Below are 72089 nucleotides of genomic sequence, written 5' to 3' on the forward strand. Positions count from 1 at the left end.
AAATGTCACGAATTGAAGCCCAGGAGGCAGAAACACATCTAGTAGACCTCCATGGGCAAGACTCAGGGACCGTTTGGCTCATCAAAAATAGGACTGAGAAATGACCATCTTAAAAGTGGAGAGGGATGGCTTGACCCCTCTTTGCCAGACCATGAGAGAAAAAGAAAGCATCAGAGATGCGAAACACTGTAGTGCACTGCAAATACACGGAAAGCACAAGATGTACATCAAGAAAAAGAAAAAGCACCTCCTCCTCAGACACAGGAGAGTGGAAAAAGTTAGGCAAAACAATATCAGAATCCAAATGAAAAAGAGGATCCCACTTTAGGCCGAAAGCCAAACTAGGATGAAGCACTATCTTGTCCTGAAAAAAAATGAGGATAGAACAACAAACCCTCAATCTAACCCACCTGTCTTCCAGATGAAATGGCCACCAGAAAAACAACCTCGGGCAAAAGAAAAGTGAAGTAAGCAGACTACAAAGGATCAAATGGAGCACCCTGCCAACCCCAGTCAAGCCCCAAAGACACAACAACAGGACATCTGAGAAAAAAACCTTGGAACAAGAAAAAGATAAAACACTAGCCCTCGAAATGCTTGTAAACCCACCCACTGACTACCCAGGGCATACACAGCCATCCTAGTTGAAAACTGTCCAGAAGTTACTCCAACAGAGCCGTAGGGTCACAAGGGGAAGCTGACAACCCCTTATCCTGACACCAGACACTAAAATTCTGCCAATGAAGGCCATGAGCTTTAAGGGTAGACGGCCGCTCGGAAAGCTGGATCAGTGCAGCAAAGAGAACTCCTAATCTAAGAGAGACTGCCTCTCTAGTGGAAAACCTCAAGCTGCAACCTGCAAAGAGTCTCCGGAGGAAGAAGTGGCTGATGCAGCATGGATGGATGGATCAGAAAAACTCAATGGGACCTAACAGACAGATGGAGAAAGCAAGTGAACCAACGCACCTTGTCCAAGCAGAGGAAATCAACAGAATCTCTACCCGGCCCTGAACCACCTTCTGAACTTCCCGAGGGAGAAGATGAATGGGGGGGGGGGGGGGACCATAAAGGGGACCCCTGGGCCGAGTAACACCTAGAGCATCAATAACGCAAGCTCTAGAGGATGGAGCCAGACTCAAAATTGGGGAAGGATGGCATTCTCCTCAATGGAGTACAAATTTAGCCAAGGGTGAAAGAACTGAAAAAGAATGGAAAGAAATATCGCCAGATCCGGACACATCGTCACAGAGGATAGAAACAGGCCCGGACTGGCCGTTGCGGGCACCGGGCAATCCCCCAGTGGGCCGCAAGGGTGGGGGCCGGTTTTGGGCCCCTTGGGCCGCTTTTGTTACAGGGCCGTTTTTGCAGCATGGCTGCAAAATCGGCCCTGTAACAATATCGGCCCAAAAGCGGCCCTGGCAAAGAGCTCCATCACCCCCTCCCCCAGAGGGGGGGCCGGCCGAGCACGTTGGCAGGGCTGGTTTTTGTTCCCAGTCCGGCCCTGGATAGAAACCTCCAACTAAGTACATCAGCAGGCCCAATTTCCCTCCATGGAAGATAGAATGCTGAGAGACACAGGAGATCGGATTCAGCCCAAAGGCAAATACTCTGGGAAAGGAGAAACAGAGAGGGACACATACCAACCTGCTAATTCAGATGTGAGCAGACAATCTGATTGTCTGTCTGCACACACACTGCAGTTTGCAACAACTGGAGATGGAAAAATAAAAAGTCTTTCAGGACTGCCACCAGCTCCTACCAATTCGATGACAGAAGAGTCTCCAAATGACTCCAGGTCCCCTGTGCAGTGGAATACCCCAGAGCGGCACCCCATCCCATCCCACTGGCATCGGTCATGAGACCCAGAAAAGGAAGAGGAACCAAAGAAAAGCCTCTGCTCAGGTAAGCAGGGTCCAACGATCAATAGAGATCCCTGTGGATCTGAGGAGTCACCTGAAAGAGTATTGCGCACACCAGGGAAAACAGGTTATTTTCTCTCAGGAGATGGTGTCATCTCCCCAAGGTAACAGAGCCAACATAGAGGAGATCCCTCCCTGACAGAGGAGCCATGTCTTTGTAGATGCCGAAGAGCGAAGAAGGAGTGAGGACAAAAGGGAGTAGAGACAAACACAATGCACCTCCGACACAAAAACCTCCACCAAGTCCATTGTGAATAAGGCTCTGATGAAGAGGAGATCATGGCATTGCTAGAGCTCAGTCTTCTTCCAGTTGATCAACAGCATGGTCACCTCGAGGACCTCCATTTGGGCTTGAACAAAGAACAGGAGCCTATCTGCCAGTCTTCCAGATAATGGAATAATTGTACACTTTCAGAATGTAAAATACCCATCACTGGTGCTAAAAGCTTGGTGAACAGCCTCTGTGCAGATACCAGCTCGAAGGGCGCAACCTGTAACTAGTAATGGTTGCCCTGGTCAGCAAACCGAAGGAACGTCTGTTGAGGTGGAAGCACCAGGATATGGAGATGGAGGTCAGTAGCTCACCCTTCTATAAAAGGTAATGAATCAGCTGGAGAGACAACATCATAAAAGACACAAGAGGGTTATATTGATTGACCTCTTCATGTTCAGCACAAGGCAGAACTCCCCTGATGCCTTCTGCTCCAGGAAAAGGAGGGAATAATAACCCAGGAAAGTCTCCGCTGGAGAAACTGGAATGATCGCAGCCTTCTGGAGTAGTAACCGAATTCCCTGGAGTAGTATAGCCAACTACTCCAGGGTGCGAGGAGCACGAGTCTTAAAAATGGTAAGGAGGAGTGTGACTGAAACTTATCCTGTATCCATCTGCAACCATTTGGACCATGCATCTTAAATGGCATGAGTCCAAATGTCTTCAAAGTACGGCAGACGACTCCCCCACGGGACAAAACCTGGAACAATCATGCTTTGGGAGTGGCAGGAGAGGATGAGGCAGCTAATGATATTGGGATTTGTCACCATTAGGGGTACTCTAGCATGACCCCTGCCTTGAAAGAGCTGGTGTTATGGAGACCTAACCTGAGTAGGGAAAGCCCGTTTGTAGTCAATTCCCCTACTCTTGGTGACTGGAGGAACAGGTGTAATCCGCTTGCTATTCTCTGCTGATTTCTTAATCAGCTCATCCATATCATTGCCAAAAACTTTGTGATCAGTAAAGGGACTTTTCAAGAGGACATCCACCTGCTGAACAGCATCAGTCTTCCAGGAGCACATCCAGATGTCGCGACTGGCTGCATTGGCACTGCTAGAGGCCAAAGTAGATGCCCACAGATTGTCATCTGTGACGCTTGAGAGAAACCGCACGTGCTTCTCCATCAATGCCAAGAGGGCAGAGAAATCTGCAACCATCTGCACTTTTTCCACATAAGAATAGAAGTCCCTAAGGAGGGACTGAATGGCATAAGTGGAGCAGACATTAGCCCGGACTGTAAAGTTTGAAGCCACATAGGCTCGCTTCACGTCAACATAGGCCATCTTCTTGTCAACTGCGTCAAATGGCAGAGCATTCTCCTACACCACAGCCCCCTGGGTGGACCACCCAGCCATAATGTTATCAATATTGACTGAGGCAGGGAACCCCTCCTCAAACTTATCCAGAGGATACATTTTCAACAAGAAAGAAGGTAAAGACTGCTTCTCAACACCCTTCCATTCATTTGTAAGCACATGGCGAATGGAAGCATGGAAGGGCAAAATTCTGGCTCAGCACGTTGATATTACAAGAAACAGTCATCATCAGCCGATGCCTGAGCTGAATCATCAGAGCTTAAATTGTTTTAAACATGCTGCATGATTTCAAACAAATCTGGGCCCTAAACAAATGCCCCGCATACAAGCATGTTCAAAAAATGAAAATGTAAAGACTGTCAAAAAATAGTAAAGAAAAACATAAATACCTGTAGCCGAGTAGGTAATCTGTTGCAGAAAAAAGAAACAGAAGTTCAGATGTGATGTATTTGCACTCCATTGGAATAGCGCCATCCTGGAAAGGGAAGAAAAACTCAAGTTTGGTGATTATGTTCTGCATTATTGGAGATAAGTTCATACATAGGAACTGTGAGAGGAAGACAGCTGGGGAGGTAATGGTTACTGCCCTGAAATACTTATTGGCAGAGACCACACCACTTTTTGGGTAGTTCACAGGCAACCAGCTCTAAGAGCTTTTCTGAAAAGTGTCTTACATTTTCGGATGGACGTGGTGAATTAGCTCATCAGAGATGTACAAGTGAAGGATGTTCTTCCAACTGAATTTGATAGTTTATTAGTCATGATTTGTTACAAAAAAATGATCTTAAGTGATGCTAATAACCATTGTCTCGTTACGATCCTCGATATCATGGATATAATCTTTGCCAACTTCTTATTGTGCCATTTTGAGGACTTGCACAGAAGAGTCACACATTTGGTCAGGTTTGTTTTCAACTTAGACACAGTATGCTTGACGGATGGCATTACACATGATAATTGACAGGGAAGTCAAAGAAAGATGTCCGCTCCCACCTAACTTGTGGACCAAACTCTGGAATATCCATTTGAACTCAAGTTTACTTTCATTGTAAAGATACTGCATGAAAAAAATAAGTAAAAGTGCAAACGTGTAATGTTAAATATACATTCACAAGAGACGCAATTACCGTATGTTCCTAAAGTTTGAGCATGAGTTAAAACACATTTGCGCCCTGACTCCAACCCACAAATATAACTATATTGACATGAAACTAGCTTTGAAACTGTTCTGGGCCTCTCAAATTCTGTTTACAAAAAATTGTTTAGATGATAATGCGGTGCTGCCTCTCCTGATCGTATATTTAAAGTGTTCAATTGCAAGTTACAGTCAAATTAGCATTAACATCCAGTAATCTATAATGGTTAAAAGTATGACCTGTAAGAAAGGGGAACATCCTTTACAACGCAACTTTTACCACGCAGTGCCTTTACGATGCAACTTTTACAACGCAAACCATTACAACGCATTGCGCTGGGGGGTGCTCTAGGATAGGGAATAGGTTTAATTTACTATCCAACACCTTCCCTACTATCCACGGGGACTGGAGTTGGAATAGTAAATTAAACTATTCACTATCCAGCGCCCCAAAGCACTTTGCGTTGTAAAGGCATGCGTTGTAAAAAACGCATTGTAAAGGCATGCGTGGTAAAAGCATGCGGTGTAACGTCATACATCCTGTAAGAAAGGCTAGAACACTCAATATTAAGAGTTAAAAAAAAGACAGGCTAGAACACGCTTCTCCAGTGAGTAGCTCGTGAACTACTGGTAGCTCTCCAGCTACCTCTGATTAGCTCTCCCGTGTGCAGTCCAGTGCACTTAATTGGAAGCTTTTGCTTAGTTGAATAATTTACATATACTAAAATTGAAAAATGTGTTTGATGCGAAAATGTGTGTAATTTCAGAACTCATTAATCCAAAACATATCTGAAGCTCATTTTTGATTGAAAATCCTGCAGCAGTAGGAGACGTGGTACTACTATTATTATTACCTTGGTGCCAGGGGCATTGCGGCTGCGGCTGTTGTGTGTTAACCTTGTAAAGACATTTCAAATGAACAAAGCTTTTCTTACATTACGGCTGTCAATTCTGCCCCAAGATGGTCATAGCACGTAATCTTGCATAGGGCGGTCATTAATATAATCGTGTATGATGTGTAAGTAACATACTAGTAATATAAGCAGCTCTTGATGATTTTATTTTAACATAAGTAGCTCTTTACTGAAAAGGTTGGAGAACCTTGGGGTAGAAAATCCAGAGTATATTGAATTGAGAATTGGTAAATCATAGTTTTAAAAAATCTGAAATAATTAAATAAGAACATCTCCTGCCTCATCATGACGAATACAAACACGCTGGAAGTCATCCTGGAATGCTTTTTGTTTGAGAATACCTGTGCCAAAATTGCAGATGGTGTGTCATGACCATTGGTGGCCATTTTTTAAGGAGTTTTGAAAAACAAAAAGGATTACAAGATCGCTACCTTTTTGGGTGTATGCATTGTTATGTCACAGCTCACGTGCATGTGTCATGTTGCCTTTTATTTTTTATTTAACGTTAGAGGATGGCTGATATCAATTTTCAGGAACAAAATGATGTAACATACAACTAAGTGGAGAACTAAAAGGAAAAGAATTGAGTGGCCCAGTAGCAGTACACAAAAAGAATTTTTATAGGATAATTAAATAATAAAGGGAGAGGGATGAGGCAATGGAGGAGCACCATGGGAAGGGACGAACTGGGATGTCAGCAAAGAGAAGATGGGGCAGAGGAGTAGGAAAGAGCAATGCACACTCAATGCAGCACAAAACTACAGAAGCGAGGGAACCAGTGGTGATGTGATTCTGCAAGGTCTTTTGAAGTGAAAGCAAGGAGGTTCAAGGGAACAAATAATCAGCAAAAGAAAAGTGAAGTGTGTGTGTAAGTATTGTTAGGCGTATTGGTGTATTCCATTTTTTTCTTTTCAACTAATTACTTATGCTAATAAAACAAAAAAGGAAAAAAATCCCAATTTCTTGCACATGCACTATTTATAAATGTGGTAGTTGAAAGATAGATACCTTTTGTGTTCTGTCCTGTAGGAAGACGGCAGGAAAGTAGCAGAAGGTTTCGGCATAAGCTTTCTTGAACAAGAAACATTTTTCTAAAATCCTGTACAATGATACAAGAAAGGAGGAATAATCGGCTTCGCCTCACTCCACTGAGCAAGCATATTTAGGTTTTGATATGGGCCAGCGTTGGACACAAGAGCCAATTTCCGGAAGGAATATCCATGCACAGAGTTCCAACTTTAGGCCTAAAGGCATAATAAAGTACATGGGGAGGTATTTAATGCCTTGGCTTGTTAGCATATTATTTAGGACCTACCCAACAATGTTGATAGGACAGCTGGTTACAATTAGGTAAAAGTGTGTGATGAAATGTGATTTAAGCATATTTAACCTATATTCTAATGTGCATATTTTTTGCTGAGGTGTTTATAATGTTTACAATCATTCTAATGCAAATAGTGAATAATGAATCACTATTTAGTGAAATTCCGATTGCTGTGAGTTTATATTTTGGTGGTACATGCCAGGGCTCTGAGTACAATACCTGTGAAAGAAATATTCTTTGACAGTTTTGTCTGACTTCTAATATTACCTCCTACTCACCATTAACCTAGTAGGGGCAGGGAGAGAGACATGTGCCATTTCCCTTTTAGTCAAAAAAGTTATATTTACCTTTTGGCCATAGAGGATCTACCAGATGTGACCAATTAAACTGCAGCTAACATGACAGGAGGGTGGGAATGTGTTGGTAAGCATGCAGGGACGGGGATAGTGAGAAGGGAAAAACACACACTTCTATTGGGCACTGATAGGCAATTGAAGAAATAGTTACCTGATGTCAGAAGTAGAAGGATACAACTGATCCAATCAAAATTGTGGCAAAGAAAAAATGTATTTATGCATGTATGTATGTATGTATGTAGTGTACCCCTAGCCAAAAGGATGCAAAGCACTGTACGTACTTAAAGGAAAGCATAAAGAATGAGAGCAATAGGAGAGGAAGCTGAAGTGTGTATGACGAATGCATTGTGATGTGGTTTTCTTCAAAGAGGTGAGTCTTCAACACTTTTCTAAATTGAGATAGCATTGGGATGGTCCTGATGGATATGAGGATATTTTTGCAGAATTTGGGGCATAGATGAATAAGGCCTGCTGGTGTCTTGGTTGCAGGTGTGCTGATGACTATCATAGATGGGGACTTCTCTGCAAGATAAGGAGGGGTGCTGTTTGTAATGGCTTTGTCAATGAAGCAGCTGGTTTTGGAGATGGCGTGGGCTAGTATGGTGAGTCAATGGAGTTCCATTAGGGTGTGTGTGATGTGATCACATTTAGACAGACCCTGAATGAGAGATGCAAGTGTGGAGTTTAGAAGGCCATGGAGTAGGACATTACCACCATCCAGATGCAAGAGTACAAGGGCTTGAACAGCAGTTCTGAAGTTCGTTTCTGGAAAAGTTGATTTACTTTAGAAGAGAGAGCTGGTACCAGGCCCGTTTTCCTTTTTTTTTTAAAGGACTTCTTTGAGGTCGAATTTAGTTTCTAGGCCGAATCCAAATGATTTGGCCTTCTCTGAGATATGGTGTTTGGCACTGTCATGGTTTATGTCATTCAGCCAGGTGTGTACTGCATCTTGTCTGATGTTCTTGGCATATTGGAATCATTTTGCCTTGGGTTCAGTTTCAGAGAGGCGCTGAACATTCAGGTCTGGATGGTGTGTAAACAATGTTTGAGGTATTAGATGTGTGAATCGAAGGAGATTTTCAAGCAGAGTTGTGTATGATTGGCATATTTGTGAATCTTGAAGGTGCTATCCAGGAGTAGAGCGTCCAGAGGCTCCATTTAAAGGGTGAAGACAGAATAGATCCACAAGTTCTACACACATGATGTAGATTTTTTGTGAGCTGGAGGTGGCATTGTGAAGAAACAGGTGTCAGATGGAAGGAGACGGACCAGTGAAGGACACTGCTGCTGAATCCCATTCCCGACTTGAGGGTCTTTGTGAGGGTGGGATAGTCGACTGTTTTGAAGGCAGCTGGAAGGTCCATCAATCTCATGAGGAATAGGTGGGTTTGGCGCAGAGGTGCCAGGGACATGACAAACACAAGAATAGAAAGGAAAGTCAAGGACTCCAGAGCATGTAAGAGAGATAAAAACTAAAATGACCCAGCTGTGATCGAAAGTATGACTCAAAGCCCAATCTATGCATTATTGTATTGGAGACAATCGGGCACATGCATCAAGGTTTGAAAATGCGATTCCTTATTTGTGATTTTTAAGGAATCGCAAAGAAAGAATCGCAATTTTAAATGTATGATTTTTTTCGTAATTTATTTGCGATTCGGTAAAAATCGCAATTTTTACCGAATCGCATGATTTTTGCAAATTCTTAATTGCGAATTCTAAAAATGTAGGAGTCATGGGCACTTCCAGGGGAACTTTCCACTAAGTCTGTGATGATAGAATTGCAAATTGCTTGTATGTTAAGAGATTGGTAACATTTCCTGTTGCGGAAAATGTACTCATTTTCAGAGGGTGGGCAAATGGGAACATGTGTGCCATCTACACAGCCAATGACATGTGGAAAATGAGCCATGTTATAGAAATCTAACTTGGTTTTTAGCAAATCCTGCTGTGTAGTAGGGAATTTGATGTGATGCCTTATCCTTTGCAACATGGCATTCAGAAAAGCATTGAAAAATCTAGAAAGTGAACTCTGGGAGACACCAACAGCAATGGCTATTACACCCTGAAATGACTCAGAGGCAAGGAGGTGCAGTGAACACAATACCTGGACATGGGTTGGTATGGCTTGTGTCCTGCGTGTTTGTCTCTGCAAGATTGGCTCCAATTCTTCTAATAAATCTAAAATTAAGTGAGCATTAAGCCTATACTTATCATATATTTCTGCTTCTGTCTGCCCTAGTAAGGTAATGTGCACTCTAAAAATTCTTTCTTGAATCAACCTTCCCCTCCATCCTGCAGCTGTTCTCAACCTCTGCCTACGTGCCAAAAAGAAAAGTGCTGCCATTGTGGAAAAAGGTTTGATGCTTTCTGAGGCCCCTTATATGCACTCTTAATGGATGTCACCTGTTTTGAGCAATTTCGAAAAAATGACCACCAGGTTTGACTTCTTCTTATTTTAAGAATTACTATTTGCGATTTCATGAGAAATCGCAAATAGCGAATTTTCATGCATTGTAATTTTTCGCAAAAAAAGTGATTCGCTACTTTACCGATTTATTTTAGGAATCGCAAAGCATTTTGCGATTCCTAAAATAGCGAAAAAACACTTCAAAGATGATGCATCCCAAATCAAGAAATTGCATTCGCAAACGGCTGAATTTTGCGATTCGCACCGTTTGCAATTGCAATTTCCTTTGATGCATGTGGGCAAATATGTCTTGGACAACAGACAGCTGAAGTTGTCTATTGTAATGATCTACAATGAGGTCACGGTTATGATTAAAGTGTGTAGTGTTTTGATTGTAAAAGCACAGCTGAAAAAAAGTAAGTTGGGATTCTGTTTAGTACCTTCTTTTGCAAGCTCCACAGGTACCTCTTAAAGCTTAAGAGCCTGAAAGTTAGAGAAATGTTTTTACGATTTATACTTCACTATGCAAATAAACTAACTTTCACTGGCTGGGGTTTTTTATCCTGTAACCAACATTGCTGGTTTTGTGGAATTGGTGTTTAATCAATGCTGCATTTTCTATTCATTTGCCTGAGTTAATCCGCTGAGAATGTGTTATTCAAAATAAGTGTTTTACGTTATGTTTTATTCATGATGTGAAATGTGCATTCTGACTCTTTCTAGAAGTTTTAACTGGGGCTCTTAGAGTTTCTAGCAGCAGTGTTGAATAATGGTTGGCTTCTTTAGAATTATGTATTGTTTCAGGCCCACTCACAGCCAAAATCTTTACATTTGCATTTTAATCATGTCTGATTTATATTTCAACCATGTTTGTTTTTATGCATAATGATATCGATATCTTTAACGCAATTAAATTGAAGCGAAAGTCGCTCCTAATTTATGAAGCGCTAAAGGAACTCCTGTTGGTCAGGCTCTGAACTGGAACAAAGGATAGCATATGTTCTATATTACAAATTGTATTTTACAATTAGGGTTCATTGGCCGAGGTTCTATGTATGGTAATCTGCCTCTAAATAGAGGCAGTAGAATAAGAATGTGATAAGAATGTATGTGCTGCTAGTTAGCTCCATATTCTGGGGCTCTGCATAAGAAAGGAATGTGGTTTATGCAGACCTGAGCTCTGCAAGCCAATATCACTGCCCAGTGCAACATGCTGCTACCCACAACTACAATGTTATACTTACCCTACTTCTCACCCCTTTAGGGCAGACTATCCCTCTGATCCACCAAACTCATCTATTTCCCCTCTATAACAAGGTCTCAGAATCCCTTCCTGCAAGTACATACTCCATTCATATAAACAGTCAGTCTACATGAGATTCCCCCCAGGTATTACCAAGGTCACATCTCTAATGCTTCTCATGTCTCAGTGATCTAGAGAACAATCTCTTGCTTTCCAGCACATAATCCAATCAACCTCTGTGCCAGTGCCTAGTCCTAGCCTGTTGAATATTCAGAGGCATGCGGAATGAACCCTGGCTTCAACTTCTCAGTGTTCGAAAATCCTTCCCAAGCTGTAAGAAACTGATGTATCAGTTGAGGGGGATAAATCAAATAATAATCATACTCTTTGCCATTGTGAACCACTAAAGTCACTGAATTAACCTATGCTCTACCCCCTGGTAGGTATAGAACAGAACAGACTTAACCACATCCGTGCGGGTAAGATTTCCCTCTGGTGCTGAGCCCTAACGAAAGCGGGCGTGGTCATGACGGAACGGTTCCGTCATGAGCACAGCTCAACCGATGCTCATGACGGAACCGTTCCATCATGAGCATCGAAGGGGTTAACTTAGAGGCAATCTGTAAAGTGTTTATACAATACAAAAATAGTAATGAAGTAAAAGTGCAACAGAAGAAAAATCCCAAACCAAGTTAGAAAAATAAAGTACATTTTAATAAATAAAATGTCTCCGACATGAAAATAAAATTCGAGCAAGGTGAACTGTAGATATGATCTTTAACCCCTTCGCTGCTGATGACGAGCTCAGCTCGTCAACACCCACGGTGGTCGTGTGCGGATGACAAGCTGAGCTCGTCATCTAACGCGGCTTTTCGAAAAATGCCGCACAGCGGAAAAATAACCGCCGCAGCGATGCGGTTAAAAGTTTTAAATGACAATAGTATCAAAAACCATTAAGCACAAACTGAGGTCACTTGGTCGTGGTAGACCAGGACTTAAGCACTATGGAGCACATGTCAGTTGCAGAAACAAGGTTCAACTCAGTGGGAGGTTTCACCTTCGGACTTAGGACCAGATTTATCAAGGGTTTGTGTTGCCCTTACGCCACGCATGGGGGCTCAAGGGCGACTCAAAACCTAAGTAAGATTTATCAAGTCACGCACGGTCACCTTGAGAAATCTAGAGTAATACAAGGCAGTGCAAATCTCTGCCCTGTGCTACTCTGCCCCAGGGAGGCACTCCGTGGATGGAGCACTGGGGTTCTTACGCATCCATCTATGGATTTTGGCGCATTCCCAGATTTATCATTAGTGGTAGACCTGGGAATGCGTCAAAGAGCTACGACTTCCCAGGTGATGCTTAATGAGGCAAAATATCTTTATTTCTCCTCGTTTTTTCCTCTTTCTACGTGGTTTTGCATCTTGCAGCCCAGATAGAAAGAGGAAATTGCCTTTCAGGATTGCTTTTGTGAAGAAGTTTTACCTTACGGTTCAAAAACAATCCTACCTTCACTGCAGGCACCCTTCCACCATGGCACTAGGGGGGCCTGCGTTAGTACTAGGCAGCCAAAGATGCACCAGCACTAGGAAAGCACATCAATACACTGTATAATGTTAAATATGGTCCAGTCCTGCCCTTTCCCTTTTAAGCTCTGCAGTAAAGCAACGTGACTTGCTGTATTGTTCTGCAGGAAAAGGATAAATATGGGTCTTAGTCTCTGAAATGGAAGTTGAAAATCTTCAGTGGAGCAAGGCAGCAGGTTGTGGTCAAGAAGGGCTCTAGACATTGAATATGGTCCTGGTGAGGCCATTGACTTTTGGTACGAAAGTTCAGAGTATGAGAAATTTGAATTGCTCACCCAAACAACGTCCTTCTATGGTGGGTTACTTTTAGCACCCTTGCACAGTGACAGATTCTATATTCGCACTTTGTCACTTTCTTGGAGCTAGAATTCCTCCAGCAGGGCAAGGATGTAGGCTGTAGACTAAGCGTGATCTAGAAGTCTGTGTACCTTCTCTTGGGAAGTCCCACCAAATCAAAGTTTCTGCTGTGGAAAAGCTGAATTTTGCAGCCCATGGGCAACACACCTTCATTGGATTGACTTGGCAGATTTGTCCAAGTCCTTCAAAGGTCTTTGGGGCCAAAAAGTTTCTAGGTCCCAGGTTTTTCAGGATGTTAGGAGGAGTACACTTTGACACTTCCCGGGGATCCATGACCTCAGGAACAGCACTTGTGGGTCCAGAGACTCTCCATCTGAGGCCAATTGCAGGGTCCAGTGCAGCTACAGTTTGGATTCGTCAACTGGGCAGTTGCAGAAAAGGCCTCTTGTAGTTTTTTGTATCCCTGTAGGTTAAACACAGTCAAAGTCTTATGACTCTGGGACTCCACTTCTTTGTCCATGGTACAAGAGTGAGCGTAGGTCCAGCCCTTCTGGGCCCTTCCAAGGCCTCAGACAGAATGTTGAGTTCTCTTCTGAGCGTGTCTTGAAGCAAAATGTTGGTAGCTACAGTAGAACATGCTCTTCCTATGGCCTGCTGGTAGGCGCTCACCTGGAGGCCATATGTTCTGGTGCACAATTGGGCGATCATTGGTCCTTGTGACCTGATGAATTTGCCCATAATATTGTTTTGTGGCAGTGAAACAAGTCAGCTGTTGGGCATGGAATAAAGACATGCTAGATGCCATATTTCACTCATTTTAATTATATTTTTTGTGAGGAAGACAGTGCAGTCATGTCTTCCTCTAAGAGGACTGAGGGAGGTGTATGTGTATGTTTGATTGGCTAGGGACACACACAAACAGTGGACAAACTTGCTGGAATGGACAGGGTTTGACTACAGGCCCCAAGTAGAACTGCAGCTTCTACCTCCAGTGTTACTCTTTCTGCACCAGGAGGCACCTACTTTTGATGTTGTGGGCTCCCACCGCGCAGGACGCCCTCAAACTTGCTGGAAGGGGCAGACTACAGGCCCCAGAGAGAACTCAGTCGCTGCCGCCAGAGTCACTCTTTCTGCGCCAGGAGGTGCCTACTTTTGCTGTTGGAGGCTTCCACCGCACAGGATGCGCCCCGGTGCAAAACCGGGTGAAGACCAAGAGCAGGCCTGTCTGCGCCCATCAGCAGCCGGCATGGGCTGGTCAACCCCGCTTTCTCCTGTTATAGCAGTGTCAGCTACAAGGTGAGAGTGTGTATCTGCTTTTTAGGCAGCTTTGGGGAAGCGAACTGGCCCCCCACCCACGCGCCCCTCTGTCACCCTTAATAGTATGCTGGAAAGGGTGGTTAACATCGTATCAAGTGAAATTGAGTTAACTGAGCGCACATAGTTACTAGGAAGGGAGGCAGTATAGACTGTACCCCTGCACTAACCCTTACTCCAGCAAGCTGTGACCATTCACAACAGGCGGTTTGTGCTAATCACAAGCTCACCTTTAGTAGGACTGCTAATCCCGAACTTGGACATGATCAGCCAGGACAGTTGACCACAATTGCACCCTTGTAACAGTGACTGTGGCATCAAAACATAAAAAAAGACGACAGGGAAAACTGTCTGCACTTAAAGGAAAAATCCCCTGCATACTGGATCCTCCGGAAGTGATCTCACCTCCTGGATGCAGTTGTCGTCTAGTGCCTGTCTCCCAGTCCAGTCCCGAATGGTAAAGCCAGTCTCTGTTCCTATACCCAGACTGAAGTTACACTTGATTTATCTGACATAGGGATTCCATTTATCCGTACATTATGCTCTTGGATTGGCGATTTGATAGACAGTAGACTCAACCTTTTAATAAAGTGCCTGGATCACTTTGAGACGTTGATGGACAGAATCTCCCACCGGGAAAAGACAGCCAATTCCAACATTGATACTTCTGTGGGAATGACTAATTGCATACCCCCTGTTCTACCTGTATCCAACATCCATTAGATGGTCCTTTAATCGCACCTTCATGTAAGACATGTGCACAACTAATTGATAGGCACTCTCTTTTGCCAAGGACATAACAATATCAGAGCTTTCTTCACCCATTGATCATCTGCCAACCTCAGCTGGTTGCTGATATTACCACTCTCTCCACCTCTACATCTGAACCTAACCTCACACCTAACAGTCGTCCATTGAATTGTGTCCCACCTAGTGATGTATCACTTTATCCCTGAAGGGGCCCCACCCTAGACCTAATACGGATGTGCTGGGATTGCCACCGGCAGCTTGTCCCTATCTTTTGGTGCTGGCAGGCGTACCCACCCTAAAGAAGAGCAGTGCAAAATCTGGGATCAACTACGTAACGAATGAAGGGTTTGATGGGATGGCGACTCACCCAAAAATATAGATGGAGACTGTGTTGTAATTATTTTCCACAGATCCTCAATGGTTAGGGCACTCAGGAGATCCCCACCTCAAGAAAGTCCAAAATCTGGTCCTTACCACTGGGCTATTTTTACAAACTGTCCCATAGAGGTTTGTCGCACGGCCCACCCCCTTAGCTGTACAGAGTAATTTCGAAGTGCTGACTGATCTTGATGCCTTGGACTGACTAACACCACTCTCTCAGATTGGTGGGGTTGATCCCATATCTACAATCTCATCACACCCATCCAAGACACATGCTCATACAACCATAACTGGTCCTATGGCTTATGAAAACCAGAATTTGAATATACTCAGCTGGAATGTCGCCGGCTTACAATCAAAGAGAGTCTTAGCCAACCAGTTGGTGTTACTTATAACATCCCACTGTTTCAAGAGACCTGGGCCACCAAAGACACATATCTTGAAGGGTTTGAGTGTTTTAATATTTTATCTACAACTCCTAAATACGGTCGCCCATCTGGTGGTCTCTCCATATGAGTAAATATTGCGGCGGGGGTAGCGTCAAGGTCATAAAAACTCATAGTGACAAATTCCAAGTTTCAAAATATAAAAGGGGGACATCTCTGTATTTTAATTTTTATAATAACAATTCTTTCAGTATTCTCAACGCAAATTTTATCAAGCATTTTGACTTCATTACCTCCCTAACGAATTTGAAGGGCTTTGGTAATACAGCCAATATCTGCCTGAGAGGTGAGTTTAATGCTAAATTAACCGACCAAGTCTGCTCTGTTCCCAGGATTTGTCACAGAGCACAAATTTGTAATAGGGGTGTAGAGCTGATCGAGAATTTATGGTCTCACAATTTAAGTAATATCATGGGCATCTCTGCTCTTAATAACAATGATAACCCGCCTGAACCAACATTCAGAGGCTGGGGCTATCCTACCTGATTGATTATATTTTTGTCGCTCATAGTCTAGAGGACTTTTTACTGCACGCAAGTTGTTTCTACATCCCACGGTTACCATACACGATGGAAGCAGTGCTGAGACTGTCCCCTAGGCCTGTGTATAAAACAGAGTGTCATGCAAGGAATATGGTGCCCTTAACAGATGAATTGTGATTAGTGTGGTACTTTGAGAGCTGTTTGACAGGGCAGGAATCAAATCCCAAAGTAATTATTGCATTTACCAAACTTTGCTCAGCAATTAAATCTGAATTATTGAATCCTGTTGCTACCACACCTCACATCCCTAGATGGTAGAACAGTGAGTGCTCACTAGTAAACTACCAGTTACGTAAGGCCCTATCAGTAAAACCTAGGTGCCATCTATCAGTTCAACTGCTAAGGAAGAAGCATAGGTTAATTACCTCTCTGAGGAAGGAAGAAATACTGATTGAACATTGGGATGCACATGCTTGTGTAGCGAGTTCAAAGAATGGCAAACTAATTTGGCCTGTTAAAGATATGAGAGTAATGGAACATACATGAATACCCATTAGTTGTAATATAACCAGTTAGGCATGGGAAGCACACTTTTCCATGATATATACAGCTCCTACATATGATGACCATGTGATGTAATTTGAGATGTTGTAGTAAGGAGTGCTGGACCAAATTGTTGTCTTGCTTTTGAGGGGTATTCTATTCCCAGGAGGCTTATTGAGACTCAGGTCCTGTGCCTCAAATGTTAAATGTTACATATGACCTTACTATTGTGATAAGTGCAGTCATAATTGCCTCATACCCTGTGTATTTGTTGTTGTGACACATGAGGAAGACCTGCCAGAGGTTCCCACTCCTAAAGGAGTATTGATATCCTTGTCCAAAGTGGAGAAAGCCATGGGTAACAAAGCCCCAGGTCCCGGCGGGTTACCCATATAGCTTATCAAACATAAACAGGACATTTGGGCCCCACTTTTGCTTAATGTTTTTAATAGTTTAGCTTGTCCCCCTCTTCCAAGCACATGGTCAACTAGCATTATTGTTCCAATTTTCAAAAAGAGTGACCGCTCCCAGCCCGGTTGCTATGGACACATTTCTTTGATAGATACCACGCTGAAAATCTTAGGAAGGTTCTTATACAACAAGATTAAAATCTGGGCTGAGGAGAACTCTATCTTGCAATTGAACACTGCCTTAATCTTAACTCAATAATTGAGAAATATACAATTGCCCAGCGGTCACCAATTTACTTGGCTTTCATGGACTTAACCTCTGCTTTCAATTATGTTAAGACTACGGTCTGTCCTTTTAGACCGTACAATGGATGAGGCCCTAGTGCACTTTTTAGCGTATTACGTAGATATTTAAAAGCCAGAATTGGAATGAACGACTTGGGGAGGTTTCTAATGATATTGGTGTTTTTAGAGGGGTCAGGCAGGGGGGCGTTCTGGCCTGATTACTTTTTATTCTATGTATTAAGAATATACATGTCTCTTTAACAATGCTCACCAAATATGTACAAAGGGTTAATGGCCACATACTCCACGCCCTGTCATATGCTGATGATGCAGACCTAATAGGCCGTACACCTAATGCTTTGAGTCTTTTAGTGTGGGGCTTTGTGGATTTTATGGCCTCCTTAGTCGTATGTACTAATAATATTTTTATAATGCCTAGTGGCCTGAGGGAGTACTCATTACATGTTATCTTTGTGGGCAACCAGAGTTTACAATGCACAAGCACTTTACCTATCTGTGGCTGTTTTTTGCACCTTGCATCATGCAGGAACAGGTTTTTCAATCCATTCAGCACTTTTCTCACCCAACCCAGGAGGTTGAGGGCTATTTTAGCCATCCTAAAAATGTATACATTTCAGTGCATACCTATAGCAACTTATGGCACCGAGGTACGGGGCATCACCAAATGTAGCTATATTCAGCATGAGGAGAACAGGTTTTGTCGAAAACTCCTGGGAGCCCCGATCGTTTGTCACAGCGAATTACATTTACATTACATTCAAGATTACATTAGGGCCCGCCTGCCCAATTCTGGCAAGTCAAATGGAAGAAGATAGCAGCGTTCTTTACAAGAAAAATTAAAAATAGATTTCCTCAAATGTGAAAAAGAGATTGATATCCCATGGCTAGCCGAGGTGAGATCTATTTTATGTAAGATCAATCATGAATATATTTTTGATAACCCACATGGGCTAGATGCTTTAAACATAACAGATCTTCGGGCGGCCCCATATATGTAATATAGAAAGGATAGACTAGATAGAGAATCTAGGAAATATACTGTAGCCACTTTTATGACCCTCAAGAAAGATCAACATCTGGGCAGTTACCTGATTAAAGCTAAGGGCTGTTGGGAGCGGGGTCTCCTTTTTCACTTAAGGGCAGGCACTGTGAAGTATCTTGTGTTTTCTTCTTAGTTTCCATACTAACCATGATCTTGTCACATGCCCATGTGACGGTCTTTCAGGTCAAACTAGATTACACTTTTTATTCTTTTGCAAGTTTTATATACAGCACACAACATTGTTGTTACTCCCATTTTTCAAAAGGCACTCATCCATCCATTGCAGGGATGCATATAGGATTCTTCTTAACTTGGAAGATGATGAATTAGTATTCCGTGTGGGTGCTTTTCTGACAACTGCTGTCTGCGCTAGTAACACGATGATCATTGCTCTGTACTGTATTAGTTTTATGAAACACCTTTTATGATCATCATGAATTTGTGTGTTTTTATGTAATATTGTGTGATTTTGTCCTTTCATAGATATGTTTTACCTGAATAAAGTAATTGAACTGAACTAAACTGAAACAGTGCTATTTGATTCAGTGTTGTGCCGGTTTTTAAAGGGAAGTTGCCAATGATGAGAAAGTGAGCCTGTTAGAGAGAAACAGCTAACAGGATCTTGATGGTCGCTTACAAAAAGCACTAACTATATATATATCTATATATATATATTTCCTTTACTCAATCTCTATGAATTGCATGGTAGTGAAAGTCCTTAGTCAGTGGGCCTGGAAAAATCATCACACAGAGACAATGAGTCTGTCTCTAAATGTTCAGTTGGAGTGGAACCCTCCCTAGCAAAAATGTAGATTACAGTGGGTGTTTTAAAAATAACTTAGATATCATGCGTGATAAGTATCAAGGGTTTTGCAGTTTGCAATGGCTTTTTGAATGGAGGACGCCCCAGATACATAATCCCTTTTCAGCTCCTGTTGTTTTTTAAAACCATTGGAAGTCGAACCAGGTGCTTGCTTCATTGCATCCAATGCCTCTTCTGCTTGTGTGAAGCAGAATCAATGCAACACCACTGCCTTGGGAACGGAACCGGCACATTGCACTCGAATCCAGCGCATCACCTAAAGAACCGAACCATCCTAAATGCTGCATAGCCGCTGCTGCAGTGGGCGAAGATCAACACATATCTTAGCTGAATGGAGAAATACTGGAAGCTTCAGCTTGGAACCAACACATTGTGGCTTTGGCACTTTGGCTTCAGAACTGCCTTATCGCCATCTTTGCATGAAAATCTTTGCATCACCTCAACTGCAAGAATTGACACTGATGCATCACTTGGTTGAACCCCGCATCTTGCTGTTGTGACCAGGCTCAGCGGGCCTTGCTTGACTTCTGTATCCATCCTGCGCTCCATCACGGTTGGCCTGAACTATTTACTTTTTCCCGGCCCAGCACGGCCTGATAACCCTCACAGGCGCCTATGACGTCTAAGTGCTATTAACAGCTTTAATATCTAAAAATAAATATCTCGACTTCTACTTATTTCATTTTTGTAGTTTTGGTCTTCTTTTATTTATAAAATCATGATCTATATTTCTGTGCTGGGTAGGAGTTTTCACTGTGTTACTGTTTTAAGTGTTGCTCTAATACCTCACACATTGCCTCTCAAGTTAAGCCTGACTGCTCCTTGCCAACCTACCAAAGGGTGAGCACAAGTTACTTTATGGTTTGTATCTGATTTACCCTAACTAGGATTGTGTTTGACACAGAGCAGTCAGGCTTAACTTTGAGTAAAATATTTAGGCGATCCTTCAAACAGTAGACCAGCGAAAACACCACACAAAAAGGAGTCATCACAAGTTCGGTAACTATGGCAAAATGTAATAAATAAAACAAGACCAAAACACTAAAAATGTGATCAGTATAAATGGTATTATCTTTTTTTTAAAAAATAAAGTGAAAAGTAGCACCCAAAAGCATAAAGAGCCAACCACAGCTGTATGGTTGAAGCTATACCGGTTCAAAGTCAAAGGTTTGGGCTGACTGCGATGAAACGCAGGTTGGACACAGTCGTAAATTAATCCAACTGGAGTTTTATCTTCTTAAGTTTTGTGCCAAGAGTCTGGTTAGTATTGGGGAGGGCCAAGAGGAGCTAGGAGACTGTCACTGGAAGCTGTTGGCTGATGCGAAAAGCAGGCCAGGCAAAATGTACGGGCGGGCTGGTGCTTCATGTTAGAGGTCCCCCCATGAGTGGTCGACCATGACGGGCTGGCAGAGGATCCTCTGATTTTCGGTGTGAGAGGTGTAGTCTTGATTTGAATAGGTACGTTCATGGTCATGATAAAGCTTGATTTAAGAGCCCTTGAGCCACACCAAGGGTACAGGACCTGAGAAGCACCACTCTGGGAATCAGGACCTTGCTGCAGCTGTGTCCAAGAACAGTTTGGGAGCCATTTTATGTCCCTAAACCTCAGACTAGGAGGTCAGTAGACTTGCCCTTTGAGTCGCTCTTGGGCCCTGGATGCAAGATAAAGTTGCAAGTCCAGTTCTTCTTATCCAGACAAGAGGGCAGCAGGCAGGAGGTCAGCACAGCAGAGTAATAGCAGTCCAGCAAATTGGCAGTCATTTTAGCAGCACAGCCGTCATTCTTCCTGGCAATGTATCCACAGGTCCAGAAATATACTGAAGTGGTGGGGTCTGATCTTGAGTATTTACACCCAGCGATGGCTTTGAAGTGGGGTAAATGCTTCTAGAAGTTCTCTTTTAAAGTCACCAGGCATCATGTCTCCCTGCCCTGGCTCCAGACTAGCTACATGTACTATACAGCCCTTTCTGTGGAGCCAGAACACATCTTATTTAGGTGCAAGTGGGGCTGTACCCCGCTCTTCCCTCCCATCCGGACAGTAATGGCCCATCCTGGCACACCTAATGCCCCTATTGTGTGTGGCTGTCTATATGAATACACAAAGCTCAACTGTCAGCTACATCCAGTCATGGGACCAGATAGGGCTGCAAGCAGCAAATGGCTGCCACAAAAAAAAATGCCAACTTTTAAAAGCGGCATTTTCAGAATTGCAATTGGAAATCCGACTTCACCATAAATTACAATTTTAAATTGTGGTTCCAGGGACACCAAACTTGAACTGAATATCTTTTCCCATTTGGAAATTACACTTCTAAAATGTAATAAGGCAACTCGATTACTATTCTATGGTAGAGATAGGCCTTGCAGTAGTGAAAACAGATTTTAGAGTTTTTCACTACCAGGACATGTAAAATGTAAAAGTACATGTCCTGCTTTTTAAATACATTGTACCCTGACCTTTGGGCTGTCCAGGGCCTACCCTAGGGGTGACTGATATGAAAAAAGGAAGGTTTTGGCCTGATAAAATGTTTATTTTGCCTGGTCCCCATGGCTGAAATGGCAGGCTTGAGACATAAAGGGCTAGCGCAACTAGTGCTGCACGCCCACTACTCGCATTTAATTTACAGGCCCTGGGTACATGTACTACCAATTTTGTAGGGCCTCAGAAGTAAACAAAATATTCCAATTGAGAATAAGCCAACGCTACCTTGTTTCAAGGATAGTGCACATTCACTTTAGCACTGGTTAGCAGTAGTAAAGTGCTCAGAGTTCTAAGACCTGCAAAACGAATTCAGCACAAGGTGGGAGGTAAAGGCAAAATGTTTGGGGGTGGCACTGCAGAGTGGGCCAGGTCGAACAATGAACCTTTTTTAATCCAAAGTACGAATGTGGTAATCGTGAAAGGTGAGAAAATAGACTACATTCCAATATTTTATGCTAGCTGCAAGCTGCTGTGGCCTCCTGCCAAGGGCCATTACACTTATTCTTTTTTAACAAATAAGCTCTGCCGTTAATGAAAAAGAGCTACATGTGAACTTGTCCTTGCCAAAAAAAGAGAAGCGTACCATTTTTATAAGATTCCGCAAAGTTCACATTCAGATGTGGTTTCTGTTGATTTCTTCCATTGTCACCCCAGAGTGAAACATTGACACCATACCTAGATATACATACCTATCGTACAAATTCTAACATACATAAAAAAATGCCTATTGTACAATTTAAAACCATAGCTAGGCTAGAATCTGTATGGGTTTCTGCAAAGCTTAATTATGACTAAACATTTGAGATTTCTGCTCTCTTCCAAAACTTGGAAAAGCTTAGCATTTGCGAGTTGTTTATTCATTTAGATTTGAATATATTAATCAAGCACAGACACAACGCACTTTCCACACATTTCTCTCTACAGTCACACACACTACAAACTAGACAGAACATACTTATAAGTTTAATGGTCCTATGTTTTATTCCTTTTCTCTCCACCGCATTCAACAAATTATTGCATAGGACCACAGCTCTGGTCATCAGGCACAATTCTGAAACAATCTCACATAGGCCACACCACACACCCACACCCTGCCATCAAAGCCCATGACACTGAGACTTGTGCTTCTCCCGAGCAAATAAATAAGTTTCACAATTCTTCAAGGGCAGCATGCAACCACAATACCACAGAATAAATGGATAACTCAAAAACCATTTGTCAAAAATCATTTCTTTTGTCGAATATTTTGTATTCTCCTATACTGTGAACATTTTAGCTAGATTCTGTAAACGGAAATGAGTTCACTTCTTTACAATTAAAAGCTCATTCGTGTTTAATCTGCCTGCCCAGTGTATTAATGTGTCCACTCTGCGTGCATGGGCAATATTTGCAGAAATAAAAAGACAGACATTTCCAATTCAGCTCAAACATTTCTTTTGAAATCAATTCAATTAAGATATACAACGTAAACCACTTCCATTCATTTTCATGCAGCAGAAAAGACATCCTCAAATAAATTATAAATCGCACAGTTTTGTCTCCATCCATTTGCAAACATCTCTGACAAATGGTGGCAGCTGAGTAGATAAGCCAATTTCAAATACATTAAAGAGCCATGCCTTGTTACTGACTGACTGGAAGGATATGAATAGAAAACTGGTGCATACTAGGGTGTTTTACTGGGAGTGAGCAATTGTCCCAATATATTTCCATTATTAATTTGTTTTTTTTTCCAGATGGGCTCAATAATTTAAGACAGGGAATAAAGAGTTATTTTAGATGTTTGATTAAATAAGGACGTGTTTTTACCAATGAGCAGTTGTGCTCAAAGAAGAGTATGGTGGGTTGTGCACAAATGAGACCGGATTACCGACACAAATGTATGACGGGAGATAGTTGACAAAATGTTCTTTTGCGACAGTATTGTGTACAGTGTTTCTCAATATAAATAATACCAGTTTAAGGCATAGGTAGGTTTGTAGGGAAGGCCGACTACCAGGCGGAATTACATCAAATTCTTACTCGACCACCTCTTCATAGAAGCATGCTTTCCAGCATGTATGACCTAATTTATTAGGCCTTATCAACACTTTTGCACCCTCGGAACATCACCTTTTTGACTTTCTGGTGGCGCAATGTGCCACCGCATATTTATAAGGCCACCTAAAGCCACTTTACGTGGCTTTTCATGGCCCTATAGATATATGCTCCTTTCACGCAGAAACCATGTGAAAGGGGCGTTCCTTGGGTGTTGCCATGGGTGTACCCATGTAACACCCTTGGAACCTGACACATTCCCTGATTTACTAGTCATCGTAAACTTGGTAGTGCGTCAAAACTCAAAGCCAACCCAGGGGTGGCGTTGGGGAGGCGCAACAAAGAGATATTAAAACATTTTTCCTTGTGCTTTCATTTTTCTAAGTGTGCTGCATTCTGCAGCACTCATAGACAAAGGAAAGCGCCTACATTGATTGACTTTGTGCAGGAAGGTTGCCTATCTGCACAAAATCAATCATCCCCGCAATGCAGGCACCCTTACACCATGGTGCATAGGTGCCTGTGTTGGCGAATGGCAGCCCATTGTGCGCCGGTGCAGGGAAAAAGGAGAGTAAAGAGCCAAATCATATAGATACAGTGCATTCCTGCCCATTCCTTTTGCCCTAGGGCAGCTCAGCAGGGATGCCTGTGGTGCTGCCCTATGACAAAAGCCAATAAATACGGCCCACAATATTTAATCAAGATGCCTTTTTTATTTATTTTTCAAAAGCTAGCAGATTTGCAGTCTCTCCCTCCTAACGTGTCAGATACCAATCCATGTTATAACACAGTCTATTAAAACCACTGATGTATATAATCAGGTAAATCAAGGTTTAATTACGCTGTTTAAAGAACGCAACTGGAACAGAAGCAATTCCACATTGGTGGTGATAAATTCATGAGTGACATTTCTCTTGGCAAGACATACTCTAAAAGTATCACCATGCAGGTTTAGCCTCTATACTGGGAATTAAATTGTCTTTGAACTGCAGATCTGTATTTCAGGGCAGTGCTAAAGAATAACTACAAAAGACACAATATGCAAATGAATAAATGGGAAACAAAAAACCTCTTTTTGCAGTTGTTGGTAAGTCACCAAGTGGCTGTGGCAGCAGAATCCGCGCCACCTCTGCCCTAGCTGTAGGCCATCCGACACATTCTAAATACTCTGCTAGATCTGCCAGAAGTGCTTTTAGCAAAATGGCAGACAGGCTTTCATCACAATTAGCAATGCTGGCCCTCATATCGTGAGTTGGTGGCTTCACAGACTAGCCAACATTTATTATATTTTTCATAACCCTAAAAGCAGGGTCTTGTTTTTGCTTAATGTTAAATCTAGGGGTGGGGGAAATATTCTGTTTTGCTATTGAAATTGGGCAAAGTTTGGCGACCCCACATTACTCTTCTAACATGGAAGTCCGGGACAAAGGTTGCCAATTTCAGCGTGGCAGAATTTCTCGCGTGCAGCTCCAGGACAGTAAGTTGTCGAGTACGAGCGAGATTTGGAGTCCCATAGCATGATTTCTTGTCGCTAGGAGGACATCTGATGAGTTTTTTCTGACTCAGGCGGTCGTGAGAGGTCCCCATCTATCACGGTCAGGGGTCTGCAGTAGAAAATCTATTTGAGCGCCAGCTAAATAAACTCGGGTAGCGGCACCCACTGGTGTGCAGTGTGGTCAGTGTAGAATGCGCTCCTGTCACTAAATCACAATCAAAGCAGCCAGACATGTCCATTTCCACCCATTGGCTGAACTCCACTGGAATCTCCCTGAGTTTTAGGGTAACTCTGAGGAAATTTGCAGAGTCAACTTCCGTGAGCTCTGATGTGCTGGGGGTTTTCTCCCAGTGCATGGGGGCATGGAGTATTTTCCCATGCAGAAATAAACACATGCCCATAAATAATGAAAATTCACACAAATTGAATGCAGCAAGCCACCTTGCTGTACTGTGTGAAAGGGAAAAGGTAGGAACGCGCAATATTTACCATTATGTGGTGCATTCCTGTCCTTTCCTAGCTCTTGTGCACTTTTGGCTGCCTAGAGCCAATGCAGGCTTCCTTGCCTGTTGCATGGCTGTCTGCATCTCAGGCAGGATTTTTTTGTGCAGGAAGGGGCACCTGCCTGCGCAAAAAACAATCCACAGGAAAGGAGCACCTTCCTGCACAACACAGTCCTTAGAGGCATTTTCCACTTTCTATGTGTACTGCAACATGGTAGGGAGGCATTCAGTTCTGATGCATTCCCAAGTCTACCAATGTTGGTAAAGCTGGGAATGTATCAGAATCCTTGGGTGGATGCGTGGGACCACCCACCCTCCACCCATGGCATTTCTCCCTGCTGCAAACTAATGCAAGGCAGTGATTTGAGCTGCCCTGCTTTAGTCCAGACTTATCAAGTCACTCAGAGTAACGAAAGGTGGCCTTGCGTGGCTTGATAAATCTCATTTAGGTTTCGTGTCGCCCTTGTGTCCCCTTGTATGGTGCAAGGATGATGGAAAACCTTGATAAATATGCTCCACAGTATTTAGAGCGTTCCACACAGAATAAGTCTTTTGGCAAATACATGTGGTTGTGCTACAATGAAGGTTTTTCAAGACTACCCAGCTGGCAATCCTTACGCCATCAAAAACATGACGTTTCCCCATATATAAATTAGAGGGGGAGAATGAGAAATTGGTGGATTGGATATCTTTTGGCTATTCTTCATTACCATCAATGTCTAAAGGGCCTAAAAAGTTAAAATTGCCCTTGTACATGGGAAGTGACTAAAACTGTTAATGTGTTTCCAACAACGCAAGTGTCCAAGGAACATTATTTTTTGTTCTATAAACTGATGAACAATGCGGGAAGTGTGCAGCTACAAATATTGCTGCCATTTTGACCACACAAGTAAACTCTACAGGACTTTCTAAAAATGGATGAATCCGCACCACTTTAGTCAATTGCCTCTCATGACTGGATTGCAAAAAATAAAAAAAGTTTTCAAATAATTGTAACAATAAATATTAATTACGTGAACTAGAAGATATACAGAGGTCCATCACACACAGATTACAATCACTTTAGTGAGCACTATGTTTTATTTATACCATAGTGTTAGGTCTCGTAGCATCATTTCACAAAATAACCTGGATCCAATGATGCAGCCAGTGCAATTGTTCAAGATAAGAAAAGCTACTACCCTCCCCCATGGGTACTGCTTCATGGAGAAGCAAGTGTTGGACGTGCACCATTCGTGGCCAGAGTCAATATCACCACAACTTGAAAAACACTTGCTGCTATGATATATTATACTCAGTTATCTGATACACCTACTTAGAATAGGAACATTGTTGATACTTTACTTTATCTCTTCAAATTTTCTTGTGTGTTAATCAGTCGGTTGAAAGATTACTACCTTCTTAAAGAGCATTTTGATATTCACAGTGGAGTCCACAAATATGTTTACAAATTATGAAATTCAGCCAACTCTAAACATACCAACTGCTGCCTTTCATTTTTCAGAGACATCCTCGATAGCTCTGATTAAACAAAGTAAACAGTACAAGTGTTTTGCATTTTGCCTCTTTCAGATTCCACTTTCTCTTACTCAGCACCTCACTAATGTCTGTATTCTCCCATTGTGATTTGATACAGCCTTTTCAAATACTATGATGTAATCTGGAAAATCTTCTTCCCATCGGAGCTTCACTAAATGGTTACACGTGCCTTGCTCCAACATTGAAAACCTTGGATCTTTCATGTGCTCCCCAGATATATCAACAGCAACCCTGCTATATCATTTACAATGTTTCGAAATATAAAAACCAGACATGCAGTGCCTCATTTTTTGGATTCTTACTACATTTAGTAAATTAAAAACCAGTCTGGCCACCTTTCAGAATCACAGTAGTCTGTACAGTTTGAAATATTGCAGCTTAATTAGTACCGTTGTTGTTCCTAGATTCAGTCTGATGAGTGAGCCACATGAATGTGGAACGCTCTGTTACGGATATGTTGCAATAAAAGAAAGACTGCAGCAGTGTATTTGGTGCCGTCAATGGCAAGGCGGGTAAAATTTGAATTTAATTTGAATTTAAAATTATTTATATAGCGCACGTTCACCAGCGGTTTCATGGCGCTACAACTGACAGATATCAGGGCGGGAGTGGCAGAAGCTAAGTTAAAAGGAATCAGGACTGCTGGTAGACTAATTAAAAGATTTAGTAAACAAATGAGCTTTGAGCTGTTTCCGGAATTGCGGATAGAGAGTTAAGGCTCTAAGCTCTGGAGGCAGGGAATTCCAAAAGAGTGGAGCAAGGGTCGCAAATTTCGATCCTCCCCATTTCTTCCTCCGGAACCGCGGGACTGTGAGAAGGGATTGAGTGGATGAGCGCAGTTCCCTAGTAGGTACATAGGGGATGATCTCAGATGAGATAAAAGCCGGTGCCGTGCCCAGTCGTGCTTGGAAGGTGATAGAGGCAAGCTTAAACTGGACACGTTCACCTACTGGGAGCCAATGTAGAGACTTGAGGAGGGGAGTGACGTGGTGGGACTTTGGCAATTTAAACACCAGGCGCGCCGCCTGGTTCTGGATCTGCTGCAAACGCCTTAAGCTATATGCAGGTATACTTGCATATAGGGCGTTGCCGTAATACAGGCAGGAGATGACCATTGCCAGGGTGATCAGTTTCAGAGCGTCAAAAGAAAAAAAACGGGACACCTTGCGTATAGTGCGCAGTGAAAGAAAAGAATAAGACACCACAGAACTAACCTGGGAGTGAAGGGTGAGCTGGGAATTGAGTTTAATGCCTAATGTTTTTACTGAGGTGGAGGGGACAGGTGGAGAGCCTAGGGAGTGGGGCCAAACCAGAGAAGACCAGGGACTGGATGAACCACCCGTCAACACCAGCTCAGTCTTGTCTGGGTTGAGTTTCAGATGGTTGTGGTTCATCCAGTCCCGGATATGAATCATAATAGATTGGAAATTAAGTACAGAAGCAGGGGAAGAAGACAGATTAAAGACGAGTTGGAGGTCATCCGCATAATTATATACGGAGACCTCCATTTGCTGCAGTGAAAAAATAAGAGGGGCGATGTAAAGGTTAAACAGAAGAGGTGAAAGGGAGGAGCCTTGGGGGACCCCGCACTGAACTTTCCGAAAGTCTGCAGAAAAATCACCCAGGCGGACCGCCTGGGTGCGGTCCCTCAGGAAGGAGGATAACCATACCAGGGCGGTACCCCCGATCCCCGCCGCCTTGACACGGGAAAGTAAGATGGTGTGATCAACCGTGTCAAAGGCGGCTGAGAGATCGAGGAGGACCAAGGCCTTGGTCTGGTTAGTGTCCATTCCCTCCCTGAGGTTGTCAAGGACCGAAAGTACTACGGACTCCGTAGAGTGTGTGGGGCGGAAACCGGCCTGGCGGGGGGCAAGAACCCCATACATCTCCACAAAAGAGCTCAAAGCGCAGGTGACATGATGCTCGAGCACTTTTGCCAAGAATGGCAGGAGGGAGATGGGGCCATAGTTGGCGGGGACTGAGGGGTCTGTGCCCGGCTTCTTCAGGATGGGGACAATAACTGCTGTTTTAAGTGGGGTAGGTACGACACCCTGAGAGAGAGAGCTATTGAGGAGGTGAAGGGGGGGGGGTCTGGACAAGTGGAAAAAATGTATCGGAGGATGTGGGCAGGGCAAGGGTCTAAGGGGGAGCCGGATTTGACGAGGGGGATTATCGAAGTCAGGGATTCCTTGGTCAAAGGAAGGAGGGCACCAGGTTGTCCCTTGGGGGGGGGGGGGGCACTGAGGATCCACAAAAGTAGGAGAAGGAAGAGGAATGTTGGCTTTGATGGTGGCAATTTTTTGAATGAAGAAGTTGTTTAGGGAGTGACAGAGTTTCTGGGAAGGGGTGGGCTTCGGAGTAGTTCTGTCAGAGAATGCCAGGTTATGCACAATCGAGAAGATTTCCCTCGATTGGTTCTCAGCTGCGAGAACTTTAGAGGAAAAATAGGCTGTTTTAGCCGCCAAGATAGCCTTTTTATATTGAGACAAGATGTTAATGAACTCCAATCAAAGTAAGGGGCAGTAGTTTCTCCTCCAGGCACGCTCCGCTCAGCGTACCGCTAATTTGGTGGTCTTGAGATCTTCATTGAACCACAGGTTTGCCTCCTTCTCCCGCTTTGAGGTGACCCGCTTCAGAGGGGCAATGGAGTCGCAACCTGAAGAGAGCCACTGATCAATGGACGTAACCTGGGAGAGAGTGGATAAACCTTGTAGGGAGGGGTAGGAAGCAGTGAGTAAGGCGGATAAATTGTCGGGGTCTACTCGCCCCCAAGCACGGACCCAGACATTCTTAGGAAGTGGGGGCTTAACCGGGGAGTGGATGGGAAGGGCAAATGAAATCAGATGATGGTCCGACCACGTGCAGGGTGAGATGGATTGGGACTTTACGGGACAATTCAAGAACCAGATCTGGTCTAAGATATGTCCTTTAACATGGGTAAGGGAGTGAATATGGGGTATAAAATTGAGAGATTGAAGGGTGTCTGAAAAATCTTTTGAGGAAGGGCATTCTGCGGGGTCTGAAGGCCAAAAATTTAAATCACCCAAAAGCAAAATGAAGGAGTTATTGACCGTGATCGTGGCCAATACTTCCAGAAAATTAGGGAGAAACAATAAAGGGGATTGAGGGGGACGATAGATAAGTACGCAGGTGAGAGGGGGCGTAATAGAAGTGGTACGGATAGCCAGGTACTCCGTAGTGGCAATATCTGGCAGAGAGAGACTTTGAAAAGGGAAGTCAGCACAGGCGATGACCGCTACGCCGCCCCCAGTCCTACCATTAGGGCGATCCGCACGTAGAGCATAATATGGGGCTGGGAGGTGTGGTAAATATTTGATTTACCGTCTTAATTTCTATGCAGGTAAGTACTTAAACAAAAATAACTCAATCGGAAAGAAAGAGGCAGAGTCCGTGGTGTTAGAGTTCTTAGGGGTTTTATTCCTTAAAAAGGAATGGTCATGGTACCAGATCGGATATCGGGTTCCTGCCACCACTGGGGTGCAGGAAGGGATAGAGCAATATTTTATTGACAATACATAGCTTATATACTTAAATCATATAATAGAAACTAATACAGTAGGCGTAACAGCTGAGAGAAACAAGATAAGAGCACACACGTGGTAGTGATACGTAATTAGAAGGCGTGAACTAGGCGTGAATATAGAAAACGTCACATGTAAGTGTCACAAGTAGGTGGGTACAAAGCAGAATATTGCAATGTCAGCAGAAATCTGAGGCCTGGATGCGCGCGCAGCTGCATGACGTGGGCATGACGTGAAACTGGAGGGTGCAGGGGACTTGACATTTACACTAGCGGAAAGAGACAGAAGTCTGGCATTTCAGATCAACTCGTACCACTATCATATCTGATATCTGATGTTTAGGAACCATATTATCGAAAGGAAAAGGTCTCTGGGGCAGAAGCTATTCTATACTGACTGTGAGTGCGTGTATAAGCGTCTACGTGTCTGCATGAGATGCGAGGGGGCATGGGCCTACCATGGTAACAGAGGCTATGAATTACTTGCACGGAGACAGTGAGGCCGGGCCCTTTGCTCTGCAGCTGGGGGGATGTTTACTTAAACTAGTAGGTAGGAATGTATTTTCGAGGAGCGGAACAGATAATGCGAAGGTTGAATTCGGTCTTGGCAGGCAGCAGGCTGAGCTAAGCGCCGTGAGCCGCGCAGGGAGTAAGGCAGAGGTCACGGGTACAGAGGCAGCCCAGGCTGAGGCGTTCAGAGTCAGAAGGCAGAAAAAGGCTCGATGGCAGAATTCAGGGCCTACTTCGCCAGAGCTGAAAGACGTGTGAAATACACCACAAAAAGACGTTGGCATAGCATATTTAGAAACTGAATATTCAACCCGTTCATGGCGGGTCTGAAAGAGGACATGTTAACGTTGGACGCAAATGTATTTGCGTCTTCATAGCTGGCACAGGAGGGAAGTTACATGCACTTTAAGCTGGTACATGGAGACGGTGGGGTACACGTTAGGGAACATTTCTTGACCATAAAATTTATATTTTCCTCATTCCCTCCTTGTTCCCTACGGACCCTTCATGATATATCGATCCTCATGAATCGATCAGTCTGTTCTTGTAACATCATTTGCTCTTCTTTCTTCTTTTTGCGTTTTGAGTGAAAGCTGGAATGTGCAATGCACGATGTGGCGCACAGTCCACAAATCGCTGGCCCACATTGTAGGCACAGGCAGCAACTGAATACTATGACAAGGGCAATGCCTAGGAAGGATAGGATCTTCCATCCCCAAGCAGTCAATGTTGTCCAGAACCAACCGGACCAAGTCCAGGTGCCTGGATTCTGATGTATCAAACTTGCAATTTTATGAAGACGTGTAATAGCTTGGTATACCGTTGGTGCGTTTTCTGGAATGAAAACACAGCAACTTGACCCGATGACCTTACAAGCTCCGCCTCTATCTGCCAAGATGACGTCAATAACAAGACGGTTTTGAAGAACAACAACCCGCATGGCGGACTGCTCCTCTGTTAAGTTGCCTAGAGCGGAGGTAGTTTCATTCACTACTGCTTCGAGTGTTCTAGTTAATCTACGTATTAGTTTACTGTTTTGGACGGGAGCTGTGAAGAAAAAGAATCCTTTATTGAAATCTGTGTATTGCTCCCATGCCGTTTCAGTATAGTCGACAATCGGGAGATCTCTTCGGAGTCTACTCTTTACTAGATTTGTATTTCTGTGATAATCAGGAGGGGCTAGGAAAACAGGTGGCAGAAGGAAGGCAATGTAACAGGTACCATCCCAATCTGGAGGTAAGCGTATGTATGCGGTATGGCCACAAACAAAATAGGAATGACGAGTAGCTCTAAAGGAAGACTTGCCATGATCACTGAATTCGACCACAGTAGTACATTTGCTATGACCTAAGTGTACTGAACCCTTCTTTCTGACACATAAGTCACCTGTGACTGGTAATACTGACATAGCAGGGAGAACTGGTGCAGCTTCGGATTCAACAGTAAGAATCATGAGGTTAATTGTATAATTACCTAATCCATATACTTCATTTTCTAGATCAGTTCCTGTCCTAATGGGAAGTCCCTTCTTGTCAGGGTAGCAGACGTTGAGCAGAACTAGGTTCAGGTTTCCCCAAATCCAATTCCCCTCGAAAACAGCAATATCAGAATCTAAAGAATTAATTAATCTAAACCATGCACCACAGGATCCATTGTGAGTGAACGGGTACGGAAAGAGAGGCAGAACTCCCTTGTATTTCTGATAGGGAGGGAGTCGGCCACATATCCAACAGTTTGTAGCATTGTTAGTCTGATGGGAGTGATGTAACATACTAATGAATGTGTTGTTGCGCAGCGCAAGTCTGTAAGATAGTTCATGAGGCGGTAATTCACTAAAAGAATGTTCGGCAGTTACATTGTAAGCAGATTGTTCACGCTTGAAGATAGGGTAGTATATTGGCAGTAGTATACTAGCAACAATAATCAAAAGACTTAGAAAAAACATAACCAATAATGTCACTATGCAGTGACTGCGGAGTGATTTACAGTATGTACGTTTCTTGAATTGTCTCTCTCTCTCTCTATCTCGATCTAGGGGATACATGTCAGAAACTATTTAACCGATTCACCTAGGGGAGGACTTAAACAATTAAACTGTCTGACTTGCTAGATCGGAGTTTTGTTCGATACTCCTCTTGGGGAGTTTTCTCTCGCTTGGGAACTTTAGAGTCACTAGATTCGAGGCAGTCCTTTGAGGGGGTGGACGAGTCAGTTTCTGGCAACAGTTCGTTACATTTTTTAATATGACTCGTGTGGATCCACCCCTTTCGGCCTTCCACTTTAATCGCGGTCCTCGTGGTAAGAAGGACGATCTTCGGCTCTTTCCAGCGGGGCTCCAGCGGGCTTTTCCTGTCGAAATTACGAATCAACACAGTATCCCGGGGACGAACATCGTGTGGCTTTACATCAGTGTTGTCGGGAAAGGCTGCGGCAACCTGTGAACGACATGATTGGAGTGCAGACATCAAGGAGGCAAGGTAATCTGTCAGCATATTACAATCAACATCAGTTATTTTCTTAGGCATGGGCGTCCCCCACATATTCGGTGGTCTGCCAAAAACCACTTCATACGGGGATAGCCCTGATCTCGAATGGGGGACCATTCTCATGTAGAACAGTGCAACTGGCAGGGCGACTATCCAGTCGACCCCTTTCTCTTTACAGATTTTGGCAAGGCGTGTTTTCAGTGTCTGGTTATGCCTTTCTACAAGGCCAGCGGCCTCGGGATGTCGGACACAATGGAATCTCCACTGATATCCTAGCAGAAGGGAAACCTGTTTCATGAGCTCGGATGAGAATGGCTGTCCGTTATCTGAGTACACGATACGAGGCAAGCCGTACCGTGGGAAGAATTCTCGAACCAGCTGCCTGGCAGTGGTCGGGGCAGTGTAATCTGGGACTGGATATGCTTCGGTCCAACGGGAAAGTGCACAAACAACTACGAGGACGTACTTAAATCCTCGACATCGGTCCATCTGGATATAATCCATCTGGAGGACTTCAAAAGGGTGATCGGGAGGATGAAATCCACCTTGCTCTACAGGGACGCTTTTACCTGGATTGAACTGACAACAGATCATGCAAGTACGCACTTTCTGTTTTGCTGCTGCTCGTAAGTGTTTGTTGTACCAGAGATTCTGTAAACTGTCTAACATAGCTTTTTCTTCTAGGTGTGCTGGACTATGTGCTGTATTTATTATGACTTGAACCATAGAGTCAGGGAGAAACCATGTAGATTTTCCCTTCGTCATCCATCCTTGATCTGTCTGAATCCCTCCTAGTTCAGTCCATTTCTTGATTTCATCTGAAGTGGCATGTGTCTGAATATCGATTACATCTAGTGTGGGATCTTTAACTGTCATACAATGTGTCGGTACTATGGTCTTTGTCACGTCAGTTGTCTGGGTGTGAGTCAATGCTGTATGTTTTGCTGTTTGGTCTGCCAGGTCGTTACCCTGGGAAACAGAATCTGTAATTTTAGTATGTGCTTTACACTTCATGATGGATATGCCTGAAGGCAGATGTATTGCTTCTAACAGGGCTTGAATGAGGGGACCGTGTTGGATCTTGGCACCGTGAGAGGTCAAAAAACCTCGTTCTTGCCATAACACTCCGAAGTTGTGTACGACTCCGAAAGCATAACGGGAATCTGTGTATATGTTAACATTTCTGTTCTTGGCTAGTATGCAGGCTCGGGTCAGAGCAATGAGCTCCGCCGCTTGAGCAGACAGTGTGTCAATACGATGTGTTTCTTTGACTTCAGTTTCAGTGGTCACTGCATACGCGGCCACTAATTCTCCTGTACTTGTTCTCATACAAAAACCGTCCACGTAAAGTGTCAGGTCTGGATTTGTCAATGGAACATCTGTTAAGTCTCGTCGGGGCTTTGTTACTGCATTAATGATCTCTATACAATCATGCGGGGCTGGATCTGTCATAATCGAAGGTAACAATGTTGCGGGGTTTAGAATGCTACAGCGTCTGATTTCTATGTGGGGCTGGAATAGCGTTAATTCATAACCTGTCAGTCGTGCTATAGTCAAGTGTTGAGTCTGGGTTCGGTTTAGAAGGACCTCTACAGAATGTGGGACTTGTACTGTCAATGGATGTCCTAATACAATTGAGTCGCTCTGTCTGATTGCTAGGGCTGTCGTTGCAACTGACTTTAAGCACGCAGGGAGTGCCTGGGCTACTGAATCCAATGTACTTGAAAAATAAGCGCAAGGCTTATGTGAACCTGCTTGGTCTTGAGTGAGGACAGATAACGCTGTACCATCACGTTCTGTAACAAAAAGTGTAAAAGGTTTGCTGTAACATGGTGTCGCTAGAACTGGTGCTTGACATAAAGCTTTCTTTAATTCCTCAAAAGCCTGTGTATGTTCCTGAGTCCAAGGGAGGGCAGTCGAAGTCGCTGCCTCCTGTGTTGTCAACTGAATGAGTGGTTTAGCTAGAAATGCATACTGAGGAATCCATTGTCTGCAGTACGAGGTGAGGCCTATAAAGGCCCGCACTTCCTTTTGTGTCTGGGGTTGCGGCATATTTACAATTAGCTGGATGCGATCAGGAGTGAGCTGTCTCCCCACTTTGGACAGCAAGTGACCCAAGTACACAACTTGCTGAACACAGAATTGTAGCTTCGAAGGAGACACCTTGTGTCCCTTGTCGGCCAGAAAATGTAAAACCGTCAGTGATGCTTGCTCACATTCGGGTTCACTTCGTGCGGTGATCAGCAGATCATCGACGTACTGTAGTAAGGCAGTGTTAACTGGCATTTGGATACAATCAAGTTGTCTTTTCAGTGCTTGGCTATAGATGCTGGGGCTTTCTGTGAATCCTTGAGGTGCGCGTGAAAATTTGAAACTTCGTCCATTTAAACTGAATCCGAAGAGATATTGGCTCTCTGGATCAATGGGCACACTGAAGAAGGCGTTCTTGAGGTCAATTACAGTAAAGAACGTTGCTTCTGAATCAATAGCAGTCAATAAGGATGAGATGTCGGGAACCACAGGGTACTGTGGAACAATGCATTTATTCAGTTCTCGTAAATCAATCACCAGCCGATATACTGGCGGTGCATTGGGATCAGTACGTTTAAGAATCGGAATGATAGGGGAATTACAGATATTGGAGTCGGTCTCTACGACCACTCCTTGGGCAATGAGCTCTTCAATGATTTCCAGTAAAGCCACTACAGCATCGGGTGGTAACTTGTATTGTCTGATTCGGGGTAAAACAACACCTGGCTTGAGTGTAACACGGTATGGTGTAATGTGCATGCAGCCTACATCGGTTGGGCCTTGTGCCCACAGGTGTTTCGGTACATTTTTCAATCTGACATCAAACTCTCGTAATACATAGTGACCCTTGAAGTCTCGCAAGAAAAGTCTAACTCCTTCCGGAGAACAACATATCACAGCTCCTAGAGCCTTCAATGTTTTGATACCTAACAAGTTTTCTGGACATGATTTCGTGAGTAACAAGTCTGTAACACGTGATAATGGACCTACTGCTAGGGGGACAGGTTTCGATAGTTCATTTATAATAGGCTGTCCTGAAAAACCAAGGGAAACATTCTGTGAGCCTGAGAGGGGTGCCCCTGGGACTTCATCATGGCTGATTGTTGTGCGGCTTGCCCCTGTGTCAATTAAAAATTTTCTGTCTTTTCCCAATACTTGACTGTGTACATAAGGACCCTCTTGATCTACAGGAATCTCAATAAGAGGCAAGCCAACCTCCCTCTCTAGGCTGTTTCATGTGTATCGCTGATAATCAGGATAATCTGATTGGGCATACTGGCACATCTGCCGTGAAACTTGCTGTGTCGCGGCAATGGGCTGTGGCTGTGATGCCGCTGCGGCCTGTCCTGTATGTGATGAAGCATGCATAGGTTGTGAATTCTGCGAAGTCTGTTGTTGGCCCTGGTCTTGTCTAGGCGGATGCGGTCTTTCTTTAGTTTTACCTGTTGCTATATTGTGTTTCAGGACTGGACATTCATGTACGTAGTGACCTGGCTGCTTGCAATAGTTGCATGTCCCTTTAACGGGAGCTGCTGAATTATTTGTCTGTGTCCCACCCTTTTTCTGACCGTCAGCTGGGACTGTCTGGGCAACTAGTATTTTCATTTTCGTGTCTTTCATACGTCTTTGTTCATGTTCTTGTTCTTCTCTAATTCTGTTCTGATGATATTGTAACATTTGTAACATCTGGGATGGCGTATTTGCTTGCCATGTGCTTTCGACTTTATATACTCGATTCTTAACTTGCGTTAGGGAATTCTCTACTAATTTACTTACAAAAAGGTGTGGGTATGACTCGCTACTTGGTTTCAGGCCACTATTAATAATAAAACATTTCTCGAATCTTGAATAGAAGTCACTAGTATCTTCATCGTGTTTCTGTTTACAGGCTGAGATTGCGTCCCAGTCTTCCTTTTTAGTTGTCAATAATCTTGGCAAGACCTGTACTATCAAACCTGGTAATGCTTTAGCTTTTTCCCCAAGGCCTAGCCCTGGAGTACGAATTTTTTCCTCGTCTTCTATTTCAGTCCATATAATCTTTTTGTCTCCCACCTCCCATTCTCTTTCCTTGAGCTTCTCGTAGATGCCGGTGGGCAACAGAACCTTTAACAATTTCATAATATCAGTATAGGTGTAATCTCCCATGAGTAACATATCCTTAAGTTCTCTGTGAAAACCTGCGGGGTCTTTATCGTGACAGGGTACTAGTTTCTTCATCTCCAATAATTCTAACTTGGTCAGAGGTGTGTATACATACACACGTTTCAGGGTATTATCGGTGCCCATAACTGGATGTACTTCTCGTAATGGGTTCTGCCTTTCAAAATGCTCCATATGAAACATTTTCCTTTCTGGGGGCGGAGCGGAAACATATTGTGGGCCTAAGAAAGTGTTATATCTGTGCCGTTGTTCTAGAATTATTTGAATTAACTTGGTACTTAGGCCTCTCCATCTATTCATAAGTAGCGCTTCTAATGTATCAGGTAAGGGACCTGGATCAGAATGTTGATTTCTGTATAACGTGAGGAGGTGCTGAATCATGTATATACCTGCTAATTTCTGCTCGTCTGGGGAAAGGTTCAGAAATGTCTGTGGTACTGTGTCATCATTGTATATATTAGGATTATCAGCCCATAGTACTGCTGACCGGGCTAGTTCTTGTTCATCCATAGAATTGAGTACATGGTACCCCATTCGTTCTCGAAGCATTTTATCAGTGTCTTGAAACAGATATTCAGGAGAATTCGGTTTTGATATGCCAGAGAGAAAAACTCTCCTGCTTTCTGGACGAATGCCTTTCCTAAGGTAAGTTCCCTTACCTACATACGCTATCGTATCTGTAGTCGTTTCTTGTTCTTCAGGTCCTTCCTCCTCCTCGGAGGAGCCATTTTCTTTTTCTTTTTCGTGTATTTCTATTACTGCTTTTCTTATTTTCTTGTACATGCTAGCTATACAATTCTGTCTATCATGCTTTCCTTCGGCTATATTTTGACCCCACTTGTTTAGTGCTTCCATTTCTTCCTGGTCTACCCCAGGCCTGTCTCGGTCTCTTATTAAGCAATTTATGAAAAAACGTAATACATATGCTTGAGTGTCAACTTTCTGGTGTGCCATGGCCTCCTTAATACTTTCAGGATTTCCCCCAGTCTGGACAAAATGATATATTCTATCTAGGTGATCAGTCATCCCCGGGAATAACACTAGGTAATCTGTGGCTTGTCGCAAACGTAGTGATGCTATCAACATTCTATCGTCTTTACCGGGTACTGGATCATATCTGCAAACTGGAAGGGGTTCTTTGAGTATGTCGAGACGGGGTGATTGGGGTGTATATGGCTTCAGCATGTCCCTAACGTGTAATCTGTGTGTTGCTGGCGGGGTCTGAAGACCCCCTGTTGCACCTCCTGGGGCGGAGGCTTGGGCATTATCTCTCTGTGGAGTCTGTATGTGTACCTGAACTTGTCTCTTAATAGGATCAGGCAAAAACGGATTTGGTATTTTAACCTTAGGTGTGGGAAGTGGTGGGGGTGGAGGGACAGGCTGTCGAACGGGGGAACTCTGTTGCGGTAATGGCGGGATATGGTCTTGAGGCGGGTTGCCACCTCCGTCACCGTCAGCAGGCGGCACGCGGGCAGGTGGGTTGGTGTAAGGGGGTGCTACATCATCTAGATAGGAAGCCAGGAATATGTCTTTAGTGGTCCTGTGGTTTACTTTAGTTGGAACCAATGGTGGCGGCAGATCTTTCGGTATTTCTGAAGTGGCTTCAGGCGAACCCTCGGCCACTAAGTACATGCCATTTACAAGATTGTTTCGTGCGCGGTCTACATGTTCTGCTTTTACTCGGATCCCTTCATTAACTAATTCGTTTTCTCGGACTCTATCCGACGCTTCTCTAAGTCTGTCTTCTTTTCGGAGTTCTTTTTCGGCTCGTTTATGTGATTCTTTACGCCATAATTCTATGGCATCTTTCTGTGATTGTCTGGCTTTCTTTCTCCATAGTGCTTCTTCTACTTTCAGGATGCACTCGGCATCCCATGTTCCTGTAACGGGCCACCTGTGTCTTTCTTCTAGGTGCTTAGTATAATCGGCCCATAAATCTAGATACAGTATGGCGTCTATGCCATGCTTATGGTACATGACATTTCCAGGCGTGTCCCTAGGGGGGATAGGAATTTCTTCCTCTAGCATCCCTTTCCTAGTTCCTATCTGCTTTAACTTATTGAAAAACGGCATCTTGTCTACTTAGTACTGGATACTCAATCCTTGCTACTTAACTCTGAACACAACTAGTTACACAAAAACACAATAATGCACATTAAACAATCACTCATACCACGACATTAATCACATGAGAGAACATTTTGAACATATATCTCTACCCTCGGAACTAGATGTACTGCTAAACAGCACAGATACACTGTCGAAGACAGTGCAAGAACTTGAATAACGGATATACTGCTAAACAGTACAGATACACTGTCTAAAACAGTGCAGACCGCGTTTGTGTACCCAAACCCGTCTTTACCGGATACATAATAATGCACCCGTCTAGATACATCCCAGCAATGGTACTCACCGGGAAGCACGGAAACAGAAGGCCTCGGAAAACTTGACTGGACTGGACCGGACTCAACTCGACTCAACACGTGGATACTTCGGAAACTGGTGGGCCTCTTGACACCTCGGACCTTGCTTCTTTCGGCTAGGCTCTGGTCGGGATCCTCCGCACTCCTCACCGCCTCGTCTGGGTGCTGATCGCAGTCTCCGTCACCTCCGTGGGCCAGAGGGATATACAGGAAATCCTGCGGGTACGCGTAGTTCCGTCTTGACTGATGGCAGGGGGCAAAGCTTGCAACGCACCAACCGGCGCGTGGGGTGGGGGAGGGGTCCCTGTTCGGGCGCCAAAATATTGTGGTAAATATTTGATTTACCGTCTTAATTTCTATGCAGGTAAGTACTTAAACAAAAATAACTCAATCGGAAAGAAAGAGGCAGAGTCCGTGGTGTTAGAGTTCTTAGGGGTTTTATTCCTTAAAAAGGAATGGTCATGGTACCAGATCGGATATCGGGTTCCTGCCACCACTGGGGTGCAGGAAGGGATAGAGCAATATTTTATTGACAATACATAGCTTATATACTTAAATCATATAATAGAAACTAATACAGTAGGCGTAACAGCTGAGAGAAACAAGATAAGAGCACACACGTGGTAGTGATACGTAATTAGAAGGCGTGAACTAGGCGTGAATATAGAAAACGTCACATGTAAGTGTCACAAGTAGGTGGGTACAAAGCAGAATATTGCAATGTCAGCAGAAATATGAGGCCTGGATGCGCGCGCAGCTGCATGACGTGGGCATGACGTGAAACTGGAGGGTGCAGGGGACTTGACATTTACACTAGCGGAAAGAGACAGAAGTCTGGCATGTCAGATCAACTCGTACCACTATCATATCTGATATCTGATGTTTAGGAACCATATTATCGAAAGGAAAAGGTCTCGGGGCAGAAGCTATTCTATACTGACTGTGAGTGCGTGTATAAGCGTCTACGTGTCTGCATGAGATGCGAGGGGGCATGGGCCTACCATGGTAACAGAGGCTATGAATTACTTGCACGGAGACAGTGAGGCCGGGCCCTTTGCTCTGCAGCTGGGGGGATGTTTACTTAAACTAGTAGGTAGGAATGTATTTTCGAGGAGCGGAACAGATAATGCGAAGGTTGAATTCGGTCTTGGCAGGCAGCAGGCTGAGCTAAGCGCCGTGAGCCGCGCAGGGAGTAAGGCAGAGGTCACGGGTACAGAGGCAGCCCAGGCTGAGGCGTTCAGAGTCAGAAGGCAGAAAAAGGCTCGATGGCAGAATTCAGGGCCTACTTCGCCAGAGCTGAAAGACGTGTGAAATACACCACAAAAAGACGTTGGCATAGCATATTTAGAAACTGAATATTCAACCCGTTCATGGCGGGTCTGAAAGAGGACATGTTAACGTTGGACGCAAATGTATTTGCGTCTTCATAGCTGGCACAGGAGGGAAGTTACATGCACTTTAAGCTGGTACATGGAGACGGTGGGGTACACGTTAGGGAACATTTCTTGACCATAAAATTTATATTTTCCTCAGAGGGTGGCCAATAGAACGGGAAGAGAGTCTTCGCAAAACCAGGTTTCTGTTAAAAAGAGAAGGTCTGGTGCATGAAGGTCCAGCAGTACTGACAGTTCGTGCGAGTGGGCTACTGCGGACCGGGTGTTCAGATAGTAGGCCGAAAGGGCTTTAGTGGTTCCAAGGTTGACATCACCCCGGAGGGGTTAGGGGGAATGTGATGTGGGGGAGGGGTGGCGGAAGAAAGAGCAGGAGACAGACCAAGGGAAGAGATGCGGGAACAGGTGATGGCGGCTAAAGGCCATGGGCCCTGGAAGCAGCGGAGTTGGGCGGGGGAAAAGGTGATGCATTGGGCAGAGTGACGTGCCCCTAGCCCCGGTCGGCCGCGGACGGGCGCAGACGGGCTTGACTTGTGCGCGACTTCGGCGCGAAGTCGGCGCTCCCGCTGCGCTCGTCCGCTGCGCTTGATCCACGTCGTCATTTATGTCGACTTGCCGTGAGCCACTAGACCGCTGACCTGCACGGTGGAGAGGCAGGGCGGAAGTGGTGCAGGACCAGGCAGGAAGTGTCGCTCATGGACTGACCCTCCGCTCAAACGGCACACAGCCGGGGCGGACCGGGGTCGGGAGCGAAAATAATGGAGGTAAGCTGGAATCAATTTGCCAATATTCAGAATTAATATGCAGGCGCGATGCTTTTAATCAGCATAAAACAATTTTAAAAAACACACAGAGTGCGCAACACAGCTCTCAGTCAGCTGGGTTGTGCAAGTTGGTGGAAACTGAGTTACCCTATAAACTATTGTACAACGGTAAACAAATTACTTTGCACCTCTATCTCAACATACAGCAACAATGTCTCCTAAATTACAAATGACGACATTATTGGCCACAGACTATTATGTGGTCGTTTGGACAGGTGAAGCATTGTTGCTGTAGGCTGTGAAGTAGTTTACTAGAGAACCAATACTGTTTTAGATTCAAAGTACAGTTTCCACTAAAACTGTACCAGGTGAAAAATGGTGGTCATTCCATAGCAAGACCTGATCTGCTGCCCTTCCACTGTCAGAATCCCTTGTCCAGTGGCAGTGGTGGCTATTTTTATAGTGATATGCAAACAAATGATGGACGGAATGGTAAATTAAACATGCATTCACCCCCAGTCAGGAGATCTGTGTTAAATCCATAGTTCTTTTGCTCACCATGCCAACCCAGTTTAGACCCAGCCATATGCAAATCAGTCTTGACCCTGTTCTCTATGGGGACTTTCCAGCCTGAATCGTCAAGCAAGGTACTCCCTTGACTGGTAACAAGCATCCTGGGACCGGTTTTGGGGAGGACCTGGCTTGGCAGTTCGGGCTTGGCTGTCCCCATGAGGACCAGGATCAAGAGTGATTTGCATATGGTTGGGTCTAAGCTGGGGTGGCATTGTTAGCAAAAGAACAATGGATTTAACCCAGATCTGTTGACTGGGGGTGAATGTTTTGATTTGTTCTGCATTCCGTTTATCTCATTGTTTGAGAACCATTTCTGTTAGCACCCTTTGACAGCTTCAAAATCCCCCTCAGTACTGAAGCTACATCTGACAAAAATAAGTTGTCTTTTAATTTGATCTCACCCTGCTGTATCAAATATAAAACTAACAGAGCTCTCTCAAAGTCATTCATAACTGACAGAAAGTTTGTGTGTGTGAGAATACGTAATCTTGTTTAGCACACTGATGGACAGATTGACAGCTAATGACATTAAATTAGCAGCTCTGTCATACTCCTGGTGTAATATCCACTGATACAAATTAGAAATCAATCCACAATGAATATGTTAATTCTGTCATGTTAATAGTCTTTCCACCTGTGAATTCCCTGCCACTATGCACCATAATTACCAGTGAAAAGTTTATATGCTGAAGAGACATTAGTTATTGCCACTTTTCCATGGTGAAAATGTAATCGGCCACTACTACACCGAGACGTACACATCTTCATATCATTTAACAATGCCCATGCTGCATCCAACAGGATCCTGGAAACATTACCACAGTTGCTTGGCAGAGATAGGAGATGGAGAACAAGAAAGCACAAACCTCTATTTTTTTTCTAAAAGTGAACTAGGAATATTTAGGAAATTGGGTTATTGGTTGGGGAGGGCAAAACCTTTCTCAAGCAGTGTCGACAATCCTTGTCAGGGTAAACCACAAAAAGTCACTGGATTAACCTGTGCTTAACCCTCTGGTAGCTTGGCACAAAAGTAGTTAGGCTTAAATTAGAGGTAATGTGTAAATTAATTATGCAGAACACAAAGAGTAATAAGGTGAAAACACAACACAAGAAAAATCTCCCACCAATTTAGACAAATACAGTAAATAATAATAAATAAATTGATATCAGAAAAATCCTTTCGGTAGAATTGGAGATATGCAATTTCAAAGTTGCATGTAAAAATATCACCAAAGGCAGAAAGTCCCAACTGTGGACTGGGATAAAGTCATAAGTTCAGGCCGACCGTGATGGAGTGCAGGCCAGGCACAGGACCAAGTCTGGCCCTCTGAGTATTGCACCTTGATACAAGGTATGTGCAGAGATGCTTTGAGAGGTTTTGCTTCATCTGGTGTTGGTTTCAGTGAGGGTGTGTGGCCAGGCTTTGCAGGACTTTGTGTCACTTTGCATCTGTTCTGATGAAACTTTCAATTGTGCAATGATGCTTTGCAGGACTGGGCGTCACTCAGCATCCATTTCAATTAATCTCTCAGCTTTGCACGGAGCCTGTGAATCACTTAGCATCAGTTCTAATGAAGCTTTCAGCTGGGTGGTCAGGGTTTGCGAGGATTTACGTTGCTTTTTGCTTGATTTGGTAGAACTTTCAGTTAGGCAAGGAGGACATCTTTCTGATCCAAGACAATGGTCCAGGATCTGGGGAGTCACCTCTTGGGGATCAGAGACTCACTAAAGCAGAGGCCAGCAGGGTTCAGGCAGGTCCACTTGCAGATTCAGGCAGGTCTAGCGTAGCAGGTCAGCTGGATAGATTCAGGGAGGCCTCTGAAGCTTGTTGTGTCCTGGTAGCTCACAAACAAGAGGCCAGTCAGCACAAACGTGGAGTCACTCTGGTCATCCTGGGTTCAAGGAGCAAGCCTAGGCATCCTTTCTCAGGTAGCAGGGCATTCCTTCTAGCAGCAGGGCAGCAGGACAGTCCTTCTTCCGAGTCTTCCACAGGTCCAGAAGTGATCTGATGAGGGGTTCAAGAGGGGTTCGAGAAATCCAATAGTTATACCTGATGCCAGCCTTTAAAATGGGTGTACTCGGGGCATGTCTTGGATGCCGAAGTGAGATGGCAGACTGCATGTGAGTTCGGACGCCGAGACTTCTAAGTCCAATATTGCCTCAAATTGTGGAATTTTCAATATGGCATTCTTCACCCTTGCCTCTGCAAAGTTACTCATGAAGGAAGGTCACGTTCTTTTGACGATCCTGCTAAACTGAAACCCTTTCTCAATAATATCTCTCCTAGAAAAATGGAAAAATAATGTTTTATTACTCTCTTAATTTTACTAATTAATTGGTTGTTTTTGATCCTATATTTGTACTTCTGCCTTCTTTCTCTTACTTGTTCTTCCTTTATAATATTTGTTATTTCCTCAGATTCTTTCCCTTCACTCTTTACTTCCTACTAATGTTACCATTCACTTATTACTGAGGCTTATCATTATTAATTCACTTGAACCGCCGTCCTTGCTTTCGTCGTCACCTTGCCCCTCCTATCTTTGTTGCTTGCTTACCTTCAGATCTTTTCCTTGATTTGCTTACTTTTCTCATTTTTCTATTTTTCTCTCTTTACTCTCTTCCTCTCTTCTCCTATCATCCTATTTTCCTTCTACTTTTTTTCACGGTGTATTTTTATTATCAATTTTGTGTATATATGAGTGTTCTTCACTTTATTTCTTTAAGTGCTTATATTTCTTTATTATGTTGCTTGATGCTTGTGCCTATTGTTGTTATTTGCTGTTGTACATTTTGTTTTTTGTATTCATCTAATAAGTGGTGTTTTTCTGCTTCCAGTTGCATTCCTGAAGTGTATCATCTCCATTCATGTGTTACCCTCCCTTCACTCCATTATGTGTAATGTCACATGGAATTTTCGTGGTCTTGGAAACCCAGTCAAAAGACAAAAGGTACTCTCTCATTTATCTACATTGAATTCTCATGTTTTGTTTATTCAAGAAATGCATTGTAATGATATATAATCACTTAAATTGAAAAGACAATGGGTGTGTCAAGTTGTTTATTTTCCAGCCTCTAATCGGAAAGGTGGTGTTGCTATACTATTTCATAAATCGATAAATGTACAAATTCTATCTACGCAATGTGATAATGAGGGACGCTGGGTAATGGCTAAGGTTGTTATACAAAATAAGAACTTGTCTTATTGAATATTTACGGCCCTGTTAAACCAGACCCTGACATTTGAAATTGTGTTAAGCTCTTACTCTCCTCTAATGATGGCCCAAAAAAATATTGTTGCTGTGGATTTTAACCAATGGTTAGACCCATTTTCAAATGGAAAATCCAAACGTAAATGTAATCATGATACAACTCATAAATCATTTCAATATGCCATTGCCTCTCGTTCATCATACGATGTTTGGAATACCTGTAACCCTGATAATCTTGAGTTTACTTTTTTTTCTAATGTTCATCATACTCGTTCTAGACTTGATTACATTTTGTTTAGTAAACCCTTGCTCCCATCTATTCAATCCTCTAAGATCTGTTTTCATTTCTGGTCATGCCCCCATTTTTTCTGCTCTTGCTCTTTCCCTGAGTTCTACAAAATTTGGTAATTGGAAACTTAACAATTTTTTGTTGTCAGATACTGCTTTTGTAACTGAAGCTACTACTTTTATTAACACATACTTTTTACTTTTAACAACCCTTTGGATCCCTCCATTACTATTAATTGGGATGCCTTTAAGGCTTCCTTCCGTGCCTTTGCTATTTCATAGTCAGCAAAAGAGAAGAAAACTGCTAAGGCCAAGTATACTACTTTACTACAACAACTTAAACTGCTGGAACATAATTACTTTACTTCTAGATCTTCCTCTGTTGTCCATGAATTAATTAATGCCAAATCTGCTCTTGATAAGCTTGCAAAAATTGATGCATTTAATGTTCTTCGTAAAATTAAGTCTAAGTATCACAGGAGTCAAAATAAAGCTGGCAAGACATTGGCCAATTACTTAAAATTAATTCTGAACGTAAAAATAAATAAATGAATCTCATCTTTCTCACCTTGACACTAATTGTGGTTTATGTTATTCTGTTTCTTTTTCTGAGGGATTCTATTGCATGGTGAATGCAGAGGCCATCTTTGAAAAAACGGCTTCCACCACATAAAGCTTCTCAATGCTTTCAGTCTTTTCCTCCTCTTAAAAAATACGTTTTTCACTATTACAATTATAAATATATGTATTTGTAGTGACTGCTAGTCACCTGGAAATCTAGACTTCTTTCAAAGCCCAATTAGGGAGTTGGCAATGTATAGATTACATACACACTATTCACAATTAGTAGTTCATTTAGCAGTACTACTAATGTACCACAAAATTATGTTCTCTAACGTATGTCTTGAAGTATAAGCCTTCGACTCTCCTAGCTTTCAAGTGTGGAGGTCTATGCACACATAGGTAAATGTTGTGGTAGTAAATGTTGGAGGGACGGGTGGAGTGCCTGAAAAATGGTGAATACGTATGATTAAAGCATGGGGGTGAAGGGAGGCAGAAGGGATAATGTAGGGCTAGGTATGGGTTAGGAAGAGGTATGCACCCTCACACAAAGGAATGAGACCACTCCTATACATATACTGCACTTCTATGGTTACTACTGCCATAAAGGACTAAAAACAGTTATAAATATACTACAGCTCAGAGCTGGTGTCAGTCCAGTACCACTCATAGCCACTCAGCAGAACTACAACACCCTCTTATTGAAAGTAATGGAGCTAGGGACTTTTAATAGTTTTAAGAATTATTTTAATGTTTAAAAAAAATAACAATTATAAATACATATGGTTTTAGCTGTAAAATAATCTAATTACCTTTTTCAATTTAAAATGTATTATACCTTTATTTTTTTTAATTCTTTAAATTAAATTAAGGCTATCCCTAAAAATGTAGCAACTTTTAATACATAATAGATACATATGAACATTTTACTTTAGCTCTGTGTATTTCAAAAATAATTTCATATGCTAACATTTATTAAACATAATTTAATTTAAAGTCTATTTAGCAGTGCGATACATTAAAAAAATATTCTACATTCAAAATACATGTATGCATTTTTTATGATTAAAGTTTAACATACAAAAGTTCTTGTTTTTATACATTTTAATAAACTTATATTAATTCCCCTAAATTTTCCCATAAGGAGATCTACGCCCTGATCAGGGAGGTCTCGGCCAAGTGTGCAGAATCTTAAATATGGCTTTAAAGTCAATGCTTGTAGTAACTTTATGGTCGTACATTTATTACTGGGTCTACTCCCTATTTCAAGAGATGGGGAAGGGTAAGTCTGTACTTTTGGGTAACTTCATAATTGTAAATGGTAAATAGCTAAAATTAGTCAATCTACTGAAGAGTATAAGAATAAACTTACACATTACATCTGCTCATGTGTAAGTGTAAGTTTACCTTTGTGAGTAGCTTCCTAAATATATTGCTGAGGTGTACATTCGCAAAATGACATCCTTTATTGGATGTTTTGAACATTTATTAGGTACAAAGAGCTACTTTTGGTATATATAGTTAATTGAGCAGTTTTCTTGATGCATATCTGAACATGGAGTCACTAAGAAGTATAAGAGTGAACTTTCACATGTAGGTTTACTCATGTGTAAGTTTACCTTTGTGAATAGCTACCTAAATAATTGTTGAAGTGGACCTGTTTTATTGGAGGATTTGAACTTGTACTGCATACACTGAGCTACTTTTGGTATATATAGTAAATAGAGCAGTTCTCCTGGTGCGTATCTGTGCATGGAGTTCATGCTAACTACGGAAAATTAAAATCCACTATTAATGCTTGGGACTGAAATGCTGTGTGGTGACATTTTGGGAACCAAGCACTGTCCAATTCAAATTGTCTAGTAGAAAACATTGGCTGAGAAAGCATATTGGCATGCAGTGTAATTTACCTCACCTTAGGATGTCTACAGCTGTGAACATACATACTCTCTCATGTAAGCGTTCAATTTAACAGTGACTGAAGCCAACAGCCTAAAGACATGTATAGGCAGGAAATAGCAACAAGAGACAGTCGGGCATATTTATAAGCCCCTATCGCCACCAGAGTGTCACTTTTTTTTTACTCTCGAAGGGCGTAGCACCCTTTTCAATATTTGCAAGGTGGTGCAAAGTCACTTAGCATGGCTTAAAGCCACTTTGTAAATATTCCCCTTTCACCACAGTCCTCTGCAGCAAAGGGGCGTGCAATGGCTGTTACTTTGGGCATTCCACCTCCACATCCATTGCTTTTTGGCACTGCCCCAGATTTACAAGGAGGAGTAAATCTGTGGAAGCGCCAAAAATTAACGCCATGCAAGAGCAGGCTTTGGAATGGTGCACAAAGAGAAATGTTTTATTTCTCCTTGTTTTTACTTTTTCTATGAAGGCTGCATTCAGCAGCACACATAGAAAGAGCAAAAAGCCATTAATGATTGTTTATGTGTTTTAAGGTGTCTCTTCCTGCACATAAACAATCATTAAACAATAATGATTTGCTACTTCTACGTGTGCTGCAGAATTCAGCACACATAGAAATAACAAATAGCCATTATCGATTGTTTATGTGCGCGAAGGAACACCTTCCTGCACATAAAAAATGATGCCCAGCAATGCAGGCACCCTTACACTATGGTGCAAGGTTGCCTGCGTTGGCGTTAGGCAGCTAATTTAGCATTAGGGAAAACACAGGGGGCCGCCATATTGTAGGAAATATGGCGCAGCTGTGCATTTTGAAAATGTTAGAGTGCCGCACTGTCAATTTTGGTGGTGCTTCGCGCTCAAACATTCTCTAGTAAATATGCCTCTGGGTTTGGGATAAAAATACTCCGGATCTATGCTACGGGAGCATTTAAACTACAATTCTATTATCTCACAGCATTGCATTCCAAATCCCCTGTAAAGAAACGAGGAGAAATAGGTACAAATAAGTGATTCATACAGACAGAAACAACGTAAAGCTACTAATACTTCTGACAAGAATATGCAACTTAGCATATGACCATTTAAATTAATGCTGCAATAGCAATATCTAAGAAACAAACCATTAACATTTGATGGGATGAAAAATGTTGTATCTATAGGATTCCGAAGGCTTTCACAAAGAATAGGTTAGACTGTTTCAGGTTGGTCGATACCTAAAACAAAGGTTTTTACAGACGTAGGGCCATATGTATAAAGGCAATTTTGCAATGCGAATTTCGGCGTTTGCGACTGCAAATCAGCCGTTTCCAATGTATGACACAAAAAACGCCTTGCAAAATAAGGAATCGCAAATTTTGCGATTCCCTATTTTGCGTTTGCAGTTAAGGAATCGCAAATTGTGATTCCTCAAATGCAATGTAAGAAGTACAGAAAAAGTGCAATTTGGACTTAAGGAATCGTAAATTACCACCAACTTCAAGTTGGTGGTAATTTGCGATTTCTTTGAAAAATGCCCTTTTTTGCATTTTTCAAAGTGCCATGTGACTCACATACATGCCCTTAGGCAATGTATGTGCGCCACATATGCACCCATGCTCATTTCAGGGGTTCAACAGGGTGCCCTTTTGACACCCTGGCACCCTTGAAATTGCATTCGCAATTTGCGATTATCTAATTGGGAATCCCAAATTGAGACTGTTCCTATTCATTCCTATGGGCCTCAAGGTCCACAGGAATGAACGGGGAGGTATTCCTTAATTGCGAATCGCAATTTACGATTCGGAATTAGGGATATGTAGGATTTGCAAAATTTAATGCAAATCCTACATACATATCGTTTTGTGATTATCACATAGGGATTCGCAAAAAATCGCTATTCGAGAATCACAAATAGACACTTTCATACATATGACCCTAAATACATTATTTATTTATTTATTTCACTTCTATAGCGCTACAGCTACCCAACAAAGGGTTTCCCGGCGCTGATGATTCAGTGCATTGAGAAAATCAGGTTTTTTTAGATGTTAAACAGCCAGGTTTTTAAGGCCTTTCTGAATTTCAGGTGATTAGTGTCCTGCCTAAGGGTCAATGGAAGAGTGTTCCAGAGGGAGGGTCCGAGATATGAAAAAGATTTGCCGCCCATTCTCGCCAGCCTGATTTTGGGGATCACAAATTGGTTGGCTGTAGCTGAACGAAGGGTGCGGGATGGACGGTAGGGATGAATAAGGTTTTGTAGGTATTTGGGTGCCTTGTTGGTTGAAATCCTGTGCATGAGACATAAGGATTTAAATTTTACCCGGTTCTCGATTTTCAGCCAGTGCAATTCGCGGATATACTTGGTGGTAGGTGTGGAGATGGGAATTTTCCACAGTAATCTTGTGGCAGCATTTTGCACCGTCTGTAGTCGTCGGGTTATGGCCTTGTTGGCCCCTAGGTAAAGCACGTTGGCGTAATCGAGCCTGGAGGTTATCAAAGCATTGATGACCGATTTTTGGGTATTTTTGGGCAACATCCAACAGATTTTCTTCAACCACTTTAGAATCGCGAAGCAAGTAGCTGATGTCTTAGTAGCTTGCTGGTTAAGACTAAGTGATTCATCAATGATGACTCCGAGATTGCGGGCTGATTTGACTGGGACCGGGGGTGTACCCATCACATCAGGCCAGTGCTGGGGTCCCCAGAGTTCTTTGTTTTTGCCTAAAACAAGTAGCTCTGTTTTCTCGCCATTAAGTTTGAGAAAGTTTTTTCTCATCCACTCTGCGATGTTAGTGAGGCCGATTTTTAATGACGAGATGTTATTGGGATCCGAAGATGATAGAGAGAAAATAAGCTGGGAATCGTCAGCATTCGAGAACATGAGTAGACCAGACTCTTCTATCATTTTGGCCAGTGGGCTCATGTAAACATTGAAAAGCAGTGGGCTCAATATAGAGCCCTGCGGCACTCCATGTTTAAGGGTCATAGTGTCAGAGCATGCTGATTGGGAAAAAACTTGGAAGGTGCGTTGTTCTAGCAGAGATTTAATCCAGTTGCAAGCGGCGCCCCTGATACCGGTGGCGTGGAGGGTTTGCTCAAGTACAACATGTGACACAGTATCAAATGCTGCACTGAGTACAGTCAAACTAGAAATCAAAGCTGCACTGAGTACAGTCAAACTAGAAATCAAAGGCATCACTGACAAACAGGGCAACATTAGAAACCTCATTCCATGCCATTTGCATCTAATTAGAGCAGTTTGAGCTTTTTGGGATTATCTTAAAACAATAACGTGTGAGTATGTGATCAATGCATTTTATTCTTTTGCTTTAAAGCTTTTATGTGTATTTATCTTTTAAATGTTATTTTTCATTCCTTTTAAACTCTTTCGTGATTTTCTGGAAAGCAGTTTGGCTTGGTTTAGGGTTCTTTTGGTGCAAATGCTTAAGCCTAATCAGTCTTCTTCTTGAAATCTTTATTCGGTTACATTTAAAACCATAAAAACATAAACACCTCAATCGGAAATACAGTACAATTATCAAAAATACGTTTAAAGTATGTAGCACAATTAATCCTTTTGTGAATACCTCAGTCTCGAGTGGCTTTTAAAAAACAGGCAACACTAAAAATGACATCTGATTGAGTCATAACTGTAAAAACATAAGGGCTGGTGGTACTTGTAAACATCCCTTAGCTTTGAGTAATGGAACAACAAAAGCTTTAATGGAAAGATCAAAAAGTCTACAAAAATAAATTGTGTCCTGTGAAGACACAATGTCGCAGCCAAAAGGACCCAGAGACCCAAACTCATGCCAACCTCTAGGCGAAGAAAAAAACAGGTGCAATCGATTAAATCTAAACTTAATAGGCAAGAATCGTTCCATATTTTTTTTAACAATTAAGTTCCGTGAAATGAGTGGTAATTATCAAAACATTCCCTTGAACAGAAGGTTTTGACAGTCAAAAAACTCTGAGCAAGGTTTTCTATTGTAAAGATGCAATACTCGGAATGGTTGTAGAAAGAGGTTTATTAACCCAACAGGGAGGCAAGTCATCCACATCTAAGACCTGGAGAACAACTGACACACATAGAGAATTCCAGAGTGACATGCCTGCATTCTCCAGTGAGAATGCACAAACTTAAAGAGATAGATACAACACATCTCCCTTATAATGATAATGAAAAAAAGGAACAAAGGGGAAAACAAGGGAAAGGGGAAAAAGGCGAAAAAACAAGGACCTGAAAAGGAAGGAATTAATCAGTACAATAATCTTGGAGATACGGAGGTGGTCTCCTGGACCTAGGCTTCATCTCACGAGACGAAGCACACACATCACGAGAAAATGATGGGCAAGTCTCATGAGACGAAACACACGCATCTTGAGAAGGTATCACAGGAGGAGCAGCAGGTTTCATAACACCATCACCCCCCTCCACACACCTCGACAAACGTGACATGCTCCAAACATCACCACCCGCAAGCATAACTACGTTCTTCATGACTTTCACAATGCGCCTAGGCCCAAAAAACTTAGACTCTCCCTTTGGGGACCAAAGACCCTTTTTGATGAAAACAAAATCGCCTACTTTCCAACAAGGATCTTTCGCACCCTTCAAAGCATCATACCTGCGCTTGTATCCATCCTGGTAATTACTTAACCTAGGATCTTTAACTACAACGCCTCTATCTTTAATAGACAACCACAAGGGATTGAGTTTTGAACCAGCAACACGGCCCCTGAGTTTCTCGAAAGGTGAAATACCAGTCACACTATTGGGAGCATTTCTGTGCGCCCACAACTTTTCTCTAAGAATGGGTTTTAGAGGGAGTCCTCTCTCTAAGGCTGTCTGGGCACACGCTTTAATCAATCTATTCATACTTTCCACCAAACCATTTGCCTGTGGAGAATAGACGGCAGACCTATGATGGGTTATGGAGAGGTCTTTCAAAAAATCAGACATTTCCTGAGAGGTGAACTGGACACCATTATCTGAAACCAAAGTGTCCGGTACCCCTTCACAGGTGAAAGCATCCTTAAGAAATTCAATGATGTTTCTACTCAAAACGGTTCCCATGCATGCAGCTGACAACCACTTTGAAGTGTAATCAACAAGGACGACAACAAATCTCGCAGAGAAACCGAGGTTGACAAAAGGTCCTACTATATCAATGGCCACCTTGGACCAAGGTCGTTCAGGAATGGCAACAGGAGAAAGAGGTGGAGTACACACCTTCCTCGATTTATCGTTACCGGCACAAATGTGACAGTCTTTGACAACGGTTTCAACTTCCCGGTCCAACTTGGGCCACCAATAGGATTCTCTCACCCTTGCCTTGGTGAGGCTACGACCTAAATGTCCCTCATGGGCTAGGTTGATTATCTTTTCTCTCTTACCGGAAGGGGGAATTAGTCTGTCACCCCTACATAGTTCACCCTGAACGATGTTCAACTCGTCCTTTACATTCCAAAAACCTTTTGCCAAATCAGGAACTTCTTTCAAAACAGGCCAACCATTTACCGTAGCTTCCAAAACAAACTCCCTAGCTGGATCGCCAGTAAAACAGCCTTTCCACTCTACTTCATTTAGGGCAGACTCTCTTACCCATGAAACGGTAGGAGCATCAGAATCATATGTGGCCAACTTATCAACAGGCAACCTGGAAAGAAAATCAGCAGAAACATTCTTGGGGCCAGGTAGATACTCAACACAAAAATTGTACTCCATAAGACCTTCAACCCATCTCTTAATTCTGGGGGTAGTACATTCGACATTCCTACATGAGAACAACTGCACCAAAGGTTTGTGGTCAGATCTTACTACAAAAGGTAGGCCCCACAGATAGAATCTGAAATGATTGATGGCCCAAAAACAACCTAAAGCTTCGCGCTCAATGACCGAATAACGCTCCTCTGCACCCTTCAAAGAACGCGAGGTGAAACCAATAACCTTTTCTGAACCATCCACCAACTGAGCCAACACTGCCCCCAAACCACGTAAACTGGCATCAGTGGATAAAATGGTCTTTTTGCGCACATCAAAATGCCCCAAAGTAGGCATTTTAGCAATTTCCGACTTGACTGTCTCAAAAGCAATAGAACATTCTTTATTCCAATCGAAAACAGCACCCTTCTTAAGGAGAAGTCTGATAGGTTGCATAACGCTGGCGAAATTAGGAATAAACTTGGAGTAATACTCCGATAACCCATTAAAAGACTTTACATGATCCTTATTAGATGGAGGTTGGGCCTGAAGAATGGCCTCAGCAAGATCAATCTTAGGACTGATGCCCTCCCCAGATATGTTGTGCTCTAAATAAGACACAGACCTAACCCTGAATTTGCATTTCTCACGTTTAAGAGTCAGACCCGCATCCTTACGTCTTGTCAAAACAGCAAAAAGGGTAACATCATGTCTGCTGATATCAGCACCGTGGACCAAAATGTCATCCTGAAAAAAGAGGACACAGTCAATGCCAGAAAGAACATTTTTCATGACCTTTTGGAAGCAAGCAGCAGCGCTGGCTAAACCAAAAGGCATCCTAACGAACCTATATGCACCGATGGGAGTAACAAAAGAAGTCAAGTGTCTTGACTCTTCATGTAACAGAACCTGGTGGTAAGCTGCTGACAGATCCATGACACTAAACAGAGTAGCACCACCTAACTTGGTCAAAATCTCATTGATATTAGGCAAAGGCTGCCTGTCCACCCAAATAGCACTGTTTAGACTCCTGAGGTCCACACACATCCTAATTTTGGTTCCCTTGTCCTTGGGTGCCAAAACAATCGGTGCAAGCCATTCTGAGGATTCTATCTCCTCGATAACACCAAGTTTCAATAACCTGTCAATCTCAACTTGCAGGGGTTGTAACACAAGGTTGGGCACCTTCCTGACCTTATGCACCACAGGCTTGGCACTGCCTTTCAGAATTATCCTGTGTTTGAACCCTTTGAGTAATCCTAGATCATCAGTAAACACTTCTGGGAATTTCTCAAGAACATCAGAAAAATCACCCATAACAGATACTAACATGACTTGTTCGGGTGCATTGGGATTTAGCGTGATCCCCAGATTTCTTTGGTGACGCCAACCAAGAAGATTATCACCCCTCTTGGCAATGTAAACCTTACCAACCGTTTCCCTCCCTTTAAATGCAATAGTTTGGATGGAATATCCCAATACCTCAATCTTCTGTTTGGCATACCCCACCGGATTGATATCAGAGGCTATAAGTTTAATCTTGTCTCCATCAAAATTTGCAAACCAAAACTTATCGCTGATAAGAGTGAACAGGGAACCAGAGTCAGCTAACACGGGAACAAGTTTGTTGGCAATTTGAATATCACAAGAGGGCATGACAACTATATCATCATCAACTTGATTCACACCATTGATAACATCATCCGTAATGCAATGAATAGAATCCTGAGAATAAGTTTCTTCTTCATCAATACAATTGACTTTGTTACTTTTGCACATCCTTGCATAGTGACCCTTCCTCCCACAATTTCTACAAACAGTACTTTTTGCAAAACAATTTGGATAATTCGGTCCATGTTTTTCACTACCACATCTGGGGCATCTAAATTTGTTCTCTCTATTAAAACTATTACCACCAAAGTTTTGCTTAGGTTTTTCTGTCTTGGCTGTGGTTTTTTCTTGTTTGGAGGAAGTTTTACTGACAACAGCAACATTACACTTAGGTTGGAGAGTTTGTCGGTGCTCCTGACTAACACTCGAAACCGGATCATTCTGCGAAGGACCCTTCCTGATTTCTTTGACCCAAGTAGAGGTATGTTCAACACTCTCAACAATGAGTATAGCCTCTTTTAAATTTGGATTTTTGGACAACAATTTCACTTGGATTTTAAGATCATTTGTGCAACGGACAAGTTGATCACGAATGAGAGAATCAGTTAAGAGTTCAAAATCGCAAATCTGTGCGAGGGATTTGAGTGCAGCAACGTAATTTCCAACTCTCTCACTCTTAGCTTGAACACGCATAAAAAACTTGTGTCTCTCCATGACAACGTTAATGCGTGCACCAAAATGGTTTTTGAGTAGAAGGACACTCATTTCAAATACATCCGAAGGTTCACCAGCACCTCTGCCAATAGGTATCGGATCTAAACTGTCATAAATGTTTCTACCCTCAATTCCAAGATTGTTTAGTAAGACAGCTTGTTTCCTGACAGCGGAAAACTTTTCTCCACCAATTGCAAGTAAATAAGAGTCAAAGATAGGTTTCCATTTTTTCCACGGTAAGATAGGTTCACCTTGTTCACTTAAAAACTGGGGAGGTTGATTCATTCCACTCGTAGAAGATGACATGCTGAAAGAAAACAACTAAACAAACTAAAATAACAAGATAAATAAATAAGCTAACACAACAATCCAAAATAATAACTCAAAATAAGGAGTTAAAATAACAAAAGGACTCCGCACTATCCTAGTGTGCCATGCCTGTTTCGCTACTTCAGAAAAACTTATTTTGCTTGTTTCACTGCAGTTAATGTACACTGCGTATCGCCATTTTCAATTGAATAATAAAGCTTCAGTCGGATGTACACATCAAAAGATCAATAAAGAGATCAGAAGTAATCAGTCTTGACTACTATGTTCAGTCTGATAAAAACGTCCAAGGTCAAAATGTATCAACAAAATCTATGACTTGCCTCACTTCGTAGAAGTAGAAATGCCCATGTAATGCTTGGTAAACAAAGGAAATCTTCAACGCATAGGAAAAATCTTCAGCGCGTTTGACAAATGGCCGAGGAACAGGCACGTCGCACTGGCAGACACGCGGTTGCTAGGTGACTGAAATGCGCGTATGTTAACAAGAGCGTGTTCAATTGTTCCTCACCTAGGCAACGCGTTGCGTGTGACGTGTGGCTTGAAATGCGCCAGGCACGTTGCGTGTGACGTGACACTTGAGAAGAGGAGACGCGTAGAGACAATGGCGAGCACGCTCCAGGCAGGCACACTCCGATGCAACAGAACAGCTCGTGCATATCACGTTCCAGGCAGGCACGCTCCAATGAAGTTGACCAGCTCGTGTCGGATTTTAAAAAAATGCCGAGCAACGGAGGTAGGGATACTTCGTCAAAACACACCAATTTCAGTCTAAAGTTACAAAAAAGTACCTTTCGCCGGGTGCCGGTGCCGCCAGTCAGATACACCTCAAAATTCACGTAGGGCACAATGAAGAGCAGGAAAACGATGATTTTCTTTAAAATTGAAAGAAAAACGAAAATAAAAAAAATGAAGTCTTCATAGCGCTGGGTTCGTAATCACCTGCTGGGTTCATCGTCGCCAGTATTGTAAAGATGCAATACTCGGAATGGTTGTAGAAAGAGGTTTATTAACCCAACAGGGAGGCAAGTCATCCACATCTAAGACCTGGAGAACAACTGACACACATAAAGAATTCCAGAGTGACATGCCTGCATTCTCCAGTGAGAATGCACAAACTTAAAGAGATAGATACAACATTTTCCTTTCTAGGAAACGGGCTCTCACCCATTTCTGAGCTGTCTTTGACATAATCTCAGGATCATGAAATCGCTGCACGCTACTCACACTCAAACGACTCCTTGATGTATCTGAGCCAAGGAATATTAAGAGCATGATCAAGTCATAGACAGTCTCTTAAACTAGTCTTGTTCAGATTAGGCCCCCCTTCGTCCATACCATAATCCAGCCAAGCAGGGAGCACAGAGCTAGAAAATCACAAAATAAATAACTCCCAACTCATCACGCATAGAAAGCGAGGGAGTGCTTTGGGGAACGCATAACAAGCGCCACAGTAATTTGTTTTCTATGACCTGAAGTTGATTGACTGTTACATAGCCCTAAATGTGGCAACCATATGAAACATTAGAAATGCACTTGGCCTGGAAAATCTTCATTAAGACCTTAAGTGGTCTGCCACCCAATCAAGATGCGAAGCTAAAAACGGTAAGTCAAGTCAAAAACCACTTTATTCGATTTAGTTAAAAATCATAAAAGCATTCTACAAGCAATTTAAAAAGGGACAATACAAATTCATGAGAAGTTACATACATCAATAACAATTTATATATACACAATTTTAAAAACAGCTAAAAAGGAATAAAAATTTACTAAAAATTACAGGTACAAAAAAATACAATTCATCCTCCAGTGCAAACCCCTATAGTACATTTTAAGTCGCCTCTTCCTGATCCTAACAGCAGCAACAAGATAGTTGGCCACGCTAAACATAACCAAAGCTGAATCCAGCATTTGTAGATACAGGAGGGCTGGTTTTCCCTGGTGGAAAGCTTTGTCCTTCAATAAAGGTACCAGGTATTTCTGTCTGGGCACAATATAGAAATGGCAGAATAGCATAAGGTGCATATTATCTTGCAGTGAGAAATTATCGCAGTTACACACAGGTGCCTCCTCCTGCTTATGCCAGCCTTGACTATCACAAAGAACCGTATAGATCTGGTTAAATCGAAATTTTACCAGAAGCCACCTATGAAAAGGGATGTTAACAATGGCAAGATACGGTTGTATAGCAAGGCAGGTAATAGACAAAAAGTGGGCTCTAACGGTGGGCTTTATAAGTTGGCGTTCCTCCCTCTCCACAGTTTTCAATCTAGAGAAGTTGAGCTTGACCCAATCCAAATCAGATTTCATTAGACCTTGAGGGGCAGAAAAAAATCTCAGGGCAACCAAGGTCCAAAGAACACTTATGGAGGTATGATAGCCAAGCAATATCTCTAGATTTATCCAATTTTAAACAGTCCAGCAGTATTTTATGGGTTAAACCTAGATTGTTATTGGTCCAGGTCCTAATCCATAACAAAATAGGTGCCATTAAAAGGATATCAGTGATATACCCTAAACCAAGCTCCTGGTGGACTGAAAACGTGGCTGTTGATTGGGGGAGCCCTAGAATAGATCGAAGGAACTTATTTTCTTCCCTTTGAATAGAATCACTATTCACATAACCCCACAGGCCTGAGCCATACCTGGCTATTGCCACAGATTTTGCCTTGTACAAACTTAATAAAGCGCCACTTGGCTTCCCACCCAGTCTCCTAGAAAAACTTAAAATTGCATTTGCCGAGCTCCTAACCGCTTTAGTTTTGGCTGTAATTTGAGGAGCCCAGCTACCCTTGGTATCATAAATTACACCAAGGTAAGTAAATATTTTGGCATTAGTGATCACATCACCATTACAATAGAACTGTTTGGTATTGTTTTTAACAGCCCCAAATGCCATAACATGAGATTTGGAATTGTTGACCACTAAGTCAAGTGAAGACATAAAATCACTAAAAGCATTTAAGAGTCTCTGCAAACCTAAGTGTGTCCGAGCTATCAAAGCAGCGTCATCCGCGTACAGGAGAACAGGGATGCGAGTATCCCCTGCACGCGGTGTATCCAAGGTAGCAGTTAAAAGGTTCTTCACTAATGAATTTATATAAAGAGTGAACAGCATGGGAGCAAGGATGCAGCCCTGCCGAACGCCCCTGCTCGATTTGAACCAAGCTGTACGATTACCTTCTTGGTCCATTCTAATTGATGCTTTTAAGTCCTTGTGGAGTTCAGCCAAAAAGTGCACAAGGGGAGGATCGAGTCCCAATTTTAGCAACATGGCCTACAGCCGGGCTCTATTGACTAAATCAAAGGCCGTGGACAGGTCCATAAAGGCAACAAAAATTGACCCCTTTCTTGCCGTTGTATATTTTGAAATTATCAAATGAAGATTTAAACATTGGTCCTCTGTTCCTCTACCTGAACGGAACCCATACTAGGCATCCGTTAAAATATCATTATATAAGGACCAACTATTAATTCTTGCCAGCAAACCTTTGCCCAGGACCTTCATAGAAGAATCCAACAAGGATATAGGTCGAAAGCACTTGGGGTCGTTTCTTTGGCCCTTTTTAAAAATAGGGACTATGATTGAACATGCCCAAGTTTTTGGGAAACCCCCCTCAAGCACACAATTAAAAACGTTGGCTAAGATCTCTGCCCACATCCCTGGGTTTAGTTTATAGAGATCCAAGGGGACCCCGTCAGGGCCGGGAGCTTTGTTACCAGCTGAGCCTAATATCGCAACCTCTACTTCAGATTTACTAAATTTTAACTTAGGGAAAGAAGTTGGGGAACAAGGCATTGCAAATACCTCAACCATTTCATTTGACCCATATATATTAGAAAAATGTTTAAGCCACTCTGCTTCAGGGATATTTACTTCTAGATCCATGTTATTTGATTGAGCAAATAAGGGGTTATTAATTATGGACCAGAATTTGGAACTTTGTTTAAGGGTGGTGGAATCCATTAAGGAGTCCCAGGCTTCCTCTTTAATGGCCTTTTTCCGTGATTTGACCGCCAAAGCATATTTCTTCCTCAACTGTGCCACCATTAACTTGTCTCTGGGGGAATGTTTAAGGGCTTTCAGCAAAGCCGAGTGTGCCTTAGAGCATGTATGATCGAACCAACCAAAAGCTGGAGCAGGACCCCTCCTTGGTCTAGCTGTAAGCTCTTTTTCCACTCTGGCGCAGATAGCCTCAAAGGCACTCACTACCTCCTTCCCCCCCCCTCTCTAAGTCCCTACATTTCTCAAATTCTACTCCCATATTTTGCTCAATTAGTCCAAGAAAGTCCTCAGGGCAAACTTTACACCATTTAAGTCGCCTTCCCTGGTCTCTGCTCCTTACATCCCTCGCAGAGGTCGCCCTCAAGGGCCCTTTGCTCAAGCCAGAGGAAGCGTCCAAGACTAGCAACACTGGGTTATGGTCACTAAACCCGCTTACAATTGCATTGTAAAATAGTACATGGCGTAAGAGCCCCGGGGACATAAAGAAGTAATCAATGATCGATTCACTTCCCCTTGCATTATACGTGACCACACGCTTTTTTAAATCTGAAAACCCTGGTTCAAATAAATCGTTAGATGATAACAAATTTTCCATTGCCACACCCTTGGGGCTATGCTCGAAATGTGGTAAAGATGTATGATCTGGGCCAGTGTCATCCTCAATCTGGCAGTGTAACCCACACAAATGAACATTAAAATCTCCCATCATAATTAGCTGAACAAAAGTGGTTTGTTTTGACATGTAATTAGTTAAAAAAGAAGAAAAACCTTCTAAGACAAAATTAGGGCCCCCCCCCCCTGCATGGAGTTATAGCAGTTTATTAATACAATCTTGTTCTTATCTGCCAGAAGGATTTCCACCAGCTGAAAAAAATGTGAGGAACTGGGGATTACCTTGACAGTTCCTGCTACTTTAACTGAAACTAGAAGCAGCAGACCCCCTCTATCCCTTCCCGAAGTGGAACTCTGCGCATTAACAAAGAATGAAGTATAGCCATCCACCCAGAAAGCATTTTCTTTTGACCAGGTTTCCTGTAAGGCAACTATATCATGTTCCTTTAGCTTTTGTAACCAAATCGAGTCCTCCTGTTTAGCCCGTAGGCCCGCGATGTTCCATGAAAGTAGCCTGATGTTCCCCCTACCCAAATCTAAAGGGTCATTTACGGCAGCACTAGCTGTTTTATATGATGTGGGATTCACAGCATTAACCCTACATGGGTCAATCAGGCTTTCGTGCTCAGGCTCTAGTCAGTCAATATCTATTTGATCAGCTAGAGCCGTGAACCTATTTGACAATGGTAAATCGTTGGTAGGAATGTGCCTTACAGAATTAGCTAAGCCACCGACCCTGGGTAGCTTTGTCACCCATTGATTAACATGCAGAGGCGAAATAAGTTTGTCTTCAGCCCAAGCATTTTCGGTAAAGTGTGACATGTTGTTCTCACCATCACCTGGCCTATAGACTCGGGATAAAAAAAGCCAAGGGGCATTGCACGGACACCCTTGCCTGCTAGGTCCAATGGGGAACCATCCCAAAAGAGACGGCTGGCGACATTTCTAGATTTAAAATTAACAATTACACAATCTCCAGCTACCTCTTTCTTGCTTGGGCCCACCCAGTTAACCCTTCTTCCTGTTACAATATTATCTGCGATGCTACTTTCTCCCGTGCAGTTCGCATTACACCATTTTTTAATGTGCTTTAGAAGGGTATCATGATGTTCAACCACCCCATCTGCAAGTTTTGGCACATTAACCAGAATTGCTACAAATGGCGTTGCATCTGGAGGTAAATTCACTGGGGGTACCCTTTCCACCCGACCCCCCTGAGAGCCTCTAGGCCTTACTATGGCGTTTACACTGGGAACAGCCTCCGTCATAGGAATATATATGCCTTTGTCCACTATCAATTTTTTTTGAACAGGGTTATCAATGGCCACTTTAGAAGTCAAGGTGGGTCTATTGATATGGGAACCACCATCCTTGGGGGCAGAAACATGCACAACTGTAGGACATGACGCCATAGGTGTGGAAGAAGAAGAGGCCCGGGTATTTAAAACATCATTAATGCGCTCACATTTTGCCACAAGGCCCTTGACACAATCCTTCAGAGTCTCAGTAATGTCAGAGGCAATCTGTATTAGTGCGGCTTCAAGTCTCTCTGTAAAAAGTTTTTCTAATAAAGACGAGATGCCCTCCTCAGTAACATAAATTGAGCGTTGAGCCCCAGGCTGGCTCATTTCTGTACTTCCTGAAACCCCCGAGGCCACTGGAAATGATGGTATCACTGTTTCAGGCAATACCGGGAACGGAAGAACAGTAGGAGTTTGTGGCAGGATGGGTCTACAAGACTCAATGATGACCCTAGGTTCCAGGGGGATACAGTTAATAGTGGAAGTGTTCGAAGTGTCAGCGCCCACAGGAATAGTTGCAAGACCTAGCTCGCGCTCTGACTCTGCAATCTGTGTCGATAGTTCACCCACTTTCGTTATTAAATACGTAATAATACTAGTGGTATACTTAGGCACCTTAGCTTTTGCCTCGGCTGCCGCCGCTGTCACAAGTTTGCGCTTACCCATGATGAAAGGGATGTGGCCCGTCCCGTCCCTGGTCGTCCTTGGACGGCCTTAGACGGCCCGCCCTCTGCCCAGGCTCTGCCCGGCGTCGCCCGCGCGCGTCCCGCGACGCGGAGGGAGCGTCTCAGCTTTGTAGCACCTCCAGGCGTGAAGAGTGCGGGAGGCAGGAAGTGCCCGCTAAGCTCTCTGGGAGTTGTAGTCTCCAGCCGCAGGTTGGAGTGATGGCGGCGAGACTACAGCGTTCCCCTCCCAGGAGCTGTGGCTACCGGCGTGCTGGCGTACTGACCGATGGACTGACTGCAGGTTTGGCCCCCGCTCCACCGAGGGAGCGTCTCAGCTTTGTAGCGCCTCCAGGCGCGAAGATTGCGGGAGGCAGGAAGTGCCCGCTAAGCTCTCTGGGAGCTGTAGTCTCCAGCCGCAGGTTGGAGTGATGGCGGCGAGACTACAGCGTTCCCCTCCCAGGAGCTGTGGCTACCGGCGTGCTGGCGTGCTGACCGATGGACTGACTGCAGGTTTGGCCCCCGCTCCACCGAGGGAGCGTCTCAGCTTTGTAGCGCCTCCAGGCGCGAAGAGTGCGGGAGGCAGGAAGTGCCCGCTAAGCTCTCTGGGAGCTGTAGTCTCCAGCCGCAGGTTGGAGTGATGGCGGCGAGACTACAGCGTTCCCCTCCCAGGAGCTGTGGCTACCGGCGTGCTGGTGTGCTGACCGATGGACTGACTGCAGGTTTGGCCCATGCTCCACCGAGGGAGCGTCTCAGCTTTGTAGCGCCTCCAGGCGCGAAGAGTGCGGGAGGCAGGAAGTGCCCGGTAAGCTCTCTGGGAGCTGTAGTCTCCAGCCGCAGGTTGGAGTGATGGCGGCGAGACTACAGCGTTCCCCTCCCAGGAGCTGTGGCTACAGGCGTGCTGGTGTGCTGACCGATGGACTGACTGCAGGTAGCATTAGCTCATATAAACTCCTCTTTCTTGGCTGTAATATGTGATTTCCAGCTGAGGTTGAGTCAAACAAAACATCAAGGAATGGAAAGGCCTTTACCTTTGATAAGGTGTGGTTGCTCACCTTTAAACCTTTTAGATCTAGTTGATCTAGTTGAGCGAGGAACCACCGTCATGACAAAAGATTTGGTGAAAGTTAACTGATAGGTCCAGCTTGTCCATAAAGGTCACAAGAGAAATTAATAACATTTGCAGGCCTTTGTCTTTCCTAGCCATCAAAACAGCATTGTCTGCATAAAGCAGAACTGGGAGTGAACAAGTACCTATCTGGGGTCATTCTACCTGTGCAGCCACTAGTGCCTTCTCAAGACAGTTTATATATACAATGAATTAAAAAGGGATGCATACAGACCATTGGGGATCTCCCTACCTCTTGTGAAATAGTGAGCGAGTGCAGAGTCACTAGTATACCGCTGACTCTGTTGAATTACCATGGAGATCTCCTAAAAAGTATATAACGTCAGGATCCAAACTCAGATGTGAGGAAGACCCATAATTTATCGCAATTAACTCTGTTGAATGCCCATGTAAGGTCCATAAAATCCAGATGGACAGATTCAGACCGAGCTACTATGTATTAATTATCATATACAGATTCAAGCATTGATCAATAGTGAATTTACCAGGCTTAATATGTGTTCTTTTTATGCTGGTTGTGATTGGTTGGGATATGGTTGGTGCGATCTGACACTGCTCCTTGATTGCATGCACCCACCTCTTCACAGTGCAATGAACATGGAATAAAAGCCCATGGGGGAGAGGCAGTGCCATAAATGTGAAGCAAAGAAGTGAGTGCTTAGTCTGAAGGTACCAGTGAAGGTCCTGGTTTCACCTCCTGCTACAAAGTGCCTTGTGCAAACTCTGAAGGAAGAGCAGCACGGTTTGGTTCTTGCTCATGAAAACTGACTCTCCTAGTAGACCTATTCAATCAGACAACTTAAATCCGATCTCACATCTCATTAACAGTGTGTAAAACTTGCTCACTTAAAGTCAGATTGTACTCTTTCTCACCCCAGGTAGAATGATGCATCTCTTGAGGAAAGAGCCTGGCCACCAATACTTCTACGTTCAAAGCGTGCCTTGGTGTAGGGCAAATCCCAGGTTATGAAGAGGCTGCTGGGAAGACTTTTCTTAACACGGGGCATGTAAGAGGCCTTTAAGTGTTTCCATACCAAGGTAGTTAGTTTAACCCCTTGCATGCTGATGACGGCCCCCAGCCGTCATGCACTACAGTGCTCGTGTGCTGATGACGGCTGGGGGCCGTCATGACCGCACCCGCGATCGGAATGTGCCGCACAGGCGCAGAATCGCGGCAGCATGCATGGGGTTAAAAAACACAGAGGGCCAAAATCTCATCTATATATAATTATATCTCTATCAGTATTCAATTATACAAAATAGCTTTCTAAATATTTTAGGACCAACTCAATTTACTGATCTGATATCAAGTCTTAACTTATTGGGTACAAATACTTGGCAATAGGAAAAGGTGTATATCAAAATTTCATGTAAATTTGAAATTTAGTAGTCTATGTTCTGCAGTCTGTTGTTTACAAGACATGTTTTGTAAGTAAAGTCATACACTCATACAGTCATTATTTTTTTTACTGCCCATTTCACAAATTCTCATATAACCCAGACTGCAATCTGTGCTAACACATTTACAAAATGGTGAATTATTGAAAACACACTTTCTTTAAAAAAATAAAAGGCCAGACCTATTGACTTTGCAAATGCCTAATTGTTTACTTTAGGAATTACTTGTTGAGGGTGCAGTACCTTTGTTTGTCTGAAGGACTGCACATGCTGCATATTCTGGAACTGCAGCCCCAAGGACCATACTTTGCTTGAAGAAGGATTAAAGAGTGGACTCCCTGCAAGCTACAGGTTAAATTTGCCCACCTGCATCATCTCCACTAAAACGTCCCTATCCTGGAGTGCGTCAGGTGGACATTTAAGGGATTGGCCAGGTGCATTTTTTGGAATTGTAGTCCCAACATCGCAAGGACCTGGTGGAGATGCTAGATCCCTGGATTGGTTTTGTGGACACTTTGAACCCTCAATGAGACATTTTGGAAGAAGATCCAGAAGTTTGGGAACTTTTTAGTAAAAGGCTCCATAAACTGACCTACTAAACTTCAAGAGTCAAGCCGGCTATCTTCAACCATGACCCTGCCTGGATTTCAGGTTTGCCCCGCTGAAAGCTGCAAAGCTCAAGACTTCCAGGATTTCACCAGGCTGCGCAGAAATCAAATCCGACGACGTCAACGCAAAATGAGCTTGAAGAGAAGCCTCATTCAACGTTGAGAGAAAAAGCTCCAGAAAAATGACTAACTGCGATGGTAACATTTTGACGGAGGCCTCCTACTTAGTCTATCCAACCAGAGCTCCATTGCGGCCGGCCTCGAACTTTGACTTTATACCGGTCAAGCATGACCAGATGTCCCAATTCGCACTGTTTGTTTTTAAGCACTAGAAAGTGTTTTTTTCTTTAAAAATTCATATCTCCAGTTCCCTACATTGAATCTTTGTCATTTTGGTGTCTATTTGTTCTGAAACATATTATCAAATGTTATAGGTTGGTGTTTTGATTTGAATTTTGTGTTGTGTTTTACTTATTTAATGTATCATTATTTAAATGCTGTACACGCCTGCCTCGTAGGTTACGCCTGCCTGCTTGTTGCCAGCTACCAAGGGTTGAGCAAGAGAATAATTTAGTGAGAACATGGATGACCCTTCTGTTGTGTTTAGGGTCTTATTACTAGTGGTAATTCACTGCTTATCACCATGTTTCTTTCTGCATTGCTCTAGTTCATGAAGCAATGTTTGTGCTTCACTCACAACAGGTGCAGAACATAGGGTCCCAAAAGTGGTAGACCACTCTTTATCTTTGAAATATATACCTCAGAGTAAGTAGGTATATGAAAATCAGTCATAACGAATTAGACATAATGTCAGGCAAAGAGCCCTCACAGCAAGCAGTTTTACTGAAGTAGTTACGAAAAACAGGGGCAGCCCTAAGACCTGAACCAGGGGCTGAATAATACTAGACCAAACAATGGTTCAAGTAAACCATTCAGAATGAAAAATAGTTTAGAAAATAAACAAAGAGAAAAGACACTAGAGCAAGGAAAAAAGTGAGAAAATAAGAAAGAAGTGCCAGCTAACTAGTGAGGCACACAACACCCATGTACAAGTAATGTTTGTGTTAGAAAATGCATTATTCAAATAACATATCAAAAAAATATATATACTTAGTGCTAGCAAGTAAAGTCTTCCCCCTGCAGCATAAACATTCACCAGCAGGCTTTGTGGTATTTATGTGTTTTAGTAGCTCTACTTGTGCCACTGGATTGGGACCACAGAAACAATAAGGCTGGGCTTTCTCATGGAAGCTTTGTGAAGTGAATACTTACTCTCCCTGTGTAGACATCTAAATGCTGTTGATACTCTTCGTGCTTCTCAGGATATCTTAGTGCTAACAGGTAGAGTCTTCCTCTCACAATCTAAATATCCCAAATCCATCCTATTCCAGTCCATTGTTTATCTCTAACAGTACCACTATAGAGTGAGGAGGTATTTCCTTTCCTTTTGCAGCCTACTTAAAGTCTAAACAATGAGGTTCAGCTGAGTCCTGTCGAGCAGTGAGGCCAGGACCCATATGTGGGGATTCCTCTTCATATCTACTGGAACCAAAAACAAAGTGAAAGAAGGACTTCTTAAATTAATCTCAGTTTGCTTTGGGCTGCATAGAAATTAATCATTTTGTCCCACTACGCTACTCTCAATAGACTTCAATCATTTCCTGCTTCAGAAGGAACAATGCGAGCTGAAGTAACAGGCCAGGTCCTCTACAGGCAGGAACAAAAGCTACCAGCGTCCAGGTTTGGCCTACTCAGATCTTGTCAGGGAAGTAAGTGACAGTAAACACAGGACCCATGTCTGTGCCTACCCATCAGACCTAGGGCACTATCTGCAACAGTAACAAAGAACAAATGAAATGAATACTTGAATAAATCTCTGTTTCTGACCATCTTTCGGGGCTGCATTACAATCTATACATTTTCACCCAATGTGCCTCTATAGAAAGAGACCAACCATATGCTAACCAGTCTTGTTCCTCCCTAAATGGGAATCTTACATCCCAAATGGCCAGGCCATATCCTATGTGTTGTTGCGACAGAATACCACTGAGTTGCCCTGGGTTGAAGCACAACACCAAATCACACAAACTTTCCGCTATTACCCTGCTATGAACAGCACCTGTTATTGCTTTCATTAAACGATGACTCAGTTTTAGTGTGAAAATACCGCGCCATTTCTTCCTCCACGTGGCTCACACAATGCTTATGGATTGACTTTGGGCTGCTATGTATTTATGGAAAGATGAGAGTGGCATGAGAGTGTCTTGTTTTCAAAGGGAGGAAGAGGTGTATGCTACTCCCAAAATCGTAGATTGTTCTAATCACCGACATAATTAATCCCTTCCAGACCTTGTGAAAATCGGGTAGCCATTGCTGTCATCCCAGTCTTGGATGGTGGCTGTTTGGTGGGCAGGTTGTGGGGGAAGAAGTAGGGACACCACAATGTGTTTGGCGGCATTGCCTGCCTCTGTTCCATCTTTTTCACACTGAAAGCTTGGAGGAGGTAATGTGGTGGAGGCAAACTACTGTATCCCTACTACAAGATTTTGATATGGTACATAGGTGCTTGCAAATCAATGGGTTTAACTCTTACTAATTTCATTGCCTAACAGCGTTTCTAACACTCCTGTTTGTAGATTGCTATTTATTTTAAATAATATTATTTCCTTGTATGAATTACTGAGATTTACCCAGTCAACCTGAATGTTTAGAATGTTTCTATTAAAAGCAGTTGTCACCAGGCATCTTGAGAATGCGTGTAACAGGGACACAAAACATACCTGTGACAGTGCACATGTGTATGATATTGTTGGGACAGCTTAGTACAGAGTATATCCTTTTTTCTCTCATGTTGTTTGACATTAAAATTTGGTAAGCGCCCCTTCCCCTCTTTATGCAACCTCACTTGGTTTTAAGCCTTTAATGGCATCGTGGAATTTTAATAATTGGAGAATCCCTCAGAAGATGGCAGTCTCACAAATATTATGAAGGAAATGGCCAGCCAATAAGATAGTAGTTAATGCCAGCAATTGACCAATTGCTACATGTTCTTGTTTTATAAAAATGAAATAATAATAATGATAGCATCGTCATTAAAACTACCACTTGTACTAAATACCACTGCAGTTAGTTATACTACTAATACCATTGCTGCTATTACTACACCTACTAGCAATATTATTATAATCATAATAATAAAAACAACAGTACTAATAATCAAGTACAATAACTATAATAACAAGAAGAACAATGAGTACCAATAATATGAACAGCAATAATAATAATATTAAAAATAATTATGCGAGTAATATTATTAATAATAAACCAGTACTAATAATCAACTACAGTAATAATGACAAGAACAATTATCACCTATAATATTAACAGCAATACCACGATTAATAATAACAATAATAATATTCGTAATACGAATAATAAGTGATAATAATGAGAACGACTGCTATAAAAACAATAATAATAATAAAAAGAATAAAGCTACTTATACTACTGCTGCTACTACTATTACTACTAGTAAGAATAGTAATGAAAAGAATAATTAAGATACAACCCAAACAAATAGATATATGTATAAAACATAAACACATTTAAATACAAATAGTAACTATTAAAATCAATAAAACACATACTTAACCTTAAAACCAATATACATTCAAACACAATAATAATAATCCATGCAGAGAATAGTCAATAAAATCTATCAAAGGGATGAAATTGAGAAGCTGGAAGGTATAACTTGTTTTCACGAGCTGTGCTGGGTAGTCAAGTACTGGAGTTTAATTGAAGGGAGTGGGAAAGCTCAAGGTACTGTGATATCAGCTGACATAGATTTTGGTTTAAGCTCTCACCTTGTTTGGTTGCTTTTTACTTGGTAGGAATGACGAATATTTCGTTTTAATGACGTGTAATCCTCCTAAACTCTGGCACAATCTAGTTTGGAATACAAATTTACAAACATACATTTCCCGAAAGGACCGAGTTTTGTTACTCCCATTCTCAGCCCTAAACCAGTGATTACTTGAGGAGGTTGGTCATGCTGTTGAAAGATGTTTTAGCAGACGATTGTTCGCACTTGTTACCTACTGCCATGCGGTAATCAACCCTAATCCGTGAAATTGTGTCTTTATCAGCTGTATTAGAACATCTACATCATTAAGTCTCCTCATTCTATTTAATTACAGAGGTTCCATCGAGTTACTTGATGCTGCTGGAATCATCAGATGACTCAGCAGTTTTTCCACCATAGTTTATTACAGCATTTAGTAACGTATGAGGGTGAGGTGAGGTGGCATCACCCTTGGCCAACGTGCATTATCATTAAATACATTTGCTTAATGGAAGGAGACATTAGTGATCAAAAAGTTTTTAAAAAAGTGCACCTCCCGTCTAGCACTGACAGTAATTTCATTAGTCGCTGCCACCATGTAAATTTGAAGTCCATTACCAACAGAACAAGGGATCTAACTTGACAGCCAGACTATGCATAATGAGTGACTGCATACAAAACAGGTTCGGCCTTTGGCATGCATGAGCTTGGCCAGTGCCCAGGGCGGTGACTTTCATAGGGGTGAATTAAGCTTTCTGCATAAAATCATGCTGCAGTTTCTGTCTTATCTGGATCCAGCAATTCAGCCCAAACTGCATTTAATAATTGTTTTTCTTCTAAGGAAGGAACCCCTATTTAACATCCTTGCTCCCTCCCATCTACTTCACACATTTTCACACCTTGGCCCCTCACCTACAATGAAGTTATTAAAAAGTTGATGAGCTGGGGGTGGGGGCGCTAGAGGGCGTGCAGCAAGATGGCTGCGCCTTAGTGCAGCTCTGCCCGACTGATCT

Source organism: Lissotriton vulgaris, chromosome 1_1 (assembly GCF_964263255.1).
Source record: "Lissotriton vulgaris chromosome 1_1, aLisVul1.2, whole genome shotgun sequence".
In the NCBI taxonomy this organism is placed as follows: Eukaryota; Metazoa; Chordata; class Amphibia; order Caudata; family Salamandridae; genus Lissotriton; species Lissotriton vulgaris.